Genomic DNA, 64773 nt, shown 5'->3' with positions numbered 1-64773 from the left:
CCATTTAGCCTGTGAACCATCAACTCCCACTTGCAGGGCTCCGCCCTCTGCAGAACCAACTGGAGGCTTTCTTCCAACTGCCCCCACGGCCAGTAGGCATCCCCCCCACAGCCCCCAGCTCCTTCTCTGGGCCATGATGGTCCCAAACTTGGCCTTCAGGTCTCAGCCCAAAGAGTGCCCCCTCCTCCAGGCAGCTCTCTGCACCCTGCCTGAGCCTGGGGCCTAGAGCAGGACCCCCAGGACCTCCCTCCCTCCACTAAACTCCTCTGTGGCTCCTGGTGCACCTGTTGGCTGGCTGGGCCAGATGGGAGCTCCATAAGCAAGAAACTACGTCTCTGTATCCAGCGCTGCACCTGTGCCCGGCACAGACAGACGCAGCCTAATTAGGGCTTGCCGGATGCATACGGCCAGCTGCACAGCCATCCGCCCACACCCAGGCCCACTCACACCCCACAAGCAAACAGGTTCCTTAATCAGAAGTGCAGGGCAGCTTTTGGAACCCCAGGGTGCTCCAGGACAGGCAAGCCCTTCCTGGAAGGGCACACCGCAGAGAGGCCCGGACTCCTCCTCTCTTTCCAAGCCTCTCTGAAACCTGGCCCACACCTCAGCTCTGTGCTAGCAGGGGCCAGGCTGCAACCTGGCTGCTGGCCTGCATCCTGGGGGAGGTGAGAGCTCTGCCATGTCTCCCAGTGTCCCCCACCCACTTGAGCCCTTGTGGCCATGGAGGTGACCTGCAGCAGCTCAGCTCCCTGCCCCACCAGAGCCTCCCCACCTCGGAGGAGGAAGGGTACCCTATCACCCCACAGTGGTAGAACTAATCTAACCAGCACCATCATGTGTCCCAGGGTGGGACTCTTTGAGAGGCCTTAGGAGGAAGGGCACCGAAGTCCCCTGAGACACATAGGCGGACAAGCACTTCCTCTTGCAACCATGTCCCCACAGCCAGCCCTGTGTGGGCTGTAGGCCTGAACACAGGGCGAGAGAACACAGAGCACGCGTTCTGTCATCTGCTGGCAGTGGCCGTCACCAGTGCCAGGCTCCGACGCCTGGAGGGCCAGCCCAGGCCAGCATGCACAGTGAGCAGAGGCAAGGGAGGATGGCAGCCTCCTCTGCCTGCCCCTCCCGTTCCTCCACACACCCCAGTGCAGATGCCCTGGGACAAGCTCAGCTATAGGAAGAGAGTGAAGGAAGGACGGGACCTTCCTGCTGCTCCACCCACCCAACCTCCACACCCAGGGCATCCCAGCAGCCACAGCAACAGGATGTGTGCAGAGGGGCTGCCGCCTCTCCAGTGGTCCTCCCCAACCTTCCCCCAGGCAGACCAGACCGGCTCCCAGGGTGGGGGCTGGAAGCCAGCTGAGGCCATTCCAAACAGCCCCAACCTGCTCCAGAGGGCAGGAACATGGGTGGGGAGAGAAGATGGGGCCCAGGAATGTGGCCCGCTCAGCACAGTCAGATCTGAGAGAGGCCAGGCCATGGGACAGCAGGTCTTCTTCTCAAATGCTAGGGGTGGGGCTGGGCATGGGGAAGGGTCCTCCTCCCTGGTAGACATGCACCCAGCTGCCTGGTCAGGTCAAGTGTGTCTCCTGCTCCCAAAGACACAGCCTGGCACTGGCCATGCTGTGTTCAATCAACTGACCACTGTCAGGGCCCTCCCAGCCCAGAAGCTAGGCAGGTGTGATCTGACTGGCCCCCACAGCATCCCCAGAGCTGGGCCTGGGGTACAGAAGGTGCTAAACCCATGTCCTGAGTGAAGGAGCTCCTCCCACTCACCAGGGGAAGGGTCTGCACTCTGAAAGCTGGGGTCCCATTCAGCCCCCTCCCCATGCTCCTGCCTGGAGAGGTCTGCCAGATGGTAACCATAAAACCAGATGCTCCCAGGCGCCTGGGTGGCTCAGTCGGCTAAGCGACTGCCTTCGGCTCAGGTCATGATCCTGGAGTCCCGGGATCGAGTCCCACATCGGGCTCCCTGCTCGGCAGGGAGTCTGCTTCTCCCTCTCCCGCTCCCCCCTCTTGTGCTCTCACTCTCTCTCTCAAATAAATAAAATCTTAAAACACACACACACACACACACAAAAACCAGATGCTCCCTCAGGCAGGGCTCCTGTACCCAGACCCTGCATCCACCAGCTCCAGACAGGATGTCCAGATCCAGGCCAAGGACAGATATCCCCCTCTCCTACCCCCTCCACTGAACCCAGAAGACCCTGCATCCCTGTCCTGATGTCCTAGGCCTGCCAGCACACAGGGTCCTCACCTCCAGCAGAAGTGCCCACTGTGTCAGTGCCTACGGGTATCCACACACCTGCTGCTCATCATTAGTAAGACATCCATTACGTCCTGGAGCCTCCCCTGTGAACAGCCTCACATTTGTGTCCACCTCATGCTCATGGCAGCCTGGGAGGTCTGTGTGACTCATTCCAAGTCCAGATGAAAAAGCTGAGGTGCAGAGAGCTGGAAGACTGGCCCAAGGTCAAGAGCTATCAAGTGGCAAAGCAGGTACCACTGACTCCCCCATGTAGTGCTCCTCTGCTTCAGGCTTCCCCCCTCCACCGGGCTCTGACCTCAGCACTATGGCCAGGGTCCTGACCGTGGGCTTATTTCTCACAGGGATGGATGAGTCCTGCCAACAGAGGCCCTGAAGCTGGGTGGCCAGCCAGCAACTGACCAGCTCCAGCCCTGAAGGCAGTGGTGAGGGGGCTCCCTGGCCCACACCCCTACTGCAGTGGACACTCAGGGTAAGCAGGCATTATGGACTCCAGCCTTCTCTCCTGTCTTTATCAGAGACCACAAATGCCAGGGGTGCCCACCCCCTGAGTGTCACAGCCAGCCTGCCATGCCCGCTCATACCACCTCCCACCTCCCTAATTCACCCTCAACTCCCCATCCCTGTTGCTACCGCCTGGCCTCTGCCTGTGGTCTCTGCCTCCCCAGACCCTTCCCACACCACCCTCAGCATCGTCAGCCTCCAAGCCCACTCTGTTCATGCAGCTCCAGCCCAGGGCCCCTCATGCTGGGGCAGCCCCTCAGCCAACCTTGTTCCCCTGGATCCCATGCCTCCCTCTGTTCCAGGCGGCATGGCGTCCTCACTGCCCCCCACGTGCACCTTGGAACAGACAGTTCTCCCTCTGTGGGCCTGCACAACACTGACAGTGAGCCCGCCACGTGCAGACTGGGACACAAAGATGACTGGTTCTTGCTGCAAAACCTCCCTCTCGGGAGGAAGACACGCTCATCACTGAGGGTGTCAGGGGATGAACCCGTGGACAGAGAAGAGGAGCGAGTCCTACAAGGGCACTGAGGAGGGTCTGGAGTGTGCAGGGTCCATCAGGTGTCTCAGCAAGAAAGGCAAAGAGGAGAGAAAGTCTGGGCTCCGGGTGGTGACAGTGGCAACTGGGCTGACAAGCAGCAGCACAGACCGGGGGCTCAACCCCACCCTCAGTCTCGAGGTTAAGCCCCAGCCTGACCACAGAGGCATCCCCCAAGGACATGTACTGCCCCCCTGCAGGTGGGATTTGAGCCCACAGCTTGGTGGTGGCTTAGCCTCTGGGGGGGCTCAGACCAGGCAATCAGCCTCTCTGCCCGGCTCCACTCTATGTACGAGGCAGAGGGCAAGGAAACCTCGGTGGCCTGCTGGGAGGAAGAAATGAGATCACACACACAGGGCTGTGCAGGGCCTGGCACACGGAGAGCACTCCCCAAGCCACTGTCTCCATGACTGCTGCTGATGTCATTGTCAGGCTCTTTTCTGCTGCCCCTGGGCTGAAGGGCTCTCAGACGCAGGCCTACCCCTAGACGTGGACCTCCTGGACATCGGCACCAGTCACCACAATGATCCCCCACCCGGGGCTTGGCTTGCAGGCGTGAGGACCGCAGGCCCTCTGCCAGGAATGCTCTTCTCTCTCTCCACCTCACACTTCCTCCCGAAGTGGTCCTTAAATCCCACCCCTCTTCTGCATCCCCCCGGGCCAGGGACATCCCACACGGGCAGGGCGGAGGCTCCAGACCAGAGGCACCGGGGGTCAAAGGAGGGGCTGGCAAGCGAAGGATCCGTGCCCCTAGAGGCAGAGCTACCCGGCAGTCGGCCAAGGCAGAGCGGGCCCATCCCACCCAACTGGGAGGCGGGAGGCCGAGCCTTCTCGGGGCCCTCCCACCTCCCAGGCCCACGCCAAAGCGCTGCCTGACCCGGTTCCGTCCTGAGTGTGATGGGCAGGTTCGGCTCGCCGTGTCGCACGGCCCTGCTGTCCTCAGAGAGGCCGCCCCTCCCCGACCCCCGACCCCCGACCCCAGCCCGGCAGGTGCCCCGGACGACCCTCGTGCTGGCCCGGCGGCCGCAGCCCGCCCGCCTCACATGTCCCCGCGACTGCCCCGGAGCGCCTGTCCTGCCGCCCCGGCTGACCCTTCCCGGGCTCCGGGCTCCAGCCCTCCGCCCTCAGCCCTCGGCCGCGGGCCCGGCACTCACCGCGCGGGTGCGGCCCGAACGCCACCAGCACGAAGTAGTCCGCGAGCCGCGCCATGGCGAGGTGCGCGGGCGGGCTCCGCGGCTCGGGGACGCGAGGGCGGCGCGCTCATGGCCCGGCCCCGGCCCTGGCCCGTGCTCCCCGGACACCCCGGGCCCGCTCCGCGGCGGCAGCCAGGGCTCCCGCCGCCATCTTCCCAGCCAGCCGGCCCGCCCGGCCGCGCCGTGCGCCTGCGCGGCCCCGCTCCGCCCCCATCGTGGGCGGGGCCCGGAGCTACACGCTCCCATTGGGCCAGTCGGCGCGGGCTCGGTTCCCGGGGGCGGGTCCCCTCCCGGCACCGCCCCCCGGGCGCTGACAGCGACGGCGGCTCGCGCGGGTCAGCGGCAGGCGCGGCCGGGGTCGGAGGTGGCCTGGAGCTCCGGGCTCCTACGCCGGGGTGGAGACCGGCCGGGTCTCGCTCCTGGGAGCTCCCGGGGATCCCGCTGTACGCCGGCGCTGCCAGTTTGGAGGAAGGCGGAAGGGCCCGGGACTGCCCCCAGATCTCCCAAGCCTGGGGCCCAGGACGAGCCCGGGGCCGTCCCCTCAACGGGCTGCCAACCTGGGGATTGCGGGCGAGAACTCAGGACTTGCCCTTGGGGTTCGCGGCCCGAGGAGAGCTCGGGCCCCCCTTGGGTGGGGTGTTCTTTAACAAGGTGCGCTGCCGGTTCCGCTGTGAAGAGCAGCGTCCTAAGCCGAGAGCACCTGGAGGCCGGGTACGGTGCCTGGGAGTTGGCCGCACCATCCTCAGGGGTGAGGACCGGCCGGGGCCTCCCCGCCGTGGCACAGGGATGGGCGAGGGGGACACGGAGTCTAGGGCAGGACGTGCTGGGAGAGGAGCTGGAGAGGTGGAGGGAGCCTCGGGCCACGTCACTGATCAGCTGGGAGGGGCTGGCAGGATTGGGCTTGCTTTTCGATGCTTGGCTGCACAAGAACATAGAAAGGAACAGACTGCCCACATCCAAGTGCCCCTCCCTTGCAGGAGCCAGATGGAGAATGAATGAAACTGAACCCAGAGATCCCACCAGGCGCTCCCTTCCCTCTGCTCCCGGTCCTGGGGCTCAGGCCCAGCCACACCTCTGCTTCTGTTGGGTATTGGGCCCATAGGCTGAGAAGCCCTCCTTTTGGCCCCAGGTGGCTTGAGTTGGTTTCTGTCACTTATACCCAAAAAGGTCCTCACCACCACATTACCACACCGACCACGCCGTCGAGCTGTGCCTGGGCGGGCAGGGTCCCTGGCAAATCCTCTGGCCTGGCGCCTGAGGCCAGGGCTGGCTGTCCCTCAGAGACTGTGGAGACCCTGCGCCCCACTCCCCCACCCTCATGCCCTTAGGAGCCCATTCCTTGCAGCCCTTTCAGAGGTGCCTTAGGGTCGAGGGTAGGTTTGGGGTCCCTTCTAGACCATGATATCCCCACTGAGTTTCTTGTCATCAAGTCTCCTGACCACTGCGCTGTCCATGTCACCTCCTCCGGGGCACCAGGCTTGCCCTGTTACCTCCTCTCTCCAGCAGGTTCAGCCCTCTTACAGGGAGTGACTCTCCCTGGCTTCCTCCTTCCTGCCTTTTACCCCCACCCACTGTGGCTCCCATCACCTCTCATCTTGCCCATGTCCTGTCAGCCCCTGGCCTCTCTGACTTTGTTTTCACTGTCCTCATCTAGCAAACCCCAGCCACGCACAGTCCCGCACCACCCCATAGTGCAGAGTGGCCATGATGACACCATGGACATTGCCCCCACTTCTCAGCCTGCTGATGTCCGGGGAGTCTCTGACCCCACCTGCTATGTCTCAGAGATGACCCCACTGCCCCTCCTTTATAAAGAAAACAAAGCCATCAGAGGGGAGGCCTTGTGTTGCATTAGCAAACCCCAAGTCTGCCCGCTCACACCACAACTCCTCCTTCCACAGTTACCACTGAAGCTCTGCCCCTCCCCCCCACCTCCCCCCCCACTTGCTGTTCCCTATCAGTGGCCCCCATCCTCACTCGTGCCCTCTCTACAGATCCTGGCCATGAGGATTAAACTCAATCTCCCCACCTTGAAACATTCAAGCAAAACCTCTCTCCTCAAGCTCTTGCCCAGCCAGCCTCCACCCTCGCTTTTCTTGCCCCACACAAATTTCTTCTCTAAAGCATTCTTCCAACGTCACCAGCACCACCTTCCTCCTGTGGCCAGTCCCCACTCTCCAGGGAAACCTCTGGGCTTCTTGCGAAATTCCACAGGCCAGCAGTTCCTGCAACTAACTGAGCGTAACTGAAGGTAGCCCCGGTCTCCCCTTGGAGGACACACACACCATTACAGACAGTAAGGACTGCAAGATGTGCTGTCCAGGGGGCTGTGGGGCCACAGAGGGGGCCTCTCATCCAGTCAGCAGGGACAGGGGCAAAATAAGCAGCCAGGCTGAGACTTGGGGGCCAGAGGACACCCCATGCATCTGTGGGTTTGGGGGGGAGACAGGACCACAGGCCCATGGTGGCAGCAAGTATTCTGAAAGAATGCAGTGACCCACAGGCCTGTGAACTGCACTGAGGTCTACCTTCACTTTCCCAGATTAAAAAATCTTGCAGAGGCAAGGAATTTTGATTTAATTTTTTCTTTATTGGAGGGGTGAGTAGTACGATCACCTTCAAGTTTTGGAAAGGCGGCACTGGCGACTGTGGTGGACAGATTGGGGGGAGGGGGCAGGCTGCCCTGGGGGTCCTCTGCCCTCCCCTTCCCTGGTTGTCCCTCCAGAGCTGGCATGCGGCTTCTGTCCTCTGTCTGCACCGTCTGGGGGCAGAGCTCACCACACCTCTCGCCTCCCAGAGCCTTGCCATCTGTGAAACTCCCAGATCTGTGTTCCAGGTCGGCCCTCCCTCCAGCCCCAGGTCCACAAGGCTAGAGGGCAGCCAGACACCTCGGCCAGGATGACTCCAGGCAGCCAAGCCCTACCCTCTCTCAATAGGGGCTCCCTGCATCAGCAAACAGAAGGGCTGACCCTCCTCGCCTGCCCCCCAGAGTCGCTCAGTTTCTCTCAGACCCGTCTGCTCGGCCCCAGGCACTTTTCTAATATAAATGTGATGGCTTCACTCTCTCTCCTCCCCCAGGTGGTAAAAATAAATAAACAAATAGAAACCGGAATAGCTGCTGATGCTTCCCTACCTTCTTCAGGATGTAAACCAAGCTCTTTAATATGTCATGCGTTCCACACTTGTTGATTTATTCACCCAGCAAATGTTTATTGAGCTCCCATGGTGTGTGCAGCAGGAGGAGCAGAGTGACCAGGTCATCCGTGATGACTTGACAGAGGGAACAGGACTGGAGCAGCTAAGACAGGAAGAGATGTGAATGGACACAGAGATGCTCAGATGATCAAAGAAACATCTGCGGGGGGGGGGGGTGATGGGGTAATTGTCCCTTCTCAGATAGACAAAGACCCAAAGAATGGCTAAAGCCAAGCCCATTATCACTTGAGAGTGGACGGCACAAGCTTTGTGGAGAACGGATAGTACTATCCGTCAACACACAGCTTCACCTTCAACCAGAATTTCTACTTCTAGGAAAGTATCCTATCCAGACACTTCTCTGAGCTCACAATACAGGGGTTCTTGCTCTTAGAAAGATCAGACATGGCCTAATTGCTCATTAATAAAAGATCAATTAAGAAGTTACAGAACCGGGGCGCCTGGGTGGCTCAGTTGGTTAGGCGACTGCCTTCGGCTCGGGTCATGATCCCAGGGTCCTGGGATCGAGTCCCGCATCGGGCTCCCTGCTCTGCGGAGGCCTGCTTCTCCCTCTCCCACTCCCCCTGCTTGTGTTCCCTCTCTCGCTGTGTCTCTCTCTGTCAAATAAATAAATAAATAAATAAAAAAGAAGAAGTTACAGAACGGGGCGCCTGGGTGGCTCAGTCGTTAAGCGTCTGCCTTCGGCTCAGGTCATGATCCCAGGGTCCTGGGATCGAGTCCCACATCGGGCTCCCTGCTTGGCAGGAAGCCTGCTTCTCCCTCTCCCACTCCACCTGCTTGTGTTCCTGCTCTCGCTATCTCTCTCTGTCAAATAAATAAATAAAATCTTAAAAAAAAAAAAAAAGAAGTTACAGAACACCTACACATTGGAGGAGGGCCAAGCACCAGAAAGAATGGCAGTCTCTTTATATACGTTTTTACTTACGTATACCCGTGTAACACACACACAGCACCACCTGCCCCTAGTGAAATACACTAGTGTGCGTGAGAGAAAGTCAGGAATGTGGTGACCACCCAGAAGAATCCACAGTGGGTGGCAATGCAGGGGTCTCACTTTTTACTTATTTAAATTTCTTACAAAAACCATTTAATACTTCATTAAAAGGGGAAAAGAGGGTGGAGATTTTTCAGAACACAGCTGTGAGGGGGTCTGGAGGGAGGGTCTCCAAATCACCTCTGTGAGGAACTGACTAGCTAGCTGCTCTTCTCCAGCAGTGATTCTAGCCAGGCCCCCCAGGCCGCTCATCAGGGCAGACATCTAGGCGCAGGACCCGGTCTAGCTGACTGCAGCCCCAACACCCACTCCTTCAGCCTGGAAGATTCCTAGGCCCCAGGACAGTGTTCTCCACCAGAAGGCGCCATAGATGAGGCTGGTAGCCGCTAGGGTCCCTGGCCAGTCGGAGCACTTCGCAGCAGGATGGGGCTCCTGTCAGGCTACCCCCCTTCTCTGCACCCTCTGTGCTACCCAGCGGGCTGGGCAGGAATAGGGAGCAGGAGGGCCGGGCTCCCCGCCCAGCTGGGGCATCCGGCTCCGCCTCCTCCTGGAAAGACTATTTAGTTCTGGAGGTGCTGAGGCCAGGTCCCAAGCAGGACCCCGACCAACCACAGACCACAGACTGACTGAGGACGTTCCCCACCCACCAGGTGCTCCCTGCCCAGCCAACAGCAGACCTACTGGCCGCCTTTCGCCTGACACCTACTCGCCGACAGACGTAGGTATGAGCTTGCCTGTCCCCACGCCTGTGCCCCTGATCACCAAGGCTTCCCAATGGGCCAGGGAAAGGGGTGGCTGGAGGTGAGGGCCGTCAGTCCCCCACACCTGCCTGGCTCACACTCCCTCCAGCCCCGCCTGCCATGGCCCGGCTCCTGACGGTCACCTTTGGTTGCATCAGCCTCCTCTACCTGCTGCTCCCAGGCACACTGTCCCACAGCCTGGGCCGGAGCCAGCAGCCTGCCCCACCCAGGTGAGTGGGGTTCACACCAGCCAAACCGTGGCCCGCAGGGAAGGAAACCAGAATGCCTGGGGAGGGCCCCCTCCATTCCGCTCCCTGTACCCCCCTCCTCCTATTCCTCCAGCATTGGGGAAACCCCCATCCGCTGCCAGGGCTTACCTCCTAAATCAAGGGCCAGAAAATATGCCTTCAGCAAACCCTGAGCAAGGCAAGAGGCCCCTCTCTGTTTGCCTCTCTCCTAGGGCCCTCCCCTCCCCCATTGGTAGAGCAACCCCCTCAAGGAGAGGTTGGCTAGGAGAGGGGAGGCTGGAGGGATCCCCAGGATTGCCCACCATCCCCCACCCCCCCCAAAGGGAGGGCTGGGAAGGGGGGGTCACACGGGTCGTGAACATAGTGACCCACAGAGGCCGACACTGCCCTTTGCCCAGGGAGGCACAGGTGAATGGACATGTGACCTGGGCTGCTGAGGTGGCTGAGAGCCAGGACCCAAGCCTGGAGCTCCAAAGGGACCCTGGGCTTCCCCTGCCAATGACCCCAGGCCTGTGTGGAGGGGGAAATTGGGTGGGTTTGGGGGGGTCCCCGAAAGGTTGGGCCATCAGGTTTACTTCCTCCATTCCCCTCTGCAGGGAGCCCCCAGCCAGGACCCCTTCCGGTGGCCTGAAGCCTCGACACCCTGCACCTCGGCGTGTGGTCTGGAAGCTACACCAGGCCCTCCAGCCACAGAGGAGCGCCAGCCGAGCCCCCGCTACGGGTCGGCCTCTCCGGGTCGGCCCCTGCCGGCACTTGGGCCCCCGCAGGCCCCGAGCCCAGCTCCTGCGGGTGGGCTGTGTGCTGGGCACCTGCCAGGTGCAGAACCTCAGCCACCGCCTCTGGCAGCTGGTTGGGTCAGCCGGCCCACGGGACTCAGCCCCCGTGGACCCCAGCAGCCCCCACAGCTACGGCTGACGCGGAGCTGGCCATAACCATGCCTGGCCCCGCTGGGATGCTGCACCTCAACCCCAGAGCTGCATCTGGGCCCCCAGCCCCCACCCAGCCCCCACCCGGCCCCCTGGGCCTCCTGCACACCTCGGTAACCAGGGTGCAGGCCCTGGAGGCAACTCCCAGCCCACCCCACCCCCACCAGTTTCTGTAGCAAGCAATCTTAAATAGCTTTGGATGCGGAAACCCACGCACATGTGTAGACCCAAGGAGATCTGCAGGCAGAGTCTGTACCCCCGAAAAGGGTTTCAGAGGGGCAGGGTCCGCCCAAGGATGTGGAGCAGAAGCCAGGGTCCTGAATACCCAGGGCCATGCTGGGCAAGCACCAGTTGGCCCATCATGACCCCGTCCCCCATCCCCATCGCCCCGGTCCTGACAGCATCAGATTCAACCCTGGCTTTGGGCATGCACACTTTGCCTGTCCCAGGTCCCCAGCCTTTCCACTCCCTGTGCCCTTGAGACTGGGAAGGTGGCAGGGAGGAGGGCCCCACTGTGGTCCCTGTCCCCAGGGCCAGGGTAAATGGAGGACAGGTCTGCTGGGAGCTGTGTTCTCTGGAGCCTCGGGGCTCCAGGTGAAAATGGAGACCCTCCCTGGATCTCTAGCCAGGTAGCCGGGGAGCCTGGGAGAGGGCGTAGAGGTTCTGGAGGCACACTGGGGCATTTGGGGACCGGGCAGCCCAGAGCAGACTGCCCCTTCCCATCCCTCAGGGCAGGGTGGGGCTGGGTGGGGGCAAGATCTCCCAGCTCAAATTGGTCAATGAGGTCAAAACCATCACCACCTCAAGTGGGGTGGGAGGGCCAGACAAGGGTAGGGGGCGCCGCAGGCAACAGAGTCTCCCTGACCCCACCCTGCCCAGTTTGGGAACCCACTGAGGGCAGGCTCAGGGACAGCAGGAGGCTGGAGCAGGCTTGTCGAGAATTTGGGGAGGTAGATTGCCCTTTAAAGGTTAGAACAGGATCTCTGGCCCCTTCTGGTGTATATCACCCCAGGTCAGGCCTTTGCGTGTTGTGATCCCTGAGCCTTTGCTAGTCCCTCATCACTGACACCCCCATGTCATATGGGCGTGACCCAGCGTTCAGAAAGGTGGCTTCTTTTTCTTTCTTTCTTCTTTTTTTTTTTTTTTAAAGATTTTTAGTTTATTTATTTGAGAGAGAGAGAGTACAGAGAGAGAGGGAGAGAAGCAGGCTTCCCGCCGAGCAGGGAGCCTGATGCGGGGCTCGATCCCAGGACCCTGAGGTCATGACCTGAGCCAAAGGCAGACGTTTAACCATCGGAGTCCCCCAGGTGCCCCAAGAGAAAGGTGGTTTCTAGTACTCGGCAAACACTCATAACAGCACCTAATCTGTCAACATCTGTTGGTCACCCTGTGAGGAGAGCGCTATCGTTCTCCCACCTCTAGAAGCAGAAACCGCAGCCACAGACATCAGGGGTGCTCTGGGTTGCTGGCAGGCCTGCCCCTCAGAGACCCTGGGCCCCCCAAGTGTGGGAGGCTCCTGGAACTCCCATGTGGGCTCCCACCCTCGTACTTGCTCTTCTGGCTTGGGAATCACCTGGCCAGGTAAGGCATCTTCCCTCCATTAGGCCCTGTGAGGACAGTTCCGGCGGGTTCCTGCCCTGCAGTGAGAGTGGTTCATGTTGTGTGGGAAGCAGAGCAAGGCAGGCAGGAAAGGCTGCCTGGAGGAAGCGTAGGTCTGAGGTTTGCAAGGGTCCCAGGGGGAAGGAGCTTAGAGTGCCAAGGCCCCAAGGCCACAGGAGGAGTGGGTGTGGCTGGGGACTGCCCCCCACCCAAAGCAGCTAAGAGACGCTGGAACCAGAGTGAGTGAGGGCAGGAGAGGCCAGTGGGCCGGGCCTCAGAGCCACCGAAGGGTGTCAGCAGGGCAGGCAGGGAGAGCTGGCAGTGAGGACCTGGCGAGGGGGACCGGGGAAAGAGGAAGATGAGGGGTCTAGGAGGGTCAAATCTGGACAGTTAGGAGCGCCACGTGGCCAAGACCCGCCCCCCCAGGCTCCAGTCCTGGGCCTGTGTGTGGTCTGGTCTTCCGCACAGGATGTTCTTTCTGCCGAGAGCACCCCCCACACTGTCCCATCCAATTGGTCAGAGCTTCCAGACCCCCAGGATCCCATGCCCTGTACCCTTGCTGGGCCATTCCAAAGTGCGGGTGGATTTTCCTCAAAGCAGGATGGACTGCTGACCTCAAGGCATCCCTGTGCTGTGACATGTGGCATCCACCTGGCCCCTGAGCTCCAGGCCACGCCGGGGCCACCTACCTGATGCCCCACTTGGACTTTCAGTGGCAGCACCCGAGCTCCTCCAGAGCACACCCACCAGCCACATCTTCCTCAGACAAATGCTGTGGGCTGGTCATTTTCTCCTTTTTCTGTCCAAGCCACCACCTGCTTTTGGGGTGACGGCTCCAGTCACCTCCCTGGAGCCCCCTCCATCCCTTCAGCATTGTTTGCTGAGCATTCGAGAAATATTAGCGATTACCCCCCCACCTGACATCCTAGTGGGAGGAGGCAGAAGGAGAAGAATCTCAAAGGTAAAATAAGCAGATGACAGCACGTGTCAAGCCCTGGGAGAGTCCTGAAGGCAGCTTGCACTTCGCTATTTTATTTTATTTTTTAAAAGATTTTATTTATTCCTTTGAGACACACAGCTACAGAGAGAGAGAGAGAGAGAGAGAGAGCGCATGAGCAGGGGGAGTGGCAGAGGGAGCAGACTCCCTGCTGAGCAGGGAGCCCAAACGGGGACTCGATTCCAGGACCCTGGGATCATGACCTGAGCCGAAGGCAGATGCTTCACCAACTGAGCCACCCAGGTGCCCCCCGAACTTTGCCATTTTAAGTGGGGGGCCCCAGCACCCCCCCAGTTTATTCTCAGCACAGGCAGGAGCAGGGCCCCACCCCCACAGCCTTCTTGCCTCAGTGAAGCTGAGTAGGTGCTCTGACCCGCACACCACCAGGTGGAGACTGACACCTTGAGTGTCACCCACTGCCCTCGGGCCACCTCCAGACTTCCCAGACCTGACCATACTCAGACGCCCCCACTGTCTTTCTCAAGAGCACCGGCCTTTCCCATAGGCGACAATGACTTGTTTTGCTCTGTGTCTGCTTCCTCCTTGGGGAATGTCAGCTCCCAGGAAGGTGCATGTATCAGTCAGGTCCCTGCTGCGTCTTTGGTGCCCAGCTCGGGTCCATGCAGTAAATGCCGGCTGAATTCATCTCTGCCCTGACTCCGGATGGAGCCTCTCACCTCAAATGCCAGACAAAGAGCCCACCCTTGACCAAACCAGCCAGGCGGCTCCTCTAGGCCTCACCCAGTATTAGCAAGAATCCCCACCCCCGCCCTTGAGATCTGATCACCTGGCAGGCCTTTTAGCAAGAATCCTGTAAGCCGGTTTAGCAAGAATCCCCCCACCCTTGATATCAGCCCTTAGCAATTTTCCATCCCCTGACCCCACTCTGCTTACTGGCAGTCAGTCCCTGGCTGTCTTTACTTTTGTCGGATTCTCTCTCCCCTATTGCAATAGTGGTGAATAAAGTCTTTCACTCCCATTTAGCAAGTGTCAGAATAACTTTTCTTATAAGCCCCTGCCCTTCCCAGAATCCCAAGGGCCTGAGGCTGATGGGTGGGGTCTGGGGTCTGCATGACCTGTTGGGAGGGGCCTACTGTGGGCTGGGAGGTGTTTAAAACCCTTGGGGGAAGCGCTGGAGGCTGGCAGCACACTCCGGCCTTCCAGTCCTAGTCAGGTCAGTCGCCCAGGGAGGCTGAAGTCAGGGACAGAGGGCTGGGGCTTGGGTCGGGGTGCTGGGAGCTGCTTCTGTGCTGACACATTAACTTCTGAGGCCAGGAGGACGGTGGATGGTCACTCATTACCGAGGGCCAAGGCCAAGGGGCTGGGTGGTGTCCGGTCTCTTATGTAACCTGTGGGCATATATAGGGGCACACAGCCCGTGGGACTCTCCCCCACCTGCCAACTCTACTCCCTCAAGATGAAGATGAAGGTGGCTGTGGTGAGTACTCCAGACCCAGCGTAGATGTGGCCCCACAGACTGCTCACTCAGGGGCTGGTTGTCCCTCATGGGAAGGAGCAGCAGCCCCCCACCCTCTCCCAGCTGGTTCCCGCCAGTCTGCTGGTCCCGGTCAAAGGGCTCCCTCCTTCCTGTCTTTCTCCTGCAGTTTAGGTTTAGCTGGGGCAAGGGTCAGCAGCCCCACCCTTGGGCTCCCTGCAGACCCAGGTCCTGAGGAGATGCTGGGTGCTGGTGCTGTGCGCCCCCACACAGCATCCCGTGCACCCCTGCATCACTCTGGAAGCAGGCATCTGGCTGACCTCCACTTTGCAGAGAAGGACACCCAGAGCGAGTTTGCCTCCGATGGCCGGTGTGCCTGGGAGGGGCTGTGCCCTGCTGTCTGCCAGCCTCGCTGCTGATCCATCTCTTAGGCTCTGGTGTCCCCATGGGGATGTCCCCGCTTCCTCATGGAGCTGGCATCATGGTGAAATGGGTTTAATCACCCACCCAACCAGGGCCCAGACCCTTCCCTGGTCTACCGGCCTGATGTGGACCCAGAGGTAGCCAAAGACAAGGGCAGCTTCCGCAACTACACGGTAAGGGCCCCACCCCGGCCCCGCCCCAACCCCGCCCCAGCCCCATCTTTCTCCGGAGAGGGCAGCACCTGCCCCTTTGTACAGCTCCAGGTCCGCCCTTGGACGCCCCCATTCATATCTTTGGGGCCAAGCTTGGGAGACCGGAGCAGTGGGCCCCACAGGTGTGAAGGGCAGGGATTGAGCCTCCTGGCTAACCCTCTGGCTTGCAGTCTGGCCGACTCCTGGACCGTGTCTTTGCCACGTACAAGCTTATGCACACGCAGCAGACCGTGGACTTCGTCAGGAAAAAGGTACTTGGCAGCTTCCTCTGCTGCCAGTTCCCACCTCCCCAGGCTTAATGGATGGATGGAGAGGGACTGGGCCCTGATCTAGCCAACCCCGTGGCTATGCTGACCTCCCCTTCCTGGTCTAGCACACCCAGTTTGGGGGCTTCTCCTACAAGAAAATGACCGTCTTGGAAGCTGTGGACATGCTGGACAGGCTGGTGGACGAGTCGGACCCAGACGTGGACTTCCCCAATTCCTTCCATGCCTTCCAGACCGCCGAGGGCATCCGGAAAGCCCACCCTGACAAGGGTGCACCTCCCTTCCGTGGTGGGCTGCAGTGGGAGGGCAAATGGGTCTTGGCCCTTTCCTGGCCTCACCCCTGAGCCCCAAGCCCCGTCCTCCTCCTCTGCCCCGGTCTTGCCACCCCCAGGCACTAGCCTGCTCTGTCCCTCTCCCTTCCAGACTGGTTCCATCTCGTGGGGCTGCTGCATGACCTGGGGAAGGTTCTGGTTCTGGCAGGGGAGCCCCAGGTAAGGGCAGGGGTGGAGGGGTGCAGCAGGGTGAGGCTGGGACAGCCTGGGCTCAGGGCTCTGGAAACCCGCCGTGTGGGCAGGCCAGTCACACCCACCGTGGCTGCGTGTCCGCAGTGGGCGGTCGTTGGAGACACCTTCCCAGTTGGCTGCCGTCCCCAGGCCTCTGTGGTTTTCTGCGACTCCACCTTCCAGGACAACCCGGACCTCCAGGATCCTCGATACAGGTACTGCTCCCCCGCTGCTGGTCCTCCTCCCCACGTTGCTCCCGCGCCCCTCACCCTCTATCTTTCCCTGCAGCACGGAGCTCGGCATGTACCAGCCTCACTGCGGCCTGGAGAACGTCCTCATGTCCTGGGGCCATGACGGTGAGGCCAGTTAGGCGGGCCGTGGGGACGATGGGGACCACGGTGGGCGCCACGGCTCTGGGAGCCCGGGGGTCACACCGTGTCTCCCACAGAGTACATGTACCAGATGATGAAGTTCAACAAATTCTCTCTTCCCCCAGAGGTAGGTGGAGGGGAGGGCCCAAGCCAAGAGCCCCGCCCCGCCCCGGCGAGCCCCGCCTCGCCCCGCCCCGCCCCTCTCGCCCCGCCCTCCTGGAGCGTGCTGGGCGTGGCTTCCCTCTGCCCTCAGGCCTTCTACGTGGTCCGATTCCACTCCTTCTACCCTTGGCACACGGGGGGCGACTACCGGCGGCTGTGCAGTGAGCAGGACCTGGCCATGCTTCCCTGGGTGCAGGAGTTTAAGTACGGCCATCCCTGTGGGGGCTGGCGGAGGGAGGGACGAGGGGACTGGAGGGGCGGGGGCTTCCTCACAGGGCGCGGTCCCTCCCCTGCTGCAGCAAATTTGACCTCTACACCAAGAGTCCCGAGCTGCCAGATGTGGACGCGCTGCGGCCCTACTACCAGGGCCTCATCGACAAGTACTGCCCTGGTGTGCTGAGCTGGTGACCAGCCTGGCCAGGTACCCGAGGGGACGGCCACTGTCCCGGGACTCACATGCACACCTAAGTCAGCGCTCCGTGCCCTGACCACTCTGCCCAGTGCCAATAAAGACATTGAAGCAGCCTGTGAGCCCGAGCTTCACTGGGATGGGGGCCTGTCGTGGCAACAGGGCACTCTGCGCCGGGAGGCAGGACGTGGCCCCTTGGACACGTGTGTCCCGTCACGCCTGCCACCTTAAACCTGTTGCTCACCATTCCAGCTCTGGCATCAGAACCTGGGGTCGCCCTATCTGTCCTCACATTCTCAAAACAGTCACCAAGTGTTCTGGGCTCCGTGTCCCTAAGAACAAGATGAAGCAAAACATTCGATAGCTAGAAAAACAGATTGCAGAAAATCTCCTCGTATAACAGATGCATGGGTTAAGTGCAGCAAACCTAAGGCATGAACAGCCCCATAGGGCCCTCCCCGTGCCCCGAGGTGCGCCCACATCTTGGGTTAGCCAGTAACCTCCTTCGTATGAGTCCCCCCCGGCCCCCGCCCCAGCACATGTCCCTCAGTGCTGCGGTTTAGCGCTGGCTTCCTCCCTGCCTTCTAGCAGCTTATTTCTTGGAAGAAAGTGATCATTTGTCTCAAGGAGTTTCCTTCTGTTGATGTTTTGCTAATTGCATCCCTGTGGTGTTAACATTTCTTGGGTATTTCCTGCTAATTGGTAAATGCATAGAGAGGCTTAATCAGATTCAGATTTGGCCTGTCAGGGGCAAGAGTGCTTTAGAGGCTGTGGCATATTCTTGATCCGGTCGGCATAAGCTGTGTTGTTGGAAGTCACCTAGTTCAGATTAGAACATGAGAAGGCAGAGTGGTGACGTTCCGGCCCCCCGGCCACCCTTCTCACTCATCTGAGAGAGAGCCAGGCAGTAGGGAGAAGTGCTATTTGGTTAGTTCCTATAGGAAAGGCGAGTGAAGGCTCCAGTCCTCCTCTTACAGTTTGCAAGAGTTAGCTCCTAGCACCATGCAAAGGTGATCCATTTGTCTGTTTTGTGTTAAGAATGTGTAGATTTCAGGGCGCCTGGGTGGCTCAGTTGGTTAAGCGACTGCCTTCGGCTCAGGTCATGATCCTGGAGTCCCTGGATCGAGTCCCGCATCGGGCTCTCTGCTCGGCAGGGAGCCTGCTTCTCCCTCTGACCCTCCCCCCTCTCATGTGTTCTCTCTCTCTCTCTCATTCTCTCTGTCTCAAATAAATAAATAAAATCTTAAAAAAAAAAAAAAAGAATGTGTAGATTTCAGCCGGACTCCTCGGCCAGGGTTGGGGTGGAGCTTCCAGATCCTCCTGATGGCTCCTAGGTCCTCCTGACATGACAATGGTCTCTGGTGGGTATCCCACTGTCTGGTGTGACAAGACACCCAAAGTGGGTAATTCCCTGTGTTTTTGTAACAAATTACCACACATTTGGTGGCTTAAAACAAAAATGGGTTCTCCCGAGTTCTGGAAGCCAGAAGTCAGATCCTGGTATGGTGTTGGGCAGGCCTGTGATCCCTCCATGGGCTCCAGGGAGGGTCCCTCCTTGCCTCTTCAGCTGCAGGGCTGCCTGCATCCCCTGGCTTGTGACTGCGCCTCCCTGCTGTCTTCACACGGCTTCTCCGCCCATCGGCGCCCCTCTGCCTCGCTCCTATAGGGACCCTGTGATGGGCCCATCCGGGTAACCCAGGATGATCTCATCTCCAGATCCTTCACTTAATACATCTGCAAGATGCTTTTCCTAAATAAGGTTGTGTTCACAAATTCCAGGGATTTGATGTGCACATCTGTTGGGCAGCTGTTTGTTCCCAAGCCCCTCGGGAGCTTCCCAGTTGTAACCTGCAACCAGCCTTCATACTCAGAGGGCAGGGAGTCATGGAAGAGACAGGCCACTGCAGATGGGTAGGTGGCAGGTTTCTGAGCAAGGGAGCTTACAAGGCTTGTCTTGGGCGGTCACAAGACAAGTAGATCTTTGCATTTGCCCGCTAGAGTCTTAAAAGTTTAGGGGCGCCTGGCTGGCTCAGTCAGTAGAGCGTGTGGCTCTTGATCTCAGGGTTGTGAGTTTGAGCCCCACGTTGGGTGTAGAGCCTACTTAAACAAGGATAGAATCTTGAAAGTGTGTCCAGAGGCCTTAATGGGGTCCAGTCACACACACCATGCGGAGGGGCTCGACACCACATCGCTGTCTCAAGGCTGTGTTCTTGGAGCAACTTCCGGGGGCGGGGAAGGCAAGTGGGGTGCACACTGCAAAGGTGGGGGGGGGTGAGCTCACGGGTCTATCGGCAGTAGCATGTTCTCTGTGGCCTTCCCCAGCAGGGGCTATTTCCCGGCTCACCACAGAGGTTGCCCCAGACCTGGAATCTGCCGTTTCTCCTGGTGTGGCCACTGGACGTGGCGGTGTTGGCAGCTGCCCTCACTGCCCTGCTCCTCCCATGGACCTCCGCACCTGCTGAGTGCTGGCATCAGGAGAGCATGGGCTCAAATGTGTCAGAGACTTGCTCCCGGCCACCAGTTCACATGCGCTTCCTTCTGGAAGATTGCGACCTGCCCTGGGCAGCCTCCCCGGGCATGGGGGACCTCCCCACACTCCCTCTCAGCCTGTGAGCTCAGGCAAGGCAGGTGCAGAGTGCTGAGGGGGTCCCTCCCTAGAGCTGCATCATGGGGTGCTGGGGGGGCACTAGAGAGGCTGGAAGGAAGGGTCCTGGGTGACGGGCCATTGAGGGTGTCCTGAGGCCTTTCTGCCTTCTCCAAAGAGGCTGGGGTGGGGAAGGGAGGTGCTCAGCAGCCTGCTTCTCTGGGTCCAAAGTTACTACCCTGATCTATCCCTGAAGAGGCTCCCCAGTGTGCAGAGTAGGAGAGGCCATCTTTGCTCCTGTCCCAGGATCCCCAGACGCTCTCTGTGCCCCTTGCAGTCCGTAACCAGGCCATCTCCAAAAGCCCCAGGGTAGGGGGAGGGCAGTGGGGGCCAAGGTCCCATATTTCTGTCCACCCAGGGGACTGTCAGGCCTCACTGGGCTCCAGGAGCCTGAAGCTCCAGGGCATTGAGGCAGCTTGGCTCTCCTCCAGCCTGCTGGCATTCCTGCCCCTGAACCCTCCCCCTGCTGCAGGCGGCCCTCCTCCCGCTCTAGCAGACTGGTTCTGCCTATTCCTGAGGCCTGGGGCTCAGCCTCCTAGCACCCTTCCAATCTGTCCTGTTTCTTTTCTTTCTTACTTCCTTTTTTTTTTTTTTTTTTAAGATTTTATTTGTTTGGGGGTGCCTGGGTGGCTCAGTCGTTAAACGTCTGCCTTCAGCTCAGGTCATGATCCCAGGGCCCTGGGATCGAGCCCCACATCGGGCTCTCTGCTCCGCGGGAAGCCTGCTTCTCCCTCTCCCATTCACCTGCTTGTGTTCCCTCTCTCGCTGTGTCTCTCTCTGTCAAATAAATAAATAAAATCTTAAAAAAAAAAAAAGATTTTATTTGTTTGAGGGTGAGGAAGTGTGAGCCCAAGCAGGGGGAGCTGCAGGCAGAGGGAGAAGCAGGCTCCCCACTGAGCAGGCAGCCCAACGTGGGGCTCGATCCCAGGACCCTGAGATCATGACCTGAGCCGAAGGCAGACGCTTAACTACTGAGCCACCCAGGCGCCCCCCCAACATTTTCTTTAATGTACAGAATTTATTTATTTATTTATTTATTTTAAGATTTTTTTTTTAATTTATTTATTTGACAAAGAGAGACACAGCGAAAGAGGGAACACAAGCAGGGGGAGTGGGAGAGGGAGAAGCAGGCTTCCCACTGAGCAGGGTGCCCAACGTGGGGCTCGATCCCAGGACCCTGAGATCATGACCTGAGCTGAAGGCAGACGCTTAACCGACTGAACCACCCAGGCGCCCTAGAGAATTTCTCAGTTTAATTTCCAACATGGTGAATATTGATAGATATATCCCTCATAAGCAAAAGCCCTTTGGGGTCCTCAATAATTTTTAAGAATGTAAAGGAGTCCTGAGACCCGATGACCCGGTCCTTGGACGCCAGTAGACTTCCTTTTGGGGGAACCACAACACTTGCTGCATGAGCTCCGGAGGGCAAAAGTGGGGGCCACCTGTGAGTGCAAGCACGTGTAGCTTTCTCAGCAAACCCAGGGGCCACCAGCAGGCCAGTCCAGAGCCCACAGCCTGTACCTCCTGCAAGGGCAGCCGTCAACCACCATGGTGGGTGCTGTCTGTGATGTTGGGTGGTGATTTGTCATCATGGACACCCTGTTGTGTGTGCTTGGACGTGCTGTCCTTGTCCCCTGTGCTTCCCCCAGCATCGCTGTGCGCTGCCTCGTGAATGCCCGCCACCAGGGTACCCTGCTCAACACTGCCTCTGGCCAAAGCCATTCTCCAGAGTGAAAGATGCAAAGCAGAGGCTGCTGTGTGGGACCCTGACTCAAGGATCGGCTGATATGATGGAGCCGACGGTTGAAGACCCAGCCGTGGTGCCAGCTTGTGGACGATGCCCCTGTGGTGAGCCTGGTGGAGTGTCCAGGAGCCGTCTGGTGCACCCGGGTGTCTGTCACGCCTGCGCCCAGGGCCCCCCGGTGACGCTGCTGTGGCCTGTTCCGGTGACACTGGCTAAAGCTGCATTGTGGAACGTGGTTCTTTTTTTTTTTTTAATTTTTTTTTTAAGATTTTTTTTTTTTTATTCATGAGAGACAGAGCGAGAGAGAAAGGCAGAGGGAGAAGCAGGCTTCCCACGGAGCAGGGAGCCCGATGCAGGACTCGATCCCAGGACCCTGAGATCATGACCTGAGCCGAAGGCAGACGCTCAACCATCTGAGCCACCCAGGTACCCATGGAACATGGTTCTTAAGGGAGCGATACTTTTTCCCCGAGACGCAGCAGTGCTTCTCTGGAACGGGACGTGGCTAAGCGCAAGGCTACACCCGGTGCCTCTGCTACGGGATGAGCAGGCCAGCGCGGTGGGAGTGGAGCTGACCTACACAGGGCGTGGGCTGCCGGCACAGGACCCAGGGGCCCAGGGAATGCTCCAGGTGACCCTGGCTGCCTGCGAACGGCCAAGGCTAGTGGCCGGCGTCCCTGGAAGACTGCAGCGCCCTCTCTGGGCAGACGCAGAGGGGCTCAGACACAACCTGTATTTTTTTCCTTGTGGTCCTTCAAACTCCAACCAGTTTTTGGCTTCTTTCCTGGTGGCTAACTTCACAGTTTAGCATATGAAATGCAGAATTTCGAGACGGAATTGGACTGCGCTCAAGGGAAGGTAGGTGTCAAGCTGGAACCTGGAAGTGATGTGGGTGCAGGAATGGACCAGATTTGGGGGGCCTCTGCACCTTGGCGTGAACGGGGGTTTTTGTGCAGAGTGTAGAATGGCTGTCTTGTATTAGTAAGACTACCATTTGTGGGAGGCGGGGAATATAGATCGGGAGGGTGGATTCACGAGGGTCCTGGGCACCGCAGGGGTTTAGGTGTCCTGTCAGATTTCCTGTGGGTGGGGGATCTGCCTTCTCATGAATCTGGGCAGGAGGCAACACACTTCCTCCACCTCTCCTTCTGGAAGCCAGAAAGGGGAGCAACGTGGTGTTACTCTGGGAGCTATGGGGCCCGTGTTCTAACCTGGCCACCCTGGACTCCAGATTTGAAGCTGGGAGTAGGCCCTCAAACAGAACTGTGTCCAGGCACAGTGTGTCCTCACCAAGCCAGGCCAGGCCAAGGATTTGGCCATGGTCAGTCTTAGTTTATTCGTGGTATAGGGACATTCAAGAGAATTGTTGGCTCACTGCATTTGTATGTTCATTCATTATGTTTTTTTTGAAGCTTGGAAAGACTGTTAGGTCAGACGACTGAATGGTTAACAAATATCTTAAATTTGTAAAGCAGTTAAAATATTTTAGGCATTTAAAATTTATAAATGGAACCCTCCAGAGTTATTGCTAAAACTTGCTAAATCTAAAACAACAACAACAAACCTGCTAGATCTAAATAGAAGACAGAAAATTAAAATATATAGGTTGGGAGACTGAATTTTGTTAAGATGAGAATACTACCAGAGCAATCTACAGAACCAATATAATCCCATCAAAATCCCAATGGCATTTTTTTTCATAAATAGAAAAGTCCATTCTAAAATTAATATGGAATCTCAAGGGGCCTTGAATAGCCAAAACAATCTGAGACAGAAGAATCAAGCTGGAGGACTTGCATTTCCCAATTTTGAAAGTTACTACAAAGTTACAGTAGTCAAAACATTGTAGTCCCCTCATAAAGACAGATATATAGACCAATGGAATAGATCAGAGATCCCAGAAATAAGCCCTCACCTATATGGTCAGTTCATTTTTGGCAAGGTTGCTAAGACCGTTCAATGGGGGAAAGCACTGTGTTTTCAACAAACAGAGGCTGAGAAAACTGGACGTCCACATGCAGAAGAATGAAGGTGGACCCCTACCTCATACCATGAAAAAATTAACTCCATGTGGATCAAAGACCTAAATGTAAGAGCTGAAATTATAAAATTCTTAGAAGAAACGTAGGGGGAAATCTTTATGACCCTGGATTTGGGAATGATTTCTTGGCTATGACACCAAAAGTACGAGCAATTAAAGGAAAAATGTGTAAATTGGACTTCATAAAATTAAAAACTTTGGGGACCAAAGAACACTATAAAGAGAGTGAACAGGCAATCCGCAGATGGGAAAATATTTGCAAACCATATATCTGATGAGAGATTAGTATCCAAAATATATTAAAAACTACAACTCAATAACAAAAAACAAATAACCGATTAAAAAATAGGCAAAGGACCTGAATAGACATTTCTTCAAAGATATACAAATGGCCAAAAAGCACAGGAAGATGCTCAACATCATTAGTCTTTAGGCAAATGCAAAACCAAAACCATCATGAGATACCATTTCATACCCATTAGGGTGATTATTACCCAATAAATAAATCAATAAAGGGGAAATAACAAGTGTTAGTGAGTATGTGGATAAATTTGGACCCTGGTACATGCCTGGAGGGAGGAAATGTAAAAGCAAACAGTTTGCTGCTTCCTCGGAAAGTTCACCGTAGAGCTGCCAGATCCTGCCTGTCCACTCCTATGTGTGGGCCCGAAATAATTGAAAGCAGGGACTCAAACAGATACTTTATGTCAGTGTTCACTTACGTTATTCCCAACAGCCAGAAAAAGGTGGGAACAACCCAAGCATGCACTGGTGGATAAATGAATAATCAAAACGTGGTATAAACATACGATGGAATGATATTCAGCCATAAAAAGGAGTGAGGCTCTGAATGAATCTCGAAAACATGCTGCTGAGTGACAGGAGCCAGACACAAAAGGGCACAAATTGTATGATTCTACTCATACAAAGTGTCCTGAGGGAGACAGTAGATTAGCGGTTGCACAGGGCATGGTGGGAGGGGTTGGAATATGGCAGCCAAGGGAACGAGGATTCTTTTTTTTTTTTTTTTAAGATTTTTATTTATTTATTTGGTAGAGAGAGAAAAAAACGAGAGAGGGAACACAAGCAGGGGGAGCGGGAGAGGGAGAAGCAGGCTTCCCGCGGAGCAGGGAGCCCAACTCGGGGCTCCATCCCAGGACCATGGGATCATGACTTGAGCCGAAGGCAGACACTTAACGACTAAGCCACCCAGGTGCCCCAGGAACGAGGATTCTTTTTTTTTTTTTTAATTTTTTAATTCTTATGTTAATCCCCATACATTACATCATTAGTTTTAGATGAAGTGTTCCATGATTCATTGTTTGTGCACAACACCCAGTGCTCCATGCAGAATGTGCCCTCCTCAATACCCGCCACCAGGCTAACCCATCCTCCCACACCCCTCCCCTCTAGAACCCTCAGTTTGTTTTTCGGAGTCCATTGTCTCTCATGGTTCGTCTACCCCTCCAATTTCCCCCGCTTCATTCTTCCCCTCCTGCTATCTTCTTTTTTTTTTTCTTAACATATATTACATTGTTTGTTTCAGAGGTACAGATCTGAGATTCAACAGTCTTGCACAATTCACAGCGCTTACCAGAGCACATACCCTCCCCAGTGTCTATCACCCAGTCACCCCATCCCTCCCACCCCACCCCCCACTCCAGCAACCCTCAGTTTGTTTCCTGCGATTAAGAATTCCTCATATCAGTGAGGTCATATGATACATGTCTTTCTCTGACTTATTTCGCTCAACATAATACCCTCCAGTTCCATCCACGTCGTCGGGAACGAGGATTCTTGAGGGGATGAAAAGGTCTTAAAATTGACTAAAGTGATGAATGCACAACTTTGTGAATCCACTGACAGCCACCGAATTATGCATTTTTTATAGTCTTTTAAAAAAAATATTTCATTTATTTATTTGACAGAGAGACAGAGAGAGGGCACAAGCAGGCGGAGAGGTAGAAGGAGAAGCGGGCTCTCTGCTGAGCAGGGAGCCTGACGCAGGACTCGATCCCAGGATCCTGGGATCATAACCTGAGCTGAAGGCAGAGGCCCAACCAACTGAGCCACCCAGGTGTCCCTGAATTATGCATTAAAAAAAAGATTTTATTTATTTATTATTTTTTAAAGATTTATTTATTTGACAGAGAGAGACACAGCGAAGAGAGGGAATACAAGCAGGGGGAGTGGGAGAGGGAGAAGCAGACTCCCCATGGAACAGGGAGCCTGATGCGGGGCTCGATCCCAGGACCCTGGGATCATGACCTGAGCTGAACGCAGACGCTTAATGACTGAGCCACCCAGGCGCCCCAAGACTCTTGATTTCAGTTCAGATCATGATCTCAGGGTCCTGGGATTGAGGCCCATGTTGGGCTCCGTGCTCAGCAGGGAGTCTGCTTGTCCCTCTACCTCTACCCCTGCATGTGCATGCTCTCTCAAATAAATAAAATCTAAAAAAAAAAGAAGTTGTTATAGGAAATGAGACAAAAACCCAAGAAATTCCAAACTGAATTAAAAAGCCTAAAGAAAGAACAAAAGAGCTAGTCTTGAGATAATATACATAATATCATTCTATACAATAGAAGAAGCATAAAAAATCAATGAGAAACAGGTTCATTATTCAACAAATAGTACTGAAAATTTTGGCTACTTGGGAAAAAAACTGTTCTTGTGTTTCACAATATGATCAAATTAATTTCAGATGGATTAAAAAGGAAAATGTAAACAAGAAAACTTTAAGAATCTAGAAGAAATTATGGATGAAATAGCCATTTAGTCACTTGATGAGGATGGACTGTACAAGCATAAAAATTACAAGATTCAACTTCAAATACAGTATAAATTCAGTTCTACAGAACAAAACCAACATTGGTATGCATATCTTCTTAGCATGAGTGTGTGTATGTGTGTGTGTTTAAAGTGGGAAAAATAGAACTCGTTTTGCTTTCTTCTTATTTTGCTTTCTATGTTTTTCAAAAAATATTCTCTGCAGTGAACATATTATTTCGATAATCATAAAAGAGTGTGTTTTCACGTGCAAAAAAAAAGCCTAAAGAAAAAGAACACGGGGGCGCCTGGCTGGCTCAGTTGGTTAAGCAACTGCCTTCGGTTCAGGTCCTGATCCTGGAGTCCCGGGATCGAGTCCCGCATTGGGCTCCCTGCTCAGCAGGGAGTCTGCTTCTCCCTTTTCCACTCCCCCATCTTGTGCTCTCTCTCTCAAATAAATAAATAAAATCTTAAAAAAAAAAAAAAAAAAGAACACGGTGTTGAAGTTTAAATACCCAACTGTCTTTTTTTTTTTTTTTTTTTTAAGATTTTATTTATTTATTTGACAGAGAGAGACACAGCGAGAGAGGGAACACAAGCAGGGGGAGCGGGAGAGGGAGAAGCAGGCTTCCCGCGGAGCAGGGAGCCGACGCGGGACTCGATCCCAGGACCCCGGGATCATGACCTGAGCCGAAGGCAGGTTTAACGACTGAGCCACCCAGGCGCCCCTAAATACACAGCTGTCTTAAACCAAAAGTCAACTTACAGGTGGTTGAATCCACGTGTGAGAACACACCTGAAGGCAGCCGAAAGCTCAGGTCACAGGTCCGTGTAAGCCAGGTGTGGCTGTGTGTGCACAGACTGAGCTCGGAGTTCTGTTTGAATCGGTCAAGGTGGGGGTTCAATGATGTTGGGGGAGGAGCCGAGCACACTAGGGTGGACTGGGGGTCCGTGGGATCAGAGCATGAGAGGTGGGGGCTGAGGACAGAGTTGGGGCTGGGGAAGCGGTACAAATTCTCACAGAGGGCAGGGACCTCCCAACTGACCACAGAACCCCAACAGAAACCGGAGTTGTGCCCTCAACACCCGCCGCCACTCCTGGGTGATCGGATAGGTTCTCCCTCCTCCACCCTCGCCCCAGGGCCTCCTCCTTCCTCTCCCCGCTCACACCCCGTAGCACTCATGTGGTACCCAGCCTGCCCAAGGCAGGTCCAGTGCCCTGGCCCTTCAGTCGTTTCCTGAGACGAGGAAACAGGGGCAGGAAAGGAAGGGGCCAGGTTCTGGTGAATTCTCAGGCCCTCAGGTGATTCTAGGCCCCACATTCTACTGCTGGCCACCTCATAGACTTGATGTGTGGTGCTGACAGGTCGGCCAGGCTGTGCTGGACCACGCCCTTATGTGTTTTATAGGGGGAAGGTTGAGGAGGGGAGAATGAAGGCATCCCAGAAGCCAGGTCACCTATCAGCGGGACAGCATCCACACTGCGTCCCCCGCCAGAGGCAGGGAAGGCCCACTGTCCTCAGGCCTGCGAAGTGGGAAGGAGGAGACATCAGATACGAGATCAAGCACAGAGGCGCCTTTATTGGTTCCTGGATCCCAGGATCTTGCCTCCCCCTCCCTCACTTCCTCAGCAGGTCCGCCTCACCCCGTCTTGTGCAGGGGCGGGGTTGGGGCATCAGACTTGGCTCCTTACAGAGGGAAAGGGCTTCCCACAGCCCTGGTTACAATGTCCTGGGAAAGACCCTGAGCTGGGTCACATGCCTGCCTTGTGGATCAAGGCCAGGGGGTACGCTGGGGAGGGACACGGTTGGCGTGTGTCTTGGGGTGAGTGTGCGCTCCAAGCAGCAGGATGGCCAAAGCCTGCCCGAGAGGACAGCACCCCAACCTGCATCTGTCATGGCAGTCGGCTAAGGCACGCTGGCTGGATTGTGTCCTGCCTCAGAGGCCAGAGATGTGTGGGCACCTGACCCCCTCTGGACACGGGGCTGACAACGCAGCTACTTTTTCCTCCTGGGAGTCTGGGAGCTGCTGCTGTTGTCAGGGGCTGGGGCGGGCTGTTTGCCGGCAGCTCCAGAGTCCTTCTTGGGGGCTGGCTTGTGCTTCTCCTTGGCCAGAGGAGAGGAGTGGGCGGGGTGGGGCCCCAGCAAGGCCTGCATGACCCTAATGGCCCCTACTGCGGCGAGGAGCCCCCAGAGCAAGGTGGAAGCCTCCAGGGGAGACAGCTGTTTCCGTATCCAGCGGAGGGCCTGGGCCAGGGCGTTGCCAGAGCTGCGTGCTCGGGGCGGGCTCTTGTCCTGTGGGGGTAGGATTGAGGGAGGTCCGCGGGCACCACCCCTGTGGGGGAGGGTCCCCCCCGCCACCCCCCCCTCCCTAACGCCTTCCCACCTGGAGGCCAAACTGTCTGAGCAGCATGTCCAGCGTTGGGTCCCCCAAGGACACTGGCGGGAAGAATTCTTCCACCCACTGGCGTCGCCACCACTGGCTGCAACAGGGCAGGGTGCTCAGGGGCGCCCGAGCCCAGACCCCAGCACCCCCGCCACCCTGGCCTTACCTCCGCTCCCCAGGACGTGAGAACTGGTACTTATAGCGCTGGGCCCGCACGTAGGTGGGCGGCTGCCTGTGGAAAGGGTACCTGGCCACGTCGTTCTGGATGAGGCGGATCACTGCAAGGGAGCGGGGCTCAGCACAGCCAGGGCCCCTCAGCCCCAGCCTGCCCTGCCCACACCCCCCGTTCCCCCAGACCCTGCCACTGTCCCACGGGCCACCCCCCTCCAACTCCCCGCCGGGCCTCACCAGGGTCCTTGCCCTGCAGCAGGCGCAGGACCAGGCTTGTGAACCAGGGGCTGTGAGAGTGTGGGCCCAGGGCTGCGAACCACATCTGCCAGTCGAGGCGGGGCTGGTGGGGCACCACGACAGGGGGCGGCCGGCTCACATTCCCGGGCTTGTACATGAACTCGATCTCCTGCCCGGCAGAGCACGTGAGCACTACCCGCTGGACCGGAGGGACCCCTCCCCCTTCCCTGCGCGGCCCGCGGGCACGTCTACCGTCCAGTGGTGCCCGTCATAGCTGCCCTCCAGCACCACTTCGGGCCGCCCGCCCAGACCGGTCATCCGGCGGAAGAGGCCATAGGAGTTAGCCAGCTGCAGGTGCTCTACGGCACCAAACAGGCGGTGCGCCCCCGTCCAGAGGTGCCCGTGGCTCGAGGGCTCGATATAGGAGTATGGCACCTGGAGACAGGGGGGCAGAAGCTCAGTGCTGTCCCTCCAGCCCCCCCCCCTCCCCAAGGGCTACCCACCAGGCTGATCACAAACAAGGCCACCGTAGCAGTGCCAAAGACGAACAGCTGGACTGCAGTGCAGAGCTTCCTCAGCCACCCTCGCACCTGGGTCCACCTGGGGGGCGGGGGACCCAAGTGCTGTCAGGCCTGCCCTGCACAGCTCTACCCCACCCCCTTGGACCACATACCTCCAGAGGGCATTCAGCAGTTCCCAGGTGAGGGAGGCAACCCCCAGCCACATGGTTGGCAGGGTCACCATCTTCAGCCACTGGGTAAACTGGTGGAAGGTAAAGGCTGCAGAAAAACAGGGGTGTGAGGAGGGGTGGTCCAGCCTCTGTCCTCTGGCCCCCCAGCTGGCACTCACTGGTTCTGGAGTGGACAGCATGCTGCTCCCAGTCAACTTCCAGGCCGAAGCAGTGCACGGTGCCGTAGGCCAGCAACCCATAGACGGTAAATTCCAACAGCAGAGACAGCATAGCCAGCAGTGCCCTGGGCCAGGCTGCCGAGCAAGAGAGTCACAGGTCGGCTGGGGCGGAACTAGAGCAGGGGTCACTTGGGGGGTGTTGGAGGGAAGGAAACTTGCTGGTGGGCCGTTGGGCTGACCATGCTTGGCTATCTGGGACAAGCTGACACTCACAAGTGGGTCTCTTTTTGCAGCGGCTGTTGCCAGGCTCAGCAGTCAGGTGCCCATCATCCAGAAGAGCGGTGGTGAGCACCAGGGTGAGCAGGTTGAAGAAGTTATAGTTGCCAGTGATGATGATCAGGACTTGTAACAAAACCTAAAGGAGAGTCTGCACTGAGAGCTCCTGAGGTCCACCCCCTTCCTGGCTCTTCCAAGCCTTCTTCCAAGCCCCTCCGAACCCCATGCCTGGGTCTCTCCTACAGGCATCCCATCCCCTCCTCATCACCCCCTGGCCTGTTATGCTCCCACTCCAACTGTTCTCTGCCCCTGCTCCCACCTTCCATAGCTCCCTATCACTTGGAGCAAACTGAAGCTCGGCATGTCTCGTGCAGCCCTTCCCCACCTGCCTTGGCTAACCTGACTGACATCTTCCAATGAGGCCACAGCCCTGCCCCACAGGCTTGTCTTCACATCCTGAGTCAACTCATGCCTCCGCTCATGAGGCCTTCCTGACTGCCTGCAGCAGCCCCTCCATCCCAAAGGGACTCACTGGTCAGCGCTGAAAATGCCACGGCCTATCTTCCTGATGGCTGAGACCCCTACCTACCTGGGAATAGAAAGCTGCTAAGCGCAGGCGGCGAAGAGGGGCGAAGAACAGAGGGGGCACTGCGATCTCGATGAGGAACGTGGCCACCACGGAGAGTTTCTGCAGCCAGACCGGCAGGTGGTGGGCGAACCAGGAGGCAGGTGTGGGCAGGCACTGTGTTTCATAGTGGTAGGTGAGGGCTGCAGATGGTAAGTGGGTGGTCAGCATGAGGCAGAACCCCCAACACTGCCCCACATTCAGGATGGGACCCTCACCAGTAAGCCCCCACCATGCGGGGCAACGGCTGGTCAGCTTGACCACACCCGAGGCAAACATGAGGCGAAACAGCAGCCAGCGCACGAGCCAGAAGGGGAGGCCTTCGTGGGGTGAGGCCCCTACCAGCATGCCCTGGGGGGCCTGCTTATGGTGGGGGGGCTGCCTCAAGGGGGCCACCAGCGCCGCCAGGAAGCCAGTCTCCAGCAGCAGGGAGTCCCTATGGGGAGAAGGAAGAGCACAAAGGGCCCTCCCCATCAAGGCTGTTCCCCCCGAGGGTCCTCCCTGGAGAGGCAAACATATTCCGCCCCGGCCCCCCCCTCGCCCCGCAACCCCTCACCCAGAAGTCACTCACCACTGGAAATAAAGAAACACCTGGCCCACCTGCAGGGAGAAGGGTTGTCAGGGAGCAGGGGGTGTGTGTCTGTGGAGGCAGGCAAGGCAGAGACAGGGGCGAGGTGCAGGGTGGACGGGGCTGGACTGAACTGGTGACATGGGTCTCAGTGCTGTGGGGGGGAGCAGGCAGCCCCCACTTGCCTGGCAGGCCGACAGGTAGGCAGCCCAGAGCAGCAGGTAGACGAAGAGGTTGCGCAGTCTGCGCATAAGCAGCGCGCCCAGGGCCAGCAGGGCGCCCAGCAGACTCAGCAGCTCCAGGCCCTGCGAGGTGTCCAGCCCCAGTTGCGGAGCCTCCCACAGCAGCGTCGGGGTCTCCCACAGCTGCTGCCAGCGCCCCTTGCCCTGTGGCCTCAGCGTCCTCCGTGCAGGCAGGATGCCCTCGGCACCATACAGGCCTGTGGGAGGGCACGTCAGGGCCCTGGACACTGCCCTCCAAGGCTAGACTCCCCCCACCAGGCAGGGCCTGGCCCGCCTCCTGAGGTCTGGACTGCAGGACCTGCAGACTCTGGCCAAGCAGATGCGAACCCGCTGATCCCCAGCCCCTTCCGGAACAGACCCCAGGAGGCCTACCAGGCTCCCCAGCTCAGGGCCTCCCACCCAGCGGAACTGAGGTCCCCCCTCTTCCCACTCATTGTCTTTTCTCCCACCTGCCCTGCCAGGTCTGGGCCCACCCGCTCGGAATTCTCCCCCGGCCCCAGGTCAGACCCGGAACCTACGGGAAACGGGCCACGGCACGCCCCCCTTCCTCCCCAAGCCCCCGCCGCCCGCAGGACGCGAACCGAAGCCGCTGCTCCGGGCTCCGAGGCCTGGTCCTCACTCCATCCACCCCTCCCGCCCCACTCGGCGGAGTGTCCGCGGGGACGTGCGCGAACAGAGGGCGCGGGCTAGGGGGCATCCCCCTAGGCGCCCTCACCCGGGATCTGCATGTAGAGGGACGCGAAGGCGAACGTGAAGACGGCGGCCACGCCCTGAAGGAAAAGCTGCCGCGGGACCCCGGAGCCCGCCATGTCCGCTACGCGGCGGGCGGCAGACGCGCTCGCTGGGCCGCCCGCCCCGCCCCGCCCAGCCCCCGCCCCGCCTCCAGGCGGCGCGCGGCGCCGGCTGCGTCCTCGCCGGCTGCGGCCGCGTGCGTCATAGGTGTGCGCGCGGCGTCGCGTGCTACGTCCTTTCCCTGGGCGGGAGCAGCAAAATGGCGCCAGAACTAGTGGCGGGCTGAGGACGCTGGCTCCCCGCGAAGACGGCCCTGCGGTCCCCGGGCCGCCCCGGCCCCTCCCGGACATGGAGGACGCGGAGGCGCGCTTCGCCCACCTGCTGCAGCCCATCCGCGACCTCACTAAGAACTGGGAGGTGGACGTGGCGGCCCAGCTGGGCGAGTATCTGGAGGAGGTGAGTGCGGCCCCGGGGAGTGGCGCGGGGCGGGCGGGCGGGGCCGCGAGGCGGGGCGGCGGGCCGGGGGCTGCTGGGCGGCGGCGCCCCGCCCCCCGTCTGAGTCCGTCCGCGTTCTGGCCGAGCTCGTTCTCAGGCTCGTCCCCCCCCCCGTTCCACCTCTGCCTCCTGAAATCATCTCTTGCTAAAGTAGCCTGGGGTTGTCCTCACAGGTCGCTACCTGTTCGTGAGCCGTGGAATGGGTTCAGTGGGCGGTGACTAGCACTTTGCTCTAGTGTAACACAATGGGCTAGAATTTGTATGCATGTTTGGGTGTTTGGGAGAGCTGGATCACGGGTGAAGCGGGATTCTTTTACCTTGGATTTTCAGACCCGTTTCAGGCCACTGTCCTGTTCCTCCTCGTCAGCATTTAGTCTTTCTTCATACTTGACAGCCGTGTCTCGGCTTTGTAATGAGCTGTTTGCTCCATTTGTGCGCTTCGCTTTCACTCCGCAGCCCATCTGGACTGCTCTCATCTTTATCAACAGTGACGCTGGAAATGTGACCTTATTCGGCCCAGCAGCATTTGTTGGGCTGACCACTCCCTCTTTTTGGAACAGGTTTACCTGCTCTGATTTTTTTCGCGTGTCATTTGCTTACTTTTTCTCTGCTATCCAGTCTGAGTGTTGAGCTCCTCTGGGCTCCTGGGCCATCTTTTTCTATATCTCCCCTAAACAGTCTCACTTATTTCCATGATTTTAAGTATTATATGTATGAGGATAACTCTCAGATTTATAACTCCATCCCAGATCTTTTCTCTGAATTTATTTTCTGTGTCCAGCTAGTCACTTCTGACATTCTACTTAGATGTTCTGTGCAAGCATCTCAGATTTAATACATTAAAACAGAGCTCTTGGGGCGCCTGGGTGGCTCAGTCCATTAAGCGTGTCTACCTTTGGCTCAGGTCATGATCTCAGGGTCCTGGGATCGAGCCCGGGACTGGGCTCCTGCTCAGTGGGGAGTCTGCTGCTCCCTGTCCCTCTGGCTCCCTCCCCCTGCTCGTGCGCTTTCTCAAATAAATAAATAAAATCTTAAGAAAAAAAAGTGGAGCTCTTGCCTAAATCCCAGTCTTCCTAATCTTGGTAAATAGCACTACTGATCAGTGAAAGGTGAGAGAGAGCTAAGAGCTGCTTTAGTGAAACCCCATGCTTCACACCCAGTTCACCCACGAATTCTGTCAGTTACACCACCAGAATTTCACTTGAATTCCTCTGTCCTTTACCTCAGATTCGTGTAAAACCTTCCTTCCTAGGCTCCTTAAAGCTGTTTTTTTGCCCCATCCAATTCATGCTCTATCCAGGAGCAAGTGTGATTCAGCTGCAGTGGTGCCCTGTTTTAAACCCCTCAGGGGCTTTCTGCTGCACTCAGCATAGAGTACAAACCTTTTCTGAGTCTGGCCTTGCTGACTGTTTTAGCCTCATCTTGGGCTCCTCTCCACCTGTTCTTTCGAGCCAGTCAGCCTACAACTTTGGAACTCATTCTTTTTTTTTTTTTGTTAAGGAAATTTATTTTATTATTACTATTATTATTATTTTTTTAAAATAATCTCTACACCCAGCCTGGGGCTTGAATTCAGAACCCTGAGATCAAGAGTCATATGCTCTACTGACTGAGCCAGCCAGGTGCCCCTGGAACTCATTCTTGACCGAGGGTCTTTATATTTTCTGCCCCCACTGGGGAATATTCTTTGTCCAGTTCTTTTTGTAACTAATCCCCTCATCCTTTATGTCTCAGTTTAAACGTCAGCTCACCACACTGTCTAAAATAGTTCTGCTATAGTAAATTACATGCTTTAGAATGTTCATCACAATCTATTCTTTAACTTGTTCACTGTTTGTGGTCTTTCCACTCTAGAATGTAAATCCTGCTAGGGCAGGAACCATGTGTATACTCTGTTTCCTTTGCATAATAGAATGCTTGGCACATAGTATGAACAGAGTAAGTGTTTGTTGAACGAGTACTTGATCTGTTGATCTCCTCTGCTTGGACATGTAGACTGCTGAGAAAATTCAGAGAATTGTGCTGGGTGGGGCTACTATGGGTTCAGGTTTCCACAGTGAGCAGGGTGCTTGGTGATGCCTGGTAAATCTACTTCCTAGCTTGGTCAGCTCCCTTCCTGCATGCTTGCTTGCTTGCTTGCTTCCTTCCTTTAATTAAAAAAAAATTTTTTTTTTTGAGAGAGAGCCTGTAGGGAGGAGGGACAGAGGGGGAGAGAGAGAGAGAGAATCTCAAGCAGACTCCATACTCAGTGTGGAGCCCGACGAATGGTTTGATCTTCTGACCCTGAGTTTATGATCTGAGCTGACGCTTAACCAACTGAGCCACCCTGGCGATCCAAAGACTTTTAAAAATTTTTTTATTTAAAAAAAAAAAAAAAAAAAGCCAAGCCCAGAGTGGGGCTTGAATTTACAGCCCTGAAATGAAGAGTTGCATGCTCTACTGACTGAGCCAGCAAGCCACTCCTCCCTTCATGCTTCTTTTGCTTGCTCTTCCAGACCTTCTCTATCCTTTGAATTCCTGATTTCCCTGCTTCTGGTTTTGTCTTTATTTTCCTTTTCATTTTCCATGCAGCTACCAGAAAGTTTTTTTTTTTTTAATTTAACACATCGTACCATGTTGCTATTCTCTTTCATCACTTGGTTTGTTCGTTGTTGTTGAGTGTCTGTCATAGTCAAGAATCGTGTTAAACCCTGAGAAAATAGTGGCAAGGAAACAGTAGTCCCTGCTTCCCCCTTGTGGGAGGATGGATCCTAAGGAAGTAACCACGCAGAGTTGTTGGAACAGGTGTTAGTTCTACAGAGAGGGTAAGAGATGGGCTCAGAGTCCTAGCTAATAAGTGGCAGAGCAGAGGCCACCCTCCTCACTGTGTCTTTGTGTAAAAACAAACTGACGAGAGATTCAGAAGAAAAGTTGAGGCCTCCAAGAAGAGTTTACCTGGGGGACCTAACTTTGGGTGAAAGGAGTTGGCTAGTCAAGTGAGCTGAAGAATGTTCCAGTGTTCTGAGGTGGGAAAGTGCTTGGCTCCACGGGGGACCTGGAGAGGGAGTCCCTTGTGACCGCTATACAGCGAGTAGGGGAGGGGGGACAACTGGAGAGGGAAGCTGGTTAGCATGCGAGGCTCTCTTTAGGATTTGGGTTTTTTTTGTAAGAGTGGCAGAAAGCAATTAGGGTTCTGAGTGGAGTGATGTAATCTGCCTTGTGTCTTCAGAGAAGCACCTGCTGTGAAGAGGAGCCTGGAGGGGAGTGAAGGGCGGGAAGAACCCAGTTAGTGCCAAGGTCTAGGCAAGAGGTGGGGCTGGCTGAGCAAGAATGGTGGTCAGTGTGGAGAGGAGCAGACGGGTTAGCATGGAGCATGGAAATGGCAGGGAACATGGCATGGACTGAATGGGGGAAGGAGCTAAGACTTGCAGGTTTGTGGACGGGTGGTTGGGGGGATATCTAGGGTTCAGTGTGGACCTGTCCAGTATGAATTTTGGTTAAGACATCCAAATGGTGTTTGAAGAAGGCAGTTGGACATAATGGGTTTAGGCTTAGACGGGAGGTCCAACCTGGAGCATGCATTTAGGAGTTGTTCGAAGGCACGTGGAGTGTGAGGTCCTACGAGTGGGTGAGCCAGCCTAGGCTGAGAAGAAAGGGCCACCTCTGCAGCTCAGGGCCTGGGTGACCCAGCTGCCCTCTCCTTCATATCCTTTCAGGGAAAGCCCTTCACTTCTGGAATGCTCTGCACTCTCTCAGACTGTCATGCTCCTCCACTGACCTGAAAAACTTCCTCTGTCCTTCAGGAATTAATAGAGTTGGCCTCTTGGTGGTGTCCCCCCAGACTCCCCCTTCTTTGGGCCCCCATAGTGCCTAGTGTCTAACCTTGCTCCCCAGCACACTCTGTGCTTTGGACATGTTTGCATAATACTAATTTTCCTAAATAGTTGAATCCCGGGTCTGCTAACTGCCTTTGTGGAAGTGGTTGCTCTTCCTAACCCTAACCCTTCATCTGCCTGAGGAGTGTCTGTCTTTCAGGCTTAGCCCTGATGCCAGCATTTTGTTTGTTCATCAAACATTTACTGGACACCAGCTTCAGGCCCCGAGGTACAGCCTGGAATTGGCCCTAACAAGGCAGTGAGAAGCCCCAGGCATGTGGGCCACACTGCAGGAGCGTTCACACCAGGACAGCTGGGAGTGGGCATTCTGGGCAGGTGGAAAGCAAAGGCAAAGAGCTTGACAAAACATGTTGGGGCTTCAGAGTGCTGTTTGCTGAGAAGCGTGCAGGAGAGGGGTCAGGTTCTGGGGACCCCCTGGGTTAAGTCTGGAGATAAAAAGCTTGGGGACATTCAGCTGTCTTGGGGAGGCTCTAAGCACAGTCCTGCAGCGTAGGGGAGCACAGTGCCGTAGATGGGGTTGGGGATTGTTGGCATATGGTCTGTGGGCCACTGACACTTAAGAGGTGATAGGAGCTGGGGCCCAGGGGAATCCTGGGGGGTCAGGGCTTGCACAGGAGGGAGGAGGAGTCATTTGGAAGTGTTTCCTTAGTTTCTGCTCAAAGGATTTAGACCCCAGCGATTTGTGTCTGTCCTCCGCACTGCTGAGGTTCCCCTTTCCTCCTCTCAGGGTGAGGGGTCTTCCGCCTGATTTTGTCCCAGTTGGCCTTGACTTGGGTGGGCTCAGTGGAGCGCCTCCGGAAGGGCACTGCTGTGCAGCTCTAGCCATTGTGGCTGAAATACTGAAGGGGCCTCCTTTTCCGGAACACTGTGTCTAGCCTCCAAAGATTAAAAAAAAAAAAAGGACAACCAGAGAGCCCTGAGCAGAGTCAGTGCTCGAGGGGTGCCTTGTGATGAGTGGGCACTGCAGGCTGGGTACTGGGTGGGCTCTGTGCGGAGAAGTGTACACAGATTTTGGCTTCCCAATGCCCTGGTGTTGTGTCTTGCAGCTGGACCAGATCTGCATTTCTTTTGACGAGGGGAAAACCACAATGAACTTCATTGAGGCAGCGCTGTTGATCCAGGGGTCTGCTTGTGTCTACAGTAAGAAGGTGGGCACCGCCTGGCTGCTGGTCTAACGGGACTGAGGTTCACTCTCCTGCTGGGGCAGGTGTCAGGCTCACCCCTGTGTGTTCCCTGCCTCGCCAGTGCCTCCTGTCTCCCCTCTTCCTCACCACCTTGTAACACAGCTTGGATTTATAATTGAACAATTATAACTGAAGAACCAACTTGGATTTATAACTGCAGGGCCTGCTGCTAATCCTAAATATCCAACAGTGTACAGGAGAGCCCCACGCAACAAAGAATTATCTAGTCTAAAATGTCAGCAGTTCCAAAGCCCAGAAACCATGTTGTAGAGTAAGAGGAAAAGCAGAACGAAGGGAACATCTTGAGAAAAACCAATATTCAGGAAGTGCCCACCAGAAGGAAAAGTCAGAGAAAGGCAAATAAAAAATGTTCAGAAGTCAGAGATGTGGAGACTTTTAAAGGGGAAGAAAAAAGACCAAAATTGTTGAATTTAGTGAATTGACCCACACAGGAAAGGTTTTCAAGCATCTGGTGGGTCTGTAATTAGAAGGTCACCAGGGGTTTTAGTGAGAGGAGGGTGAGACGGTGGGGTGGGGAGAGGTAAGGAGGCACCACATGACCCCTTGTAGGAGAGGTTATAGGGACAAGGATGGGCAGTAAATAAAGCAGTGGTCCTCCACCCAGCTGTAATCCATCTCATGCCCAGCTAGCCCCTGCCTGGCCTAGTGAGATCAGAACCGGGCAGTGGGCAGGTATCAGGATTTCTTAAAACATCCTTAGTGACAGCCAGGATTGAACACCACAGAGCTGAAGGGTAAAAGGGCAGGTGGGGCAGCAGGTGAAACAAGATCCCGGTAGAAATAGTTGAGGAGTGGCTCAGGGCCGTGGGTTGCTGGGCCTTATCTCAGGAGTCTGGAGGGAGAAGTCAGTTTTGATGTAATGAAGTTGGACACAGGCATTTGGAGAGTTCCTGCCTAGGACCCCAATTTTCATAACAGAATAAAAGTCAGTTGCTGAGAATCATCTTCTGGGTAGGAAATTTGGAGAGTGAAATTTGGTGAAAGTTGGGAATACTCCTGAGGGGAACGCAAAACAAGACCGATCGAGAGCACGGGCAGTCTGATGGAGACTCCGTGCACCTTGCTCTTTGTGTGAGTTTCCTCCAGCCTTGCTTAGCCATCCCCTAGTGGAGGAGCAAGGAAAAGTGGGTGACAGCGCTGATCCAGAATTCGCAGTTTAGTGGGTGGGAGAAAGAGAAAAAGTGCACAGGAGGTAAGCCTTTGGAAGTGTATAATGGGGTTCTAACTAGGGCAGGGTGAGTGATCTACATTCAGGCTTAACTTGCAAAGGACACAGTGGATTTACCTCTGGGCAGCAGAAGTTATTAAGACAGTTTAAGATCTTGTTGGTTTTTGTCCCAGATAATCCCGTTAAATCAGATTCCTATGTTCTGCATTTGTCCTAAGAAGGAATGCTTGCAATTAACTTCGCACGAGACGTGAGGTGACAGATAGATGCGTGGGTGTGTGGTAAAGCAAATGCAAAGACATGTTAATAGTAAAGTCTGGAAGCTGTGGGGCATCAGTGTCCAGCAGGACTCTCTGAAATGATGCAGACGTTCTGTGATCTGGGCCATCAAAGGTGGTAAGTACTAGGTACATGTGGCCGCCAAGCCCTCGAAATGTGGCTAGTGTGACAGAGAAATTTTGAGTTTTACTAACTTCGTTAACTTAAATTTAAATTGGTAAAGCCACATGTAGCTAGTGGTTGCGGATTAGGTCATGCAGCCTGAGATTCACGCATCTATGCGTGCAAATCCTGGACCTACCCCTGATCCAGGCGACTTTATCTCTCTCAGTTTATTCTCCTATGAAATGGGAACAGCAGTGATACCTACTTCAGACAGACCAGATGGCATGAAGCATGAACATAGTCCTGTATATGTGGCAGATGCTTAAAAAAGTTAATGTTTATTAATCCTGCTAAACGGGGCCCATTCCGTTGTGCTCCCCACTGTGTCCAGTGTCCAGTTCCAAGCCCCATACATAAAAGAAGTACAATAAACATCTGTTGCGTGGAAAAAAAAAAGGCAGGACCAAGAGGAGAGAGTTGCATGTGCTCTTGGGCGCGGTTACTCCAGAAGGAATGGCCCAGAGGTGGCCCATGTGCACACCCTGCTGGTCAGCATTTCAGAAATCCCAAGCCTCACTGTAACGGTGGGGTCCCGGAGGTGGGGCGCTGGTGGCCCACACCTGTGGGAGGGAAGGGAGCGAGCTATGGGTGCTGGGCGGGAGCAGCACGGAGATGGACAAGTGGGCCGCACACAGGCCGGTGTGCAGGGCCTGCAGGCAAGCAGGGCTGCCTGGGGACAGAGGAAGAGGAGAGGACCACAACTGATGAGACATGCTAGTTGGACTGGAGAAGTCTTTCTGGCAGCTACATTGGCAGAACGTGTACTGGAAGTTTTGGAGAGGGCAGTGGGCTTTTCCATGTACAGGTTTGTCTCTGTGTGTACACAGCGAGGGCTCTGGGGAGAGCCATAGAGCATCTGGGGTAGACTTTTCTTTGCATTCCTCACTGTCTGCTTCTGGTCACCAGGTGGAATACCTCTACTCGCTGGTCTACCAGGCTCTCGATTTCATCTCTGGCAAGAAGTGAGTACTGGTCTGAGCCAGGAGGTGGAGGCCTGTGTGTCTGCCCTGTGAGCAGCTTGGGGGAAGCCCTGGCAGCCTCCCAGACATCCATGCATTGATTCTCTCTCAGGCGGGCCAAGCAGCTCTCCTCAGTGCGGGAAAATGGGGCCAGTGGGGACACCAGCTCCACGGCTCCCCAGGAGGTGGAGGACCAGGTGAGATTTCTTGGGTGCGTGGCCACTGCCCACTGTGCACGTGCCAGGCACCGCTCCTGAGCTCTCTCTCCCCACAGTTCCTGTCGCTGGATGACCTCCCTGACTCCCGTGCTAATGTGGATCTGAGGAATGACCTGCCCCCCCGTGTGAGTGCCCCTCTGTCTGTAGGGGCTGCATTTAGCTGAAGGGGGTGTTGGAAGGTGTCATGCCCTATGGGTTCCCCACCTGGGGCCTGCGGGACCTGTGGCTCACCCACTCTTGGCCTCCATGCAGGAGGTCCTCATCGTCCCTCTCCTGCCCATGGCCCTTGTGGCCCCTGATGAGATGGAGAAGAATGTCAGCCCCCTGTGCAGGTACCAGCCTGAGCCTGGCTGAGGGGAGTCAGGTAAGGGGAGAGGGCTGCTCGGGAAGGATCTCTGCAGTGGCTGTGTTTTGCCCGCATAGCTGTCAGGGGGAGGTCCTGGCCAGCCGGAAGGATTTTAGGATGAATACGTCTACCCCCCACCCCAGAGGAGCCTTCATGTTGGAGCCAGTGGGCATCTCCCCCATGGAGACACTGATGCCAAGGAATCAGAAGGGTGAGGGCTTGGATGTGGGGAGCTTGGGAAGGAAGGGTCCCCTGTGCCTGCCAGTCTCCTGGCACCCCCTTCCCCAGGCACCTGCACTGAAGATGGGTCTCACTTCCCCTTTGCTCCCTCTTTGCCCATAGCTGGCTCAACCCAGGGTGCCTGAGTCCTGTGCCAGATCTTGACTCTCCCTGCCCAGCCCCTGGGAGGGGCCCCCTGGGGGAGGGGGAGGGCTGACCCTGTCCAATTTCCTATCTTTCCCAGAGCCTGAGAGGGCTGAGGAGCAGCCAATGGAAGTCTCTGTGTGCAGTCCTGTCCCTGTGGTCAACGTCTCCCAGGAGCCAGGTGAGAAGAGAGGACGTGGTGGACTTGCAGGGTGAGGGTGGGGGTGGAGGTGGGAGGATGGGGCTCTTCACGGGGCTGTGCTCAGCTACCCCAGGGATGAGGTGTGGGGAGAAAGGAAGCCTGGCTTCTTTGTGCCTAGGCCTCGACCTCCCTCCCCACTTTGGCGCACTGTGCTGTCTTGGTCTCATGACTGCCCTCTGACCATTCTTGGGCCTCTGAGGTTTGGACCTACTCCTCCTCTCTGGGCAAGCACGGATGGCAGCATTTCAGGAGAAAAATTGCTAAAAACGAAACGGAGCCAAAAAAACAGAGTGGCATGACGAGAAGAGTGTGAAATGCCCTGCTACTTTCTCTGGGTCTGATGAATGAGGCTGAGTGAAGGAAGGGCCTCGAAGGTTCTCCTGGGTGTTGGTCAAGGGCAGCCTCCCACCTGCTGTCTGGTCTTTTACTCCCCTGCTCAGGTGCCTCTCCAGAAGGCCCAATGCCTGGAGGTGGTGGTGAGGATGAGGATGCAGAGGGGGCAGCAGAGCTCCCTGAAGCCACAGCCCCCGAGGGCCCTCAGGAGCCCCAGGAACCCAGGAGCCCGCAGCAGGTGGGACCCTGACTGAGGCCTGCAAAGCTCGAACTATCAGCCGGGCAAGCTTCCCCACATGTACATGGGATAGGCAGTCCTGTGGGCTTAGCCCCCAGGCCCGTAGGTCTCTGCTCCTTCCCTCTGGTCCTTGCACACCAGGGCTGTGGGTGCACTCTCCAGACAGCCTTGGACCTGGCTTTGCACCCAGCCCTATAGGGCAGTGCCTATCACGTCATTCCTCTTTCTGAGCAGAACAGCTGCGGCTCCTCAGAACGGAGCTGGGGTTCAAGGGTCTGAGCCCTGTGGTGGTCATGGCTACCACCTAGGATGGCAGCTGGTTTCCAAAGCTGACTCTTCTGAGGTCAGGCTGGCCGGAGGGGGTGGGGCTTTGGAGGCTTTGGCTGCTTCCCTCCACCCTCAACGGTCAACTTTGTATTTCAGCCTGGAGCTGAGAAATCTTTTTATTAAACTCTGATGCACATAGGAAAAACGTTAACATTTGTTAATTTTGATTGGTAGATGCATGATGTTTATCATATTGTTATTATATTTGATACACTTTAAAGAAAAAAAAAGCACCCCATGACCACTAGTTTACTAGGTTGTATGTTCTCCTAAAATTTTTCCTAGAGTTTTTGTTTGCCCTCAGAGGGTCCCTGCGGGGTTCTTGACGTCTGACCCCAGAGCACAGCTGCTGGGCTGCCTGCGCCTTGGGTGGCGGGGGAGGAGAGAGGGATCCTGGGGCTGTTTCTTTGCAGAGTGCTGCCCAGCCTAGTCCCTGCGTGCTACGGGAGCGAGAGGAGCCAGCGCCCCTGATGAAGGTGAGGGGCAGTGGGCTAAGACCCCCTGCCAGAGCCCCACTGCCCACCCCTCACTCCCGCTAGCTTTCAGAGCCTTGGATGCCTGGGCTCCTAGCCTGAGGCCCTTTGTGCTGGCTTTCTTTTGCAAGGAATTTTCTTTCTCCAGAAATTAAATCACCTCTTCTGCCGCTCTGGGGCATCTCCCTCCCTGGTGTGTCACCCTTGGTCCTGGATCCTCTGGCCGTCACTGCACTCAGTGTCTGGGCTTTTGCGGGAGGGTGCACATCCCCTGCTCCCCCCGCCACAGTGTCTGCTTGTGCTTTCTGCTCAGGAGACTCCGGACCCCTGGCAGAGCCTGGACCCCTTTGACTCCCTGGACTCTAAGCCCTTCAAGAAAGGTAATTGGGTGGAGGGTCACCTTCACTTGGGCTTCTGTGGATGGGTTCTCTGGAGCACTGGTGGTTGATGAGGGTGGGCTCTATACCCATTAGGAGCCTGGTGGGGCTGTGCTCCCTTGTGCAGTTGCTCCTAGAGCGTGTGGATGCCATAACCTGCCACAGGGCCCGAAGTTGTGCTCGGAGACATAGTCATTTGCCCCCAGGTAGGCCTTACTCCGTGCCCCCCTGCGTGGAGGAGGTTCCAGGACAGAAGCGCAAGAGGAAGGGTGCCACCAAGCTGCAGGACTTCCACCAGTGGTACCTGGCTGCCTGTGAGTGGTGGTGGGGCTGGGCCAGGGCAGGAGGGTCCAGGTATATAGCCTACAGGGATTTGGCTTGGTTACTGCTGACCAAATTCTCTTGAAGATGCTGATCACGCTGACAGCAGGAGGTCCCGGCGAAAGGGCCCGTCCTTTGCAGGTGAGGTCAGAGGTGTGTGTACACTCTCCTGAGGGACAGTGGTGCAGTGTCATATTCTGTCTGCCTCCCCTTGACCTGGGGGGTGCCCAAGGCTCTAGGTGGACTGGGGGTGCCTGTGCAGGACATGGGAGCCCCTCTCACAAGGCCTTTGTATGCAGACATGGAGGTCCTGTACTGGAAGCACGTGAAGGAGCAATTGGAGACTCTCCGGAAGCTTCAGAGGCGGGAGGTAAGTACTGGCCACTGTCTGGACCCCACATGGCCCCTAGTGGGGACAGCAGTGCCCCTCATAGATGCTGTCTGCACAGATGGCCGAGCGGTGGCTGCCGAGGCCTGAGGAAGGGCTGTGGCCTGTGGAGGACCAGCTGGAGGACTCCCTGGAGGATCTGGGGACAGCAGGTGGGAGCCTACTGGGATGGGCCAGGGTGGGGGGTTCAGCACGTGCTGCCAGCAAACCTGCTTCCTGTTGGGTCTTCTCTGTCTACCAGCAGATGACTTTCTAGAGCCTGAGGAGTATGCAGAGCCTCAGGAGGCAAAGCCTGGGGAAGCTGCGGAACTGGGTAGGTCTGAGGGGGGCTGCTGGCCAGGGGGTCACGAGGGGCCTCTGAGGACAGGGGAGAGGGGAAAGGGTGTGGCCTGTGGCCACAGCAGCTCATAGTTGCCCCTTTTCCAGAAGCAGAGGCCATGCCAGTGTCCCTGAGCTATGAGGAGCTGGTCCGAAGGAATGTGGTAAGTCTGAGTTAGAGTAGGTGGGCTGCTGGGCGAGGGGCCCCTGCACAGAAGGTGGCAGCTCCCTGGTCCTCCCCTAGGAGCTCTTCATCGCCACCTCTCAGAAGTTCGTCCAGGAGACAGAGCTGAGCCAGCGCATCAGGAACTGGGAGGACACTATCCAGCCCCTGCTCCAAGAGCAGGTGAGGGGTTGGGCCAAGCTCTGGCTGAGAAGTAGGGACTCCCCTGCTGCCTGCCTTGATTTTGCCCCAGGATCTTGCTCCTCCTCCTTGCAGGAACAGCATGTGCCCTTTGACATCCATACCTATGGGGACCAGGTAGTCTCAAGGTTCAGCCAGCTCAACCAGTGGTGTCCCTTTGCGGAGCTAGTTGCTGGCCAGCCTGCCTTCGAGGTGTGTCGTTCCATGCTGGCGTCCCTGCAGCTGGTGAGTGGCCTGGGGAGCCTGGGAGGGAAGTGGTCCCCGATTTGGCTGACACTTCATCCCTACAGGCCAACGACTACACGGTGGAGATCACCCAGCAGCCGGGGCTAGAGGCGGCCGTGGACACCATGTCCCTGAGACTACTCACGCACCAGCGGGCCCACAAGCGCTTCCAGACCTATGCTGCCCCCTCCATGGCCCAGCCCTGATTTGGGGAGCATTGAGGCTGAGGGGTAGGCTCTGGAGGTCCATCCCTAATGGGTGCTGGGCATGCATTTGCTCACTCTACCCTTGTTTCCTGGCTGGCCCAGCCCAATAAAATGGTGTTGCCATCCCACCTAACCCTTCAAAAAATTAAACTCCTGCTCTGTGCAGGGAAAGGGCTGCCTATGCCCTACACCCTCAGCAAGTGCCCAGGTCCCGAGCCCTTTCCTGCCTTGGCCTCCTGGGGCTGCTGGGACAGAGGACAGGCACACCGCTTCATCACACCCTCTTTAATGACCTGACTCAGTGCAGGACGCTGCGGAAGGCAGCCATGTGGCGCCTCACGCTGTCCGCAATCTGCTGTGCTGATTTGGCCCGGCCGTAGTAGTCTGTGAAGAGGCCGTCGGGGCTGAGCAGGTAGATGGCGATGGAGTGATCCACAATGTAATCCTGGTCCTCATCCTTAGGGCCAGCGCTGTAGTAGACGCGGTAGCTGCGGCTCACCTGGGCTACCTGCTCAGCAGAACCGGTCAGGCCCAGCAACCGTGGGTGGAAGTCCTGTACGTAGCGGGCCATGGCTGCGACGGTGTCCCGTGCAGGGTCCACAGTAATGAAGATAGGCTGCACTGGGGGCAGGCCAGGCTCGGCCTCCAGCTTCTGTACCACCTGCACCAGCTTCTCCAGCTCATCTGGGCAGATGTCGGGGCAGTGAGTGAATCCAAAGTACATCAGGACCCACTGACCCCGGAAGTCAGCTTTGCAGCGAGCCTGTCCCCGGTGGTCCAGCAGGCTGAAGTCACCCTGGCCCACGGCTGCCTGGCGCAGGGCCTCTGTCCGCTGTTGCTGCCTCCGCTGCTCCTTCTCAGCCCTTGCCACCAGCCAGGCCCCGCCCAGCCCAGCCCCAAACAAAGCAGTGATCAATAGCCTGGTCCGAAACCCAGGGCCCTGGGGCTGGCTCTGCCTGCTCGCCTCTCCAGGGCCCTGCCTTGACATGAGCCGGTACCTCATGTGTAGGGCCTCGCCTCCCGGGGTCCAAAGGAGAGCTGGGGGCTTGAGAAGAAAGAGCCTGTGCCAAGCCTTGGGTGTCCAAACCAGCAGCAGCATGGGCCTAATGCTCCTGGAAGAGAGCACAGGTGTCAGGGGCCTGTAGTGGCCTCAGCCTCCTGGGTCAACCCCCGTAGCTCTGGGGAGACTTGACACCGTCTAAAGGACCAAGCCCATACTCAGGCTCACCGCAGCTGCTCCCTTAGTGCTCTGCAGAGCACAGAAGTGCTTCAACCGATGGAAGCTCAGCTCCAGCTTAGGTGTCCCCCCCCAATGCCCATGCCTGTTCTCCCACCCTGGCCCCCCGTCCTGCACCTGCAGCTCTGTGTGGCCTGGGAAGCACTCCTGCACCTCACCATCTTAGCTGACTGAAAGCATTCCAAGTGCATGCCTCGTCTGAGTTCCTGAGCATGTGTGTCTGTTTGCAATAAACCGTTTTTGGAGGCGGGCGAGTTTAGTCTCACCCCCCAAGGATGGACTCCCCCGGCCCTTCTGCGGCCTGCCCACCCCGCGCTCGGCAGCAACCCTGTGCGCCCACACCATTCCGCCCACAGGGCGCCCCTTCCACGTCGAGCTTTCCGGGTGCTCTCATCCCGGAAGAGAAGCGAGGTCTCGACTTGGCACAAGCCCACCCTCTTCACATCCGGGATTCCGACACCGAATTCCGTGTCCTCCCCGACTGTCTCGCAGGAGCCCCTGGAAAGTGCCAGGTGGCAGTCCTAGGACTCCCCCCTCACCTGTTCAGCTGCTGAAAAGACCCTCCCGGGGACTCCTCCACGTCCGGTCTCCGCCACGTCCGGTGGCTCGCGCTCGGGGCTCGATGACCTTCGGCACGTCGCACAGCCTCTCCACGCCAGCTTCCTCCTTTACATACGCCCTCCAAGCTGTGCACGGGATGTGCCTGGCAAGCGAAAGCGGCCTGTGGATACTTCCTGGGCCCCTCTCTTCTGGGAGCCCCACTTCCAGGGCGCCCTCCGCGACGCGCAGCTGTCTGCCCAACGGAAGTTCAGAAAGCTGGACACCGGCGGGTCCACGCACCGGGCACGACCCAGGCTCTCTGGGACCCGGCGTCAGTATCGCGCGTTAGGGGACAGCCCCGCTCTCGGCGAGCTAGTCGCAGCCGCGGCCTCAACCGCGATGCACGGTCGGGGTCGCCAGGGTTCTGCGCTAGCGGCACGCTCGACACCAGCGCGCCTGCGTCAAGGGCGACGCGCATGCGCATGCAGCGTGAGGCCCGCTCTTCTCCCGCCCCCTGCCCCCCACGCGCGTGCGCAAAAGCTGTCTGTCGCCGCCTGAGGCCAAGTGCAGGGCGAGGCGGGGCCTCCTCTCTGGGCTCGCCCCTCCCTGCTCCCTCGGGCGGCTGCCGCACCTCCCTCGGAAGCCTCGGGGCTCGCTCCCTCTCAGCCCTCTGCCGACCGCCCGCGCGCCGGCCGCGGACCCGGCTTCGCGCCCTCCGGCCTTACTGCTGTGTGTCGGTCGGCGCAGAGCCCGCGGTCCGAGGGCACGACGTCTCCTAAAGGCCACGGGGCGCGAGGAGGGGCGGGGATCGGCGCTCGCAGCGGCGCAGCCCCGAGCCCACCGCCGCCGGAGCCGATCCCCCGATCCCCCGCGCCGCTGACCCCGGACGAGCTCCGCGGAGCCGGCCCGAGGTGCCGCGGTAGGGGACCAGGGGGTCCCGGGGGGAGGGCGGGAGGACTTGGGGCCGCGGATGAGAATCCGGGACTCAGGGAGGAGAGTGGCCAAGGCCAGGGCTCGGGGAAGGAAAAGAGGAACTCGGAAGGGAAGCGGCAGGGTTTGGTGGGGAGGGACGGAGGGCTCCCGGCGCCCACTGTCCACGGGCGCGTGGAACTCCTCTTGCTCCCGGGCGCGAGGGTCCCGGAGCATAGCTCTCAGTCCAGGCCCAGGTCCAGGCTCTGCGCCCGAGCTTCCACTCGAAGCAGCCCCGGGGCTGAGCGGTCTTCCAGCTCTCAAGAGGCTATGCGACCAAACTACCAGAGTTAGAAAGGGGAGACTGAGCTCACATTAGGAAACCCACCCGGACAGAGGCCACACACGGTCCAGCACGCACAGGTGCTCACCAGTGCTCTAGCCAGCTCCTGGGCATGGCTAGGGAATACTTGCCCCTCCAAACTTCAAGTCCACCACCAGAGCGGATGGGCTCTCCACCAGCTTTTTTCCCCCATCCATTTGACAGGGAAAGGGACAGCGAGAGAGGGAACACAAGCAGGGGGAGTGGGAGAGGGAGAGGCAGGCTTCCCGCGGAGCAGGGAGCCCGATGCGGGGCTCCCTCCCAGGACCCCGGAATCACGACTCCAGCCGAAAGCAGACGCCTAACAACTATGCCACCCAGGCGCCCCTCTCCACCGTCTTCTGACCAAGGATGAAGGCTGTGGGGGGAGGCAGAGGGGGCTGGAGGTGATAAGGAGCCTGGAGCTTCCTAGGGGATGTGGGGATTTCTGACTCTTGGGTCAGTCATGAAAGGTTAAGGACCCTGAACATTGAGGCCAAGTTCCCTATGGGGGAGGGGGCATCAGTCAGGTCACCCTCTTGAGTTGGTGGTCAGGCATCTTGTTTTGTTTTTTAAATAATCTCTGCACCCTAGGTGGGGCTCGAAATCATGACCCTGGCCTCAAGAATTGCATGCTCTATCAACTGAACCAACCAGGCGCCCCAGTGGTCAGGCATATTGTGATGAGGGGACACTGACCCTGGGGTTGGTCCAGATCGTCTTTTTTGGGGGAGGTCCCATGGTCCCCTGATGGGGATCTGGACTTTGTGTGGTCAGAGGTCAGGCATCTTTAATACGCAGGGGTAGACCCAGAGTCTGGGGTCAGGTTACCTGTGATGACTAGCAGGCTGTTAACGGTGGCTGACACTTCTGGCTTCATACAGGAGTCCATCCACAGGAACCAGCCTCCTGCCCTGATGCACAGGACAGCAGGCCACTCCCTCTAGCAGCCCCTACATCTGGCCAAACTCCCCTGCATCAGGACTCCCAGTGACCTTCAGTGACCCTTGCACTGACACTGTCATCAGCAACCATGATGAGTTTCCAAGACTATGACCACAGACTTATGAACAATTCTGATAAGTCCTTATTAATGACTGTTCTGACCCATCAGGGATATTGACCAATGTCCTATGGCCCATTAATGATTGATTAGAGACCCAACAGTGATTTTAATCAAGTCCCTATTAATGACTCCATTTGAAGTTTTTCTGATGAGGGAAGTTCAGTGACCATCAATGACCCATAAATAACTTTGATCAATATCCAACCCTGATGAATGGCCTATCAATGATCCTTCAGAGATTCTGGCCAATATTACTATCAATAACCTAGATCAGTGAGCAGTCAGCCCACCCGAGCTGTGGATGACAGTGAATAGAGAAATAGACTCCAGTTTATCCAAGTTGTGCCTCGCCCTCCTTACTCCAGACCACATCTCTTGATCACTGGTACCTGCTGGGCAGGGGTGCTGAGTGCACTGCACAGCTACTCCCCTTACTTTCCCTGGTTAGGACTTCAGCTGGAGTTCTAAGCAGTTGTAGTGGATGTGCCGCTGGTGGAGAGGGAGTGGAAAAGAAATTGTCCTGATTTGGTATGGGGAGTGATGAGGAGGACTATCCTGAGGGCTCAAGTCTGGGGAACCAAGGGAGAGGAATACCCGGTTCTTCTCTTGGGAGTCCTGACTGGGGTACCCAAGGGGCTGGATAACTTGATCCTGTTATGGGGGCTGATGGGGGGAGGGAACCTAAGTTCTGTCCTGGGGGTGAGAAGCCTGGGTCTGCCTTTGGGGACTCCGTCTGGGCCAGGCTTGAAATTAGAAACTGCCTGTGGGTTGCTAACCTCTTTAAGGTCTGGAAAGGAGGCATCTTCTAACCTTGCGGTCCACAGGCAGCCAGGGCAGGTAAGAGGACTGGGCTGACCTTGTCACCCACTCCCCCTGTGCAATAGTTGTCTGTGAGCTGCTGCCCAGACTTAGCCAGGGCCTGGGTCAGCGCCACTGTCTTCTCCAGGCCCATGCCTTGCAGTGGCATGGCCGTTAGCATGGCCCCGAGGCACGGGATACGGTGGAGTATCCAACACGATGGGGGTGCTCCCACAGCGGTGGGTTATCCTGGGGTCACTGACGGGGGTGGGGCTCTTTGGGGCCCCCGGGGGCAGGCGGTCTCTAGGGCTGATCTTGGGGTCAGAGGCGCCCAGAAGTTCCTGCGCACCAATTTGCACGCCCTGCGCTCTCCCGTCCACGGCGCGCACGAAGCCCCTGAGGTCTCCCTAGCTCGGGCGGCCTGTCTCGTTCAGGCAGATCAGCTCCGGGAGTCGCTTGGGCTCTGGAGGGCCCTGGCTCCCTGTGGCCCCATCGCTCCGGACCTGCGGGGTGCGAGACAGCTGGAACCTGCCGCCGCCCTGTGTCCGTGTCTCTGCGGCAGGTGCACTTGTCCCGACGGGATCCGGTTTCTCCCTTTCGTATCCGCACCTCTGTCCTGTGTCTGTGTTGTCCGTGTGCGTGTCTCCGTGTCTGGCTCCCACTTCTCGGCCTCACAACTTGACCCCGGCCTGAACCTGTCCCGGACAGTGGCCCTCACCGGTCCTGCTTTAGATTCCAGGTGGGTTCAGCCCGGCCTGGCCCGCGGCCGCAGGGGGACGGCGGGTGGGCCGGGCCGCCCAGACAGGCGGGATTCTGGGCCAATGGCTGCCTCAGGGGGGCGGGACGACCCCCGCTCACTTCTGCCCCGACCAATCACGAAGGCCCCCGGGCGCGCGACTTCTGTGACTTCCCGGGCCCGAGTGTCCCGACGCGCTCGCTCCCCGCCCCGCGCGCCCGCCGCGAACACAGAGGGGTGGACACGCTGCTGGCTCGGGAAGCTTTAAGCAAACGTCTGTGGGGCCGCGCCCTCCCGGCCGGTCAATCATCTGCATTGGTCAGGACCCGGGCAAGGTAGTCCGAGTGCCGGATCCCGAAGCTGCAGCCGCGAGGCTTCCGGTGCTGCGGGACCAGGAGACGTCGCTGACCTCGCGGGGCCAGGCCTGCAGCCCCGCGCCGGGACCCTCCCAGGACCCTGACCCTCATGACCCCCGCCTCTGACCCTTGGCCCGGGACTCCAGACCACCTGGTCCACATTGTAGGCTGCGGGTCCCGGATTCAGGGTGTTGTCTTGGGGGAGCGAAGTCCGCGCCAGCATCGAGAACTGGGGGGCCCGAGACTTGTAGATCCCAGTGTTCACCACGTGGTAGGCGCAGGGGCCCGGGGTCTGTGGGAGGGCGGCAGGGGCGCTGGGTCCGGCCTTCATTCCCCGCTGACCACTGGCCCTCATCTCTTACTTCGTGACCCCCTGTGGCCCGCCCCTCCGACCCCTAGCTACACCCCGCCCGGCAGCCCCTACCCCACCTTGCTGAGGTCCTCGAAGAAGCTGCCCACTGCGCTGCGGCCATAGATGGAGTAAGTTGGGGCCGAGACTTTACCAATGACGCGCGGACCCAAGAGCGAGGGCACATTGTAGGTCCCAGGGCCTGGGGAGGGGCCAGAGAAGGGTGGGTCTAGGGGTTAGTCTTCGTGGACAGGCCAGGATCTCCCTGCCGCAGCCTGCAGAGTGGTTCTCCGTCGGGGATGGGGAGGTCCACGGTGCTGGAATGGGCCTTTCTAGTCTCACCTGGGGTCTGCTGCTCCTCAGGGATGCCCCAGTTTCGGGGAGCGATGGTATGCCGAGGCGCAGAGGGGTACGTCGCGTTCCCAGCTCGCTCAGGGAAGTATGTGCCTGCGGGGCGGACCGGGTGTGTGGGCCGGAACCGGTTTGGGGGCGTAGTGGGGACCCGGGTTGGGGGTCTGGGGTTAGGGTGAATCCGAGCCACGATTTGTCAAAGCCCGGTGGGGCTTGGAGTTCTTTTGAGATCCGGATATGGGGGTACCGAATTTGGAGTGGTAGGGTACACGAGGGCGGCTCGGGGCTTAGGTGGGGGGTTCCTGGTGGGCCTTCTTGGAGGAGGCTCGGTGTTGGGGAAACCGGGGTCCCAGGGGTCCTGACCGGGTCCGGGAGTGAGGAGGGGCGCTGCGTGGCGGGGGCGGCCGTAGATGGAGTAGGCGGGGGTGCCGTCGGGGCCGCGCACGGTCATGCGAGCAGGAACCAGGTGGCCGGGCCCCGGGCCGCAAGAAGTCTGCTGCGTGGGGAGGCGCGCGCCGAAGGAGAAGGCCGGAGCGCGGGGCCGCGACGGGTCGTGCAGCATGTAGCCTGCGGGAGCGTCCCAGCACCACTATGGGTCCCCGCCGCTCCCTGTCCCGGACACAGCCCGCCGTCCCCCCAGACGCCGCTAGCCCCCTCCGTGTACACCCGCCCGACGCTGGTACCGGTGTTCGGTGGCAGCTTGTATTTGGGCCCTGGGCCCCTGTAGAGCGCTGCGATGGGGCCGCGGGGCCGGTGGGGCCGCCAAGGGCCGACCCAGATGTCCGAGCCCATAGCGCGCAAGGGTGGGGTGCGCTTACGGCCTGCGGTACCTGTGGACAGAAGGTGGCGGCCCCGGCCCCTCCACCCACAGCTTCCGCAGGGCGCGCTTCGCGGCTCCAGCTCCTCGCGACTCCGGGGGCGGGGCCCATCGTGTATCCCAGGAGCCGGGAAAACAAACCCGAGCTTTGCCGGCCCTGCGCGGGGGCGGGGGCCCTATCTCCCATCCCCTGCCCCCAAAACGAGTCCAGTAGGGATGTGTGAGCGCGCAAAGTTTGGTCTCGACCCTGCGGGAAAGGAATTCCCTGGGGTTCTGGGGGTCGGGATATTTTAGGGGCATAGGGCAAGGACACCGGGGTGAGGGGGCGGCGTGGGGAACCCGGTACCCAGAGGGGGCCCCAAAGTTGATGCACTAACCTTTTTTTGTGGCTGCCGGCCGGGAAGGCAAGGTGGGGGTGCCTGGATTCCCGCCCCCGCCCAGCCACTCCCAGACCCCATTGTGTCCAGACCGCGCCTCCTGGCAACGGGGACTGACCTCCCCGTACCCCAACCTGGCTCCGCCCATCCCCCCCGCACCCTCTGCCGACCGGGCTTTTCCTCCTCGGAGTCCACAGCACTTGCTGGAGCCCTGCAGGCTGGGCCTTGGACCGCTAGCCCCCTCCGTGTACACCCGCCCGACGCTGGTACCGGTGTTCGGTGGCAGCTTGTATTTGGGCCCTGGGCTTCAATACACCCCATTCCAAAAATGGACGGATCTGCAGAAAAACAAACAAACAAATATGAGAATACAGAAGATAAATAGTACAAACAGAAGGTTCAATTTAATTGTTACGTGTAGGGAGAACTTTGCATCTATTTAAGTCCACGGAATATTTGCAAAAATAATCTGGGCCACAAAACTAAAAACAAACATACAATCTGAATAAAGAGACATAGGACACATATTTGCACAAAGTCCAAAATAATTTTTTAAAAAGATTTTAATTAAGAGAGAACGCATGCATGCGCGCATGCATGTGCACGCAGGCCTGTGAGCTGGGGGAGGGGCGGGGGGGGGCAGAGAATCTCAAGCTTCTCTGCCCTGAGCCTGGAGTCGGAGGTGCGGCTCCATCCCTCCACCCCGGGATCATGACCTGAGCCAAACCAAGAGTCCCATGCTGAACCGACTGAGCCTCCCAGGTGCCCGCAAAGTCCAAAATAAATCTAAGCAAACAATAAAATATTTTTTAAAAGAAACTTAAATACTTAGATATTAACAAATTCTCTTAAAAACCGCTGGATCAAAGGGAAACTCAAATGTGAAGTTACACATTATATATAAAACCTTGCAAAGGTAGATCAGATCCCTCGTATCCAACTCTATAGGACATAGCTAAAGCTGTATAACTTCGTTATTAATGAAGAAAAAATTTAAGTGTAAAGAAACTTATTATTTATCTTAGAAACAGGAAAAAGAACAATCAAGTAAACTAAAAGAATGTATCCATTCTCCTGAGCTCTGTAGCACGCCTGCCTGGCTCCTGGAAGAGGAAGGGGATGAGGAGTGCCTAGTGGTTTGTGGGAATTCTGTTCTTTGCTAAGGGAGTTCTGAGCCCAGTGTGGCATGGAATGAGAACCAGCATGGGGATTGCTGGGAGCCACACGTCTGGTTCCTCCAAGAGGACCTGAGGGCTGAAAGGGAGAGGTAGGTAGAGGGTGCCTTGTCTGTAGAGAATTTAAAAATAATACAGCCAAAGTTGATCAGCTTTTTATTATTCCCATGAGACCAGCAAATCTAAAGATCAGAGATCAAATACTCCTACTCCACAAATCTTTTGTTGGTCAAGTTTTAAACAATACTGTGGTTACTGTTGAATTTTAGTAGGGTATAGTAAGTTTCAAATTAGCAATTTTTATCACCCATCCTTTAGGAAACATTGTATTCTGTATGGACATTAATTCAGACCCACTACAAGGTTTTCTTAGGAGGCTTAGTGCTTCATGGTTGGGCACTGTGAATGGTTTTTAGAGCTCAAGGGGCAGTTAGTGTCTCCTCACCCTGAGATAACACATATTTCTCTCGTTAAGCCTTAGGTTTGAGGTGAACAATGACACCAGAGTGATTGTAACAAGGAAGAAACCACTTCAGTTTTCTCACTTCTGTAATTCTGTGACCGTTTGGAGTTTTTATTTGTGTTTAAAATTTAAAAGCTGTGATAATTTTGTTTGGTTGGTGCAAACTTTATTTCATATATGAAATATCTTACTGAATTTGAATATTTTAAAAACAAAAGTATTTAAAATTGCTAATTTTAATTGCTTATTAAAAGTAAAGAATGAGTCAATAATTATTGCTGATTATTAGATGATTATTACTGAAAATCATATTGCAGTATAGCAGAGGAGGTGTTGACAAAAGATCCACTCTGGGATCAGATACACCAGGTTTGTCCACCTAGATGTGGGATCTGTGGGGTGCGATGAGCTGTGGGCTCCTCGGGGCTCCTAGCAGCTTGGCCATCCAGGGCTAGCATTTTAGTGGGAATTGGGACCTGAGCAGGCAGTCCCAGGGCCAGTGCCCACCCCTGTGCCCCAGGACTCTCTCCACCAGGTGGAGCCGCACTGCGAAAAGACACAGTCAGAGAAGGACAAGCTCCCAGAACGTGGGCGGAAAGTGAGGACTGGGGGCAGGACTGCATGCCTGGGGTAGTGGACAGTGATAGGACATGGTTTTTCAGCCAATGAATGCTTTGTTTCACTCCTCCCATGGAAATAGCTTGATTTCTACCCAGGATATAAGCATGGTGCATCCTGTCGAAAGGAAAAAGCTAGCCTATGCAGAAAGACACACAGCCAGGAGCAGAACGCCCCTTGATGCTTGTCCTATCCCAGAATGGGCTCGTCTTTCGGACATGGTTCTGTGCCTGCCCCAGGTCAGCAGGGACAGTGCTTCCTGTATGAAGGCTGCATGATGTCATGTGATTTATTTAACCAGTGCTCATACTTAGGTTGGTCCTGCAGCTTTAAGACTGTGATCCCAGGTACTATGAATGCCACTAAATAAATCTTCATAAGTTTCCCCAAATACTTCTTTTTTTTTTTTTTAAGATTTCATTTATTTGACAGAGAGAGACACAGTGAGAGAGGGAACACAAGCAGGGGGAGTGGGAGAGGGAGAAGCAGGCTTCCCGCTGAGCAGAGAGCCTGATGCGGGGCTTGATCCCAGGCCCCCAGGATCATGACCTGAGCCGAAGGCAGACGCTTAACGACTGAGCCACCCAGGCGCCCTCCCCAAATACTTCTTTTTTTTTTTTAAGATTATTTATTTATTTATTTATTTATTTATTTATTTATTTGACAGAGAGAGACAGCGAGAGAGGGAACACAAGCAAGGGGAGTGGGAGAGGGAGAAGCAGGCCTCCCGCGGAGCAGGGAGCCCGATGCGGGGCTCGATCCCAGGACCCCGGGATCATGACCTGAGCCGAAGGCAGACGCTTAGCGACTGAGCCACCCAGGCGCCCCCCCAAATATTTCTTTATGATAAACTTCCTAATGTGGAATTGCAGGGTCAAGGGGGTAAACATTTTATGATGTGGCATATGTTGCCTAATTGCCCTCCTCAAAGGTTCAGACTTCTGAGAATGCTAGCAATGAGGGTAGAGACTGAGTCTCTTTTGCTCACTATTGTGTCCCTAGTGGGTCATAAATATATGGTGAATAAATAAATGAATTTACACTGTCTTCAATGGATTATGAATGTTTCTATTTCTGTATGCCCTAACTACTGAAAGTTAAGATCAACCTTTTAAGTAACGATAGCCAAATATATTTATAGAGCATGTGTTATGTGTCAGGCACTAATCTGAGTACTAATTGACGGACATTATTTAACCCTCACAGTGAAGCTTGGAGTTAAGTGCTATTATTTATTACAGTTTTACAGATAAGGAAACTGAGACACGAAGGGCTACATGCTTAGAAAGTGAGATTCAAATCCAAACTATCTGGCTCTCACACTCTAGACCCTTAATGAATCATACTGCCCCTAAATCTTGGCCAATCGCACATGAAAAGAAAGTCTTATTTTGTTGAGATTTGCATTTCATTGGTTCTTAGGAAGAATGAACATAATTCATATATTTATTGGCCACCTTTATTTTGTCAAACTGCCTGTTAATGTGTTTTTCCCAATTTTTCTGTTGGTTTCTTCATATTTTTCTTATTGACTTGTAGGACATTAAAAAAAAAAAGATTTTACGGGGCGCCTGGGTGGCTCAGATGGTTAAGTGTCTGCCTTCGGCTCAGGTCATGATCCCAGGGTCCTGGGATCGAGTCCCACATTGGGCTCCCTGCTCCTTGGGAGCCTGCTTCTCCCTCTGCCTCTCTCTCTCTCTCTCTCTGTCTCTCATGAATAAATAAATAAAATCTTTAAAAATAAATAAATAAATAAAAGATTTTATTTATTTATTTGACAGAGAGAGACACAGTAAGAGAGGGAACACAAGCAGGGGGAGTGGGAGAGGGAGAAGCAGGCTTCCCGCCGAGCAGGGAGCCCGATGCGGGGCTCGATCCCAGAACCCTGGGATCATGACCTTAGCCGAAGGCAGACACTTAACGACCGAGCCACCCAGGTGCCCCTATTTTTTAAAAAAGGTTTTATTTTGGGGGTGCCTGGGGGGCTCAGTCAGTTAAGCGTCCAACTTTTGATTTTGTCTGAGGTCATGATCTCAGGGTTGGGAGATCGAGCCCCGTGTTGGGCTCTGCGCTCAGAGGGGAGTCTGCCGGAGAGTCTCTCTCCCTCTACCCTCCCCCCTCTAAAAGAAATAAATCTTTAAAAAAAAGATTTTATTTTTAAGTAATCTATACACCCAATGTGGGGCTCGAACTCATGAGACTGGGATCAAGAGTCACACGCTCTACTGACTGAGCCAGCCAGGCGTCCAGGATGTCTTTGTTACATATCTTAACTTTCTGGGGGGTCATATGTTTTCCAGATTTGTTATTTTTCTTTCTATTTTGTTATTGGTAATTTTTGCTGTACAGAAGAATGACACTTTTATACAGTCCCGTATGTCAAACGTTTCTGTCAGGGCTTCTAGCATGGTGGTACAAGGAGAGCACCATTCTGTTGTTTATTCGAGCATGCACACTCACACACACACACATATCTATGATTTCAAGGTTTTCATCATTTGGAATTTATTCTGTGTATAGTATGAAGGAAGAATATACTGTATTCTCCCCTCCTCCAATACCATTTATAAAAAAAAATCATTTCCCCGATTATTTGAAATGCTAACTTGGTCATATTCTAAGCTCACATAGGTTGGTTTCTGGGCTCTACCTTCCTGTCTATTCCTGTACCAATGCTGTGATGTTTTATTACGGCTTTCTAGTGCCTTTTGACTTCTTTTTTTTTTTTTTAAAGATTTTATTTATTTATTTGAGAGAGAGAATGAGAGAGAGCACAGGAGAGAGGGGAGGGTCAGAGGGAGAAGCAGACTCCCTGCCGAGCAGGAAGCCTGATGCGGGACTTGATCCAGGGACTCCAGGATCATGACCTGAGCCGAAGGCAGTCGCTTAACCAACTGAGCCACCCAGGCACCCTGTGCCTTTTGACTTCTGACAGGGCAAGTCCCTTCTCTTTTGGCTTCCTTTCCAAAATTACTTGGATTAATTTTAGACATTTGCTTTCTAGGTGAATTTCTGGATGAGTTGCAATTGACTGGAATTGCACTGACTGTGTAGATTACTTTGGGGAGGATGGGCTAGGTCATGGTTTTGAGTTTCCAGTTGAGGAACAGGTTATATTTCTGTAGGTCCAGGTTGGATCTGTTGTGATGGAGAGAGAGAGAGAGGGTGGTTGGAGGTATTATTTTGGAGGTAAAACTGACGTGCTCTGCTAATATATTGGCCATAGAGATGAAGGGAAAATGGGGACCGCACGTTGCTTTTTGGCTTGATGGGCCGAGCAGCGTGCAGCTGTGTCTACCTCCTTGCAGCCCCAAACCCGCCCTGTGCTCTGCCCTGACCCTGGAGGGGCCCCTCGCGTGGCCTCCCTTTTGCTAACTGCTGCGGTGTTAGGTTTCGTCCATAGGGGGTGCTGGAGGGACACGCCGGGCCTGGCCTGGAGAAGGGCCTTCATCCTCGGGCCGGCGGGCGGCGGTTTGGGGCAGGGGCCAGGGTCCGATGGCAGGAGGTCGGAGGCTGTCACCTGAGCAGCGCTCCCAGGCCGGGGCTTCCATCCCGCCTCTCGGGTTTCCCGCCCCGCGGCAGCGGCTCCCACCCCCGGCTCAGCCTCGCCCGCCCGCCCGGCCACCGGTGCGGGCCCGCCCTTGGGGGCGGGGCTCTTCGAGTGCGGGTTGTCCCTCCTGCAGCCCCGCGGCTCGGGTGTGGCACGGGCCGACCTACTCGCTGATTTCTTTTTTGATAAATACAGTACAGTACTGTAAATGTATTTTCTTTTTTTTTAAATTTGTTTATTCATTTGAGAGAGAGAGAAAGTGGAGGGAGGGGCAGAGGGAGCAGCAGACCCCACGCTGAGCAGGCAGCGCGACGCGGGGCTCGATCCCTGGGCCCCGGGATCATGACCTGAGCCCAAGGCAGACGCTTCACCCACCGAGGCACCCAGGCGCCCCAACAATTTTTTTTAAAGATTTTATTTATTTATTTATTTGAGAGAGCGAGAAAGAGAGAGAGAGAAGGTCAGAGGGAGAAGCAGACTCCCTGCCGAGCAGGGAGCCCGATGCGGGACTCGATCCCGGGACTACAGGATCATGACCTGAGCCGAAGGCAGTCGCTTAACCGACTGAGCCACCCAGGCGCCCACCCCAACAATTTTTTTTTTTTTTTAAAGATTTTATTTATTTTCAACAGAGAGAGAGACAGCGAGAGAGGGAACACAAGCAGGGGGAGTGGGAGAGGGAGAAGCAGGCCTCCCGCGGAGCAGGGAGCCCAACGTGGGACTCGATCCCAGGACCCTGGGATCATGACCTGAGCCGAAGGCAGACGCCCAACGACTGAGCCACCCAGGCGCCCCCCAACAATTTTTTATATTATTTTTTTCGCCGGTTCGCATTACTGGTGTGGTTTTTACTCTCCTGACCGGAACGGAATTCGTAGGTGTGGATGGAGATGTCATTGAGCTGAAGATGATGGAGAGCAGGGCAGTTTGGGTGGGTGTATCAATCAGGGTTCAGTGCAGAAAACAGAAGCCATTGTGAAGTATTCAAGGCAGACGGTGATTTATTACAGGGAATATTGCAACGTCATCAGATGGGCTGGTGGTGTAGGAACTGCGAGGTGGCCCTTGAGTTTGAGAGACTAGGGTAGCTGGGATTGGGAGACCAGGAACCTGGGACCTTGATATTTGTCCCCTGCCAGCTCTGTGATGCCCCCTACTGGCAGCCCTGTCTGTGGCTGCCTCACGTGGGGAAGTTCAAGGATTTCACTTGATGTAGGAAAGATGTTAGGGTTCAAAGCCCACGGCCAAGAAAGAATTCTTGAGATGTCTTTGGTGCAAAAAGTGGTTTTATTAAAGCACAAGGACAGGACCTGTGGGCAGAAAGAGCCACACTGGGGTCATGAGGAGTGGCCCATTAAATACTTTAAAGTTGGGAGGGGGTTAGGAAGAGCATAAGTCTCTAAGGAATTTTGGAAGCAAGGTTTCCAGGACCTTGAGGGGGCTAGCTATTGTTGGGAAATGTCATTTATTACTGTCTAATAAACCTGAGTCATGAGACCCTTTGGATGTTTATCGGTGGGTCATGTGCTTGGGGGATGATTGCCAACACCTATCTTGGGGGGTTTAGAGATAAAGGAGGTTTCCAAAGGAATTTTTATATGTTCAAGTAGACTTACAGGATCCTGGTGGGGGGGGTGGTGGTGGCTAGGATTGCCTTTTGCCCTTAGCAAAATGTCAACATCGAGGCAGTTGAGTCCCTAGAGGAATGTCACTCTGCCTGTTTCAAGGACTTGTCAATGGGCTGTAAGAAGTAAGGAAATTTAATAATTTCTCTTCTGCCTTTTTTCCCATGTCACACTCAGAAGTCCCACTGTAAGGGAGTCTGAAAAATGTAGTGTTTAGCTTTTTGGTTCTAAAATACAGGAAAATAAATAGAAGCAGCTGATGAGAATGGAGGTTGAATGCAGTTGGCCATATCCAGATTACATGGAAAATCAAAAGTCTAGATTTGAGCATCTGAGGCTCCCATTAACATCCCAAGTGAATGTGTTAAATGGGTAGACACACGCACCTGGGGCTCCATGGGGAAGTCGAGGTTGGAAACGGGCCTGGGAAATGTCAGCAAGCCATGGGAATGGATCCCTTCGAGTAGGGCCACTAAGTCCAGCCTACCCTCACTTACTATTTCCTACAGCTGCTTTCATGCTATGATAACAGAGCAGAGACCATATGACCTGCAAAGGCAAAAGTAGTTCTTGTCTGGCTCTTTATAAAAATAGTAATTGCAGACCCCTGACTTGGAGTGGACGTGGGTGAGGAAGAGCAGAAGGAGCACTGAGTTCTTGGGTACTGCAGTTGTCCTGGGCTAGAGATTTGGCAGAAGTGCGTCCTGGATACATAATTCACAAGGAAGTGACAGTCTCCTGGGCTCAGCTCTAAGGCCACATCTTGGCTAACAATTTCAAGAGCCATCAGGTGGTGGGACATTTGGTGAGCACACTTCTCAAGGTTCTAGAGTCCTCATGGGTGATGGTCATGTGAGCAGAACGATGTTTTGCCCTCCAGAGTGAGAGCCTGTCAGATTGCGGGAAGACAGCCCCAACCACATTACCTTTACATCAACTCCCACATAAGTACCTTTCGTGGTTGTAAAAAAGGCCATTCACGATGAACATCACTTAGATCTATACCTCGGCTCCTGGTGTAATCTCTTTTAATGTCCCCGGGGCCATCGAGCTGTCCTGTCCACATGAGGCCTCATTCACATGGAGCAGGGACCACACAAGGGTCATTGTCATCTGCAAGGCTTGAGAGGGACTTAGGTCAAGGCCTGGCCAGGCCCACAACAGACCTGCACCTATGTTTGGCTGTGAGGAAGAGGAGGGACCAGCCACCAGTGAGGGGGTCACAGTGGCCAGGTGTTTAATATTGGGGAGAAATTGAGGAAGGCCATGTCTTGAAGTGAATGAAATGGAACCGTTGATGAGGAAAACAGCTAAACTCTTGCGTGAAAAAACAGTAAGAGTGTGGAGAAAGGCACAAGTGCAGTGTGCAAACCATGCGAACTTGGGAACAGTGCCCCGATGACTCAAAACTATCTCATGTGCTACGCGCACTTTAGAATCGTGTTGTGCCAGGTTCGAACTTTCAGCACCTGAACCTCAGTAGAGAGTGGTCAAGGCCGGAATGTGAGTGGGAGGCCCCGGACACCGTCTAGAAGAAGCCTCTTGAAACACAGGGAAAAACCAAGAGATGGGAATGTGAGGAAAAAAGATGAGCAAGTTGGAGGAGAAAAAGGGAAGGTTGGTATAGCGGCCACTCCTGAATCAAAACTAGAATCGCTGGAGAAGGCTGAGTCTGGTCAGCAAGGAGCTCCCTGAATCCTAGGCCAGCCTGACAGGAAAAGACAAGGATCCCATTCTCCTCCTTCTCCTCCTCCTCCTCCTTCTCCTCCTCCTTCTCCTCCTCCTCCTTCTTTCTCCTCCTCCTTCTCCTCCTTCTTCTTCTTCTTTCTTCTTCTTCTTCTTCTTCTTCTCCTTCTCCTTCTCCTTCTTCTCCTTCTTCTTCTTCTTCTTCTTCTTCTTCTTCTTCTTCTTCTTCTTCTTCTTCTTCTTCTTCTTCTTTTCTTCTCCTTCTCCTTCTCCTTCTCCTCCTTCTCCTTCTCCTTCTCCTCCTTCTCCTTCTCCTTCTCCTTCTCCTTCTCCTTCTCCTTCTCCTTCTCCTTCTCCTTCTTCTTCTTCTTCTTCTTCTTCTTCTTCTTCTTCTTCTTTCTTCTATGTCTATTCAGGTCCCTTGCCCATTTTGATTCTAAGATAAAGATGACCTAGGGGCGCCTGGCTGGCTGGGTGGGTAGAGCGAGCAACTCTTGATCTCAGGGTTCCGAGTTCGAGTCCCACATTGGGTGTAGAGATTACTTAAAAAGAGATCCTACAAGCTTCTAGGAAGAAAACCCAACTTAACCTACAAAAGCAAAACCAGACTGGCATCAGGTGTGTAGTCTTCAACACTGGGAGAAGATCACTGTAGGAAGAGGCGCAGCCAGGAACCCATGGCTTAGTGAGAACAGCCCCCACCTGTCCGAGCATGGCACGGCGCTGGGATATGCCAGGAGTCAGTAACAGAGCCTCCAGGTGAGGGAAATAGTAGGGAAAGATTGCAAACCAACAGCAAACACACCAGAACCTAACCCCAACATGGGAGCAAAAAGAAATATCATTGAGCAAGGAATCTCTCCATCCCTACACACATAATGGAAATGAGACACAGAGACAGAGAGACAGAGACGGAGAGAGAAAGAGAGAGACACACACAGAGAGACAGAGAAACACAGAGAGACAGAGAGAGACACACACAGTGAGAGAGAGAGAGAGACAGGGAGAGAGACAGAGAGGTAGGGAGGGAGGGAGTGGGAGGGACAGAGAGAGGTTCTAATAAAGTTTAAACTGTTTTAGCAGAACAGATGCTTGGGAGAAGTAAAATCCTTCCAAACTTCTCATGGGGATCGGGAGACAGGAAGAGGAAAGGGACAGAGAAATTATTCTAGAGGTTTTGTCTTGTGGAGGGATCTTGTTGGGAGAACATACTAGACATTTTGTTTGTAAGCAGTGGTGGAATAGTGAGTGTCTGAATTAAGAGGGCAGGGAAGGAAAATGTGCAGCAGTGGAATAGAAAAGTATTAGAGAGTTTCCAAATGAAAAAGCCAGAAAATGGACAGAATAGCAAAAACAAACTAAAAACCCCATCCCCCCCACCCCCCATGGAGGAGATGAGGAGAGGAAAAACTGTAAAAATTAGAAACAAAGTAAAATTTAAGGAATAAAATAAATGCATTCTTACAATAATGTGAGTGGGCTGCAGGTGCTGATGTGGTCCTGGGGGTGGAGCAAGAAAAGGGAAAAGAGGAAAAGTCTACCGACGACCACATTTGCATTCGTGCACCTGTGGAGCGATGCATATCTGTGGGAATGTGTATACTTCAAGCTGTTTGAAGTATATGTAAAGAAAACACATTTCGGGGTGTCTGGGTGGCTCAGTCGTTAAGCATCTGCCTTCGGCTCAGGTCATGATCCCAGGGTCCTGGGATCGAGCCCCGCATTGGGCTCCCTGCTCTGTGGGAAGCCTGCTTCTCCCTCTCCCTCTCGCCCTGCTTGTGTTCCCTCTCTCGCTGTGTCCCTCTCTGTCAAATAAATAAATCTTTATTAAAAAAAAAAAGGAAAACACATTTCTCAGCTGTCACTTCTTGATTTATTTACTTATTAAATATTGGTTGTTGATGGTAGCAATTAGACTAGTGACTCTTTTTTAATTTTAAAAAAAGATTTTACTTATTTATTTGAGAGTGAGCAAGAGAGAGAGAGCACGAGCAGGGGGAGGGGGAGGAAGAGGGGGGAGGGCAGAGGGAGAAGCAAGCTGAGCATGGAGACTGATGTGGGGCTCGATCCCAGGACTTTGAGACTGTGACCTGAACCAAAGGCAGACACTTAACCTACTGAGCCACCCAGGTGCCCCAGCCCAGTGACTCTTAATGGAATTTCTACATTGTTGAGACACGGGTCTAGACATTCCTTCCCTCTTCAGGGGCTGTGTTGAGAACAGACCCACCTGGATTGAGCCAGTCTGGCAAGAGATAGCATCCACATTCTGTCACCAGGCTCCTCATATGTGCACCATCATTCTCTGTGCGTGCACTCCTGAGGGCTGTTCCTGGGCTCAGAAATTCTTTGACTCATTTCTTGTCACTTGGAGAAACTAAATATGACTAGTTCCTCTCTGGAGAACCCAGAAATATATAATGTGATGAGTGCTCCTTGTCACCCTTACTTTTGGGATCTGACATGATGCCTTCAGAACATCTACAACTGGTCTGTGCTGCAGAATAATGACAGTTTGGGTACTGTTTATAATATTTACCATGTTAACCATTTGTAAGGGCACAATTCAATGGCATTAAATACATTCACAATGCTGTGTGCCCATCACCACTATCTATACCCAAGA

The 64773-nt window shown here is 55.7% G+C and overlaps 7 protein-coding genes and 1 long non-coding RNA gene across 21 annotated transcripts in view; 4 read left to right on the top strand and 4 right to left on the bottom strand.

Moving 5' to 3' along the window:
- The window catches only part of SBF1 (SET binding factor 1), a 27615-nt gene extending 22953 nt beyond the window's left edge, over positions 1-4662 (bottom strand). For all 4 annotated transcript variants that reach the window (XR_004675873.1, XM_034985986.1, XM_034985987.1 and 1 more), the window contains exon 1: positions 4463-4662. Coding sequence is in view for 3 of the 4 variants with exons in the window: in XM_034985986.1 (XP_034841877.1) it covers positions 4463-4517 (55 nt within the window). In the remaining variant the exon portion in view is untranslated. The remainder of the gene's footprint in view (positions 1-4462) is intronic.
- A 409-nt stretch (positions 4663-5071) lies between these two features.
- ADM2 (adrenomedullin 2) lies at positions 5072-10614 on the top strand. The gene is made up of 4 exons (XM_034986004.1): positions 5072-5212; positions 9362-9433; positions 9561-9681; positions 10296-10614. The coding sequence occupies exons 3-4, from the start codon at positions 9572-9574 to the stop codon at positions 10612-10614; spliced, it is 429 nt and encodes a 142-aa protein (XP_034841895.1). The 5' UTR covers positions 5072-5212; positions 9362-9433; positions 9561-9571.
- Positions 10615-14627: 4013 nt separating this feature from the next.
- MIOX (myo-inositol oxygenase) lies at positions 14628-17191 on the top strand. The gene is made up of 10 exons (XM_034985943.1): positions 14628-14659; positions 15172-15252; positions 15462-15542; positions 15665-15827; positions 15981-16048; positions 16166-16275; positions 16349-16416; positions 16509-16558; positions 16685-16797; positions 16893-17191. Exons 1-10 carry the CDS (start codon positions 14639-14641, stop codon positions 16999-17001), a joined length of 864 nt encoding a protein of 287 aa, XP_034841834.1. The 5' UTR covers positions 14628-14638; the 3' UTR covers positions 17002-17191.
- Positions 17192-27757: 10566 nt separating this feature from the next.
- Positions 27758-32408, bottom strand: LMF2 (lipase maturation factor 2). Of its 3 annotated transcripts, none has more exons than XM_034985983.1 (14): positions 32272-32408; positions 31500-31753; positions 31318-31346; positions 30965-31182; positions 30711-30889; positions 30119-30260; positions 29846-29980; positions 29670-29775; positions 29500-29596; positions 29249-29431; positions 28997-29165; positions 28755-28866; positions 28589-28685; positions 27758-28497 (listed from the first exon to the last, which is right to left on the bottom strand). In XM_034985983.1, the coding sequence occupies exons 1-14, from the start codon at positions 32363-32365 to the stop codon at positions 28201-28203; spliced, it is 2112 nt and encodes a 703-aa protein (XP_034841874.1). In that variant the 5' UTR covers positions 32366-32408; the 3' UTR covers positions 27758-28200. The 3 variants fall into 3 exon arrangements, with proteins under 3 accessions (XP_034841874.1, XP_034841876.1, XP_034841875.1); XM_034985985.1 differs by having other exon boundaries at positions 28589-28681; XM_034985984.1 differs by having other exon boundaries at positions 29524-29596.
- Positions 32409-32520: 112 nt separating this feature from the next.
- On the top strand, positions 32521-45743 carry NCAPH2 (non-SMC condensin II complex subunit H2). 8 transcript variants are annotated; one of them, XM_034985977.1, is made up of 21 exons: positions 32521-32744; positions 37705-37806; positions 40382-40437; positions 40547-40631; positions 40709-40777; positions 40905-40984; positions 41076-41209; positions 41462-41542; positions 42004-42134; positions 42875-42937; positions 43248-43314; positions 43518-43625; positions 43720-43773; positions 43932-44002; positions 44082-44172; positions 44262-44333; positions 44447-44502; positions 44583-44684; positions 44778-44927; positions 44993-45157; positions 45596-45743. In XM_034985977.1, the coding sequence occupies exons 1-20, from the start codon at positions 32637-32639 to the stop codon at positions 45131-45133; spliced, it is 1821 nt and encodes a 606-aa protein (XP_034841868.1). In that variant the 5' UTR covers positions 32521-32636; the 3' UTR covers positions 45134-45157; positions 45596-45743. The 8 variants fall into 8 exon arrangements, 6 of the variants coding, with proteins under 6 accessions (XP_034841868.1, XP_034841870.1, XP_034841872.1 ...); XR_004675872.1 differs by lacking the exon at positions 45596-45743 and having other exon boundaries at positions 44265-44333; positions 44755-44927; positions 44993-45266; XR_004675871.1 differs by lacking the exon at positions 45596-45743 and having other exon boundaries at positions 44755-44927; positions 44993-45266.
- On the bottom strand, positions 45366-47362 carry LOC117997733 (protein SCO2 homolog, mitochondrial). Its single transcript, XM_034985982.1, has 2 exons — positions 46910-47362; positions 45366-46245 (listed from the first exon to the last, which is right to left on the bottom strand). The coding sequence occupies exon 2, from the start codon at positions 46230-46232 to the stop codon at positions 45432-45434; it is 801 nt and encodes a 266-aa protein (XP_034841873.1). The 5' UTR covers positions 46233-46245; positions 46910-47362; the 3' UTR covers positions 45366-45431.
- Positions 47363-51082: 3720 nt separating this feature from the next.
- ODF3B (outer dense fiber of sperm tails 3B) lies at positions 51083-52628 on the bottom strand. Of its 2 annotated transcripts, none has more exons than XM_034985975.1 (6): positions 52520-52628; positions 52200-52403; positions 51828-51932; positions 51566-51687; positions 51264-51428; positions 51083-51163 (listed from the first exon to the last, which is right to left on the bottom strand). In XM_034985975.1, the coding sequence occupies exons 1-6, from the start codon at positions 52626-52628 to the stop codon at positions 51083-51085; spliced, it is 786 nt and encodes a 261-aa protein (XP_034841866.1). The 2 variants fall into 2 exon arrangements, with proteins under 2 accessions (XP_034841866.1, XP_034841865.1); XM_034985974.1 differs by having other exon boundaries at positions 51288-51428.
- LOC117997731 lies at positions 51322-52109 on the top strand. Its single transcript, XR_004675870.1, has 3 exons — positions 51322-51407; positions 51536-51616; positions 51849-52109. It is a non-coding gene; the product is annotated as an uncharacterized LOC117997731 (long non-coding RNA).
- Positions 52629-64773: the final 12145 nt, after the last annotated feature.

This window comes from Mirounga leonina, unplaced genomic scaffold (genome assembly GCF_011800145.1).
Source record: "Mirounga leonina isolate KUSES-001 unplaced genomic scaffold, KU_Mleo_1.0 Mir_375, whole genome shotgun sequence".
NCBI lineage: Eukaryota > Metazoa > Chordata > Mammalia > Carnivora > Phocidae > Mirounga > Mirounga leonina.
Note: the sequence above shows the minus strand (reverse complement) of the source record. Positions and strands in the feature narration are given on the sequence as shown.

Excerpts from the sequence above, each read along its gene's own strand:
- NCAPH2 (XM_034985977.1), top strand. The coding sequence starts at position 32,637 with ATGGAGGACGCGGAGGCGCGCTTCGCCCACCTGCTGCAGCCCATCCGC. Across the intron at positions 42,135-42,874 it reads AACCCAGGAGCCCGCAGCAG|AGTGCTGCCCAGCCTAGTCC; the intron begins GTGGGACCCTGA and ends GTTTCTTTGCAG. Across the intron at positions 43,626-43,719 it reads CCAGTGGTACCTGGCTGCCT|ATGCTGATCACGCTGACAGC; the intron begins GTGAGTGGTGGT and ends ATTCTCTTGAAG.
- LMF2 (XM_034985983.1), bottom strand. The coding sequence starts at position 32,365 with ATGGCGGGCTCCGGGGTCCCGCGGCAGCTTTTCCTTCAGGGCGTGGCC. Across the intron at positions 29,597-29,669 it reads CTGCTGAATGCCCTCTGGAG|GTGGACCCAGGTGCGAGGGT; the intron begins GTATGTGGTCCA and ends CCCGCCCCCCAG. Across the intron at positions 28,498-28,588 it reads TCAGACAGTTTGGCCTCCAG|GACAAGAGCCCGCCCCGAGC; the intron begins GTGGGAAGGCGT and ends CTACCCCCACAG.
- ODF3B (XM_034985975.1), bottom strand. The coding sequence starts at position 52,628 with ATGGGCTCGGACATCTGGGTCGGCCCTTGGCGGCCCCACCGGCCCCGC. Across the intron at positions 52,404-52,519 it reads CAAGCTGCCACCGAACACCG|GCTACATGCTGCACGACCCG; the intron begins GTACCAGCGTCG and ends ACGCTCCCGCAG. Across the intron at positions 51,164-51,263 it reads TCTGGAGTCCCGGGCCAAGG|CACCGGAAGCCTCGCGGCTG; the intron begins GTCAGAGGCGGG and ends CTGGTCCCGCAG.
- ADM2 (XM_034986004.1), top strand. The coding sequence starts at position 9,572 with ATGGCCCGGCTCCTGACGGTCACCTTTGGTTGCATCAGCCTCCTCTAC. Across the intron at positions 9,682-10,295 it reads CAGCAGCCTGCCCCACCCAG|GGAGCCCCCAGCCAGGACCC; the intron begins GTGAGTGGGGTT and ends TCCCCTCTGCAG.
- MIOX (XM_034985943.1), top strand. The coding sequence starts at position 14,639 with ATGAAGATGAAGGTGGCTGTG. Across the intron at positions 16,049-16,165 it reads TTCTGGCAGGGGAGCCCCAG|TGGGCGGTCGTTGGAGACAC; the intron begins GTAAGGGCAGGG and ends GCGTGTCCGCAG. Across the intron at positions 16,417-16,508 it reads CATGTCCTGGGGCCATGACG|AGTACATGTACCAGATGATG; the intron begins GTGAGGCCAGTT and ends TGTCTCCCACAG.
- LOC117997733 (XM_034985982.1), bottom strand. The coding sequence starts at position 46,232 with ATGCTGCTGCTGGTTTGGACACCCAAGGCTTGGCACAGGCTCTTTCTT.